The 60031-nt window shown below is 38.1% G+C and overlaps 5 protein-coding genes across 9 annotated transcripts in view; 2 read left to right on the top strand and 3 right to left on the bottom strand.

The window, feature by feature from the left end:
- Positions 1 to 8773: 8773 nt before the first annotated feature.
- On the bottom strand, positions 8774 to 15516 carry LOC110175395 (C-type lectin domain family 18 member A-like). The gene is given in 13 exon segments (XM_055154707.1): positions 8774 to 8910; positions 9759 to 9850; positions 10364 to 10460; positions 10554 to 10671; positions 10770 to 10876; positions 10955 to 11047; positions 12008 to 12115; positions 12396 to 12517; positions 12597 to 12694; positions 12790 to 12848; positions 12851 to 13022; positions 14686 to 14774; positions 14999 to 15516. Coding segments are annotated over 13 exon segments (1416 nt in total). The 5' UTR covers positions 15228 to 15516; the 3' UTR covers positions 8774 to 8878.
- A 643-nt stretch (positions 15517 to 16159) lies between these two features.
- On the top strand, positions 16160 to 19889 carry LOC110175518 (fibulin-7-like). Its single transcript, XM_020941714.2, has 8 exons — positions 16160 to 16489; positions 17374 to 17530; positions 17613 to 17783; positions 18245 to 18370; positions 18493 to 18684; positions 18757 to 18894; positions 18996 to 19131; positions 19337 to 19889. The coding sequence occupies exons 1-8, from the start codon at positions 16421 to 16423 to the stop codon at positions 19698 to 19700; spliced, it is 1353 nt and encodes a 450-aa protein (XP_020797373.1). The 5' UTR covers positions 16160 to 16420; the 3' UTR covers positions 19701 to 19889.
- Positions 19890 to 21502: 1613 nt separating this feature from the next.
- kif7 (kinesin family member 7) lies at positions 21503 to 28623 on the top strand. 2 transcript variants are annotated; one of them, XM_055154705.1, is made up of 20 exons: positions 21503 to 21642; positions 22289 to 22677; positions 22786 to 22983; positions 23114 to 23513; positions 23598 to 23945; positions 24018 to 24195; positions 24275 to 24430; positions 24713 to 24871; positions 24946 to 25058; positions 25127 to 25236; positions 25325 to 25480; positions 25833 to 26038; positions 26114 to 26311; positions 26391 to 26516; positions 26601 to 26777; positions 26853 to 27068; positions 27175 to 27381; positions 27452 to 27650; positions 27791 to 27943; positions 28014 to 28623. In XM_055154705.1, exons 2-20 carry the CDS (start codon positions 22347 to 22349, stop codon positions 28400 to 28402), a joined length of 4020 nt encoding a protein of 1339 aa, XP_055010680.1. In that variant the 5' UTR covers positions 21503 to 21642; positions 22289 to 22346; the 3' UTR covers positions 28403 to 28623. The 2 variants fall into 2 exon arrangements, with proteins under 2 accessions (XP_055010680.1, XP_055010681.1); XM_055154706.1 differs by having other exon boundaries at positions 21504 to 21642; positions 22292 to 22677.
- An 11920-nt stretch (positions 28624 to 40543) lies between these two features.
- LOC110175199 (ammonium transporter Rh type C 2) lies at positions 40544 to 45062 on the bottom strand. Its single transcript, XM_020941321.2, has 11 exons — positions 44785 to 45062; positions 44266 to 44458; positions 43468 to 43618; positions 43238 to 43385; positions 42679 to 42845; positions 42413 to 42550; positions 41905 to 42041; positions 41591 to 41715; positions 41331 to 41404; positions 41186 to 41259; positions 40544 to 41101 (listed from the first exon to the last, which is right to left on the bottom strand). The coding sequence occupies exons 1-11, from the start codon at positions 44996 to 44998 to the stop codon at positions 41068 to 41070; spliced, it is 1455 nt and encodes a 484-aa protein (XP_020796980.1). The 5' UTR covers positions 44999 to 45062; the 3' UTR covers positions 40544 to 41067.
- Positions 45063 to 52075: 7013 nt separating this feature from the next.
- Positions 52076 to 60031, bottom strand: part of fes (FES proto-oncogene, tyrosine kinase) — a 15224-nt gene continuing 7268 nt past the window's right edge. For 2 of the 4 annotated variants that reach the window (XM_055154680.1, XM_055154683.1), the window contains 12 exons: positions 59903 to 60025; positions 58951 to 59140; positions 58741 to 58818; positions 57812 to 58009; positions 57156 to 57278; positions 57020 to 57073; positions 55917 to 56035; positions 55307 to 55401; positions 55076 to 55199; positions 53250 to 53407; positions 53005 to 53127; positions 52076 to 52394 (listed from right to left, as the gene is read on the bottom strand). In XM_055154680.1, coding sequence (XP_055010655.1) covers positions 52252 to 52394; positions 53005 to 53127; positions 53250 to 53407; positions 55076 to 55199; positions 55307 to 55401; positions 55917 to 56035; positions 57020 to 57073; positions 57156 to 57278; positions 57812 to 58009; positions 58741 to 58818; positions 58951 to 59140; positions 59903 to 60025 — 1528 coding nt within the window. In that variant the 3' untranslated portion in view covers positions 52076 to 52251. Of the gene's footprint in view, positions 52395 to 53004; positions 53128 to 53233; positions 53408 to 55075; positions 55200 to 55306; positions 55402 to 55916; positions 56036 to 57019; positions 57074 to 57155; positions 57279 to 57811; positions 58010 to 58740; positions 58819 to 58950; positions 59141 to 59902; positions 60026 to 60031 lie in introns of all 4 variants that reach the window. The other 2 variants (XM_055154682.1, XR_008632292.1) reach the window with 2 other exon arrangements.

Below are 60031 nucleotides of genomic sequence, written 5' to 3'. Positions count from 1 at the left end.
AGAAGGAGGTCTGCAAAGCAACCACTGTTGTCATTTCCACTCATAGACCATATAACAAGACAGGATCATGCCACACTGTGGGACTTTAGAGATGGTGCGGTCATATACCGTCACAGTTTGGTGCTGTGTTAGACATGTTTGCCTTTTCCTGTACCTAATATCACACTGCTGCATTCAGTGTTTTTCCTGCTTCAATTTACATTTCATTTTGATTTCTCTTGAATAAAACTGATACTCCAACAGACAGCCTGTAATTACAGAGCTTGTGTAATCATTGTCCCAGTTTTAATTGTTGGTCCAGGGCTCTTTCATGTGGGTTTAATTAGCTTCTTTAAAACCAAATACAGGCTGATCCTGGCCCTGAGCCAGACTTTACTCTCTTCGGGTCCAAAATGATTATTAGCTCTTTTCACAGTACACTTAACCCTGGTGAATCTACATTACAAAACCTCCAACTCCTTTGAATATAGGTTTACATTTAATGTAGCGAGTAGTGAAGGAGCCCGGAGCCAAGCAGGCTATAAGGGGCAAAGCTCTGAGTAAGGTACTCTACAAGCAATATTCAATATAGAGATGTTTTTAAAGTGCTGTGCAGAGCTTTTCTAGTGCCCCATGGACCTGTGAGAAAACAAGGATTTATAATTAAACTACTGGCTGTGAGGCACAATTGTACCTTTTTCCATATTGTGAGGGGTGAGGGGTATAAGACTAGAAGTCTAGTTAAGGGATTTAAGACTAAAATAAAATAATTTCTTCTTTGACCTATAATAATAATGTCTAATAATGTGTTCAAATTACCATGCTAAGTTAAGGGACAAGCAAACCAATTTCTATGAGCAGGCAACATTATAGTGGATAATCGGTATCAGCAGTATACCTGCTTCAGTGAAGGCATCTCTACCATGTTATTGCTGGTTCTTGCTTTTAGCTAACATATAATATTCAAGCTTAGCCAAGTGACAAATTGACAACAGTCAAATGTAGAACTGAAATGTGAGCGAGGATAAATTTAAATGTAACAGTCATAAGGAAGGTATAAGACTAACATGTTTGAGAATGAAACTTTCAGCTGTACACTGTGAGTAGATCCAATGTCTTTCTTCACACAACACTCAGTAGCCAGCTCCAGCGGGCGTTTCCAAAAAGAGTAATTTAAAGCCAAGTCACAGCTGAGTTCTCCTAAAGATTGAAATGTAAATCCACTGAGGAGAAACGCAGAAAATGAGATATCAACCATGAACTGCTGCTGACACCTTCAAATTATAGCACAAGAATATTTTACATACTTTATATGCAACATCTTTGAAAGTGTACCTCTAATGAAATCGTGTTAGAATGGATAGACCATATGATATATCTTCTCCATGTTGAGCAAAAGACAAGGCTAACATATAATGTGTGAGACAAAACAAAAATCATAAGTTACAAATTTGTGTGCCGTTATGGCACTAGTGCATTCTTGCAACAGTGTGCCAAACCATGACTAATAATGTTATAATTCAAATTATATAGCTCTTTAAATTCAGCATTCCCAGAACATATGCTAAAAATCTAACATTTTTAGCTCAAGTTATATTTTTGTACCTCAATATATATTATATTATAACAGTTTCAATAATTCCTCAGTGTTGTCTATGCTGAACCCTAGATCAGCAACCATTTAAGCAAACTTTATACCCAACAAAAAAAAAAATCATAATTCCTCTTTAAAACCTTTGCAGAACTATGTAGAGCTGCTACATTGCACATCAAGAGTAACCTTATGCCAATGAAAGACTGAATGGTGCACAGGCAATATACACAGAAAACATCTATTTAATGGGAGGACGCTCTAGTTCTTAAAACTGTACTCTCGACCCCTGAACAGTTCACCTCTGATGATATTTTATTAACATTTAAAAGTAAAAACATAGCTTTGTTCAGTGTTTTCTTTTTGCCCACACAAATCCTTGAATTCCCTGATTAGCCTTTCTTCTCCTCAGTCAGCACGAGCCTTGCCCTGGTGTCCAATCGCAGACTGTGTTCACTGAAGTAGCACTGTATCTTGACATGATAATCTCCTTTTTAAATGCACCGCTGCACTCTTTTGCTCTCCGGTAAAGCACAGCAGACAGCTCATATATTATCATTGAATGCCTTTTCCCCCCTGCTTTTCCTTTTCTCTCAGTGTCACGGTCCTCCTCACAATGTGCTCCATTCCACACTCTCCAGCTCAAGTCTCTGGGCATGAAAACCTCATTATGTCCTGATAGACCTGCAAACACGAGAAGACACTGGCGCCCATCCCGATCAGGTCTTCTGTATGTGTTTTTAATTCTTAAAAATCAGTAATAGTGTTGTCAAAAAATCTATACCTATTGATATGAAAACTAGAATTTAAATGACTCATTTGTACATTTGTAATCACATAGTGGGGATATACCTGGCCAGCCAGAAAACATACGCTTTGACAAAACTTTACAAAGACCAGTGGATCTTTCAGATGGTGAGATTGACAGGGAGGTTAACTAAACAGAGAGACCCATGCTCCATTCAAATAAAAAGGAACCATGGCTGCTTACAAATAAAAAAAAGAAAAATCTACATAAAGGACTGAAAAACACTGAATTTTTACAGAATCAATAATCAAACAAACAGAATGTAGAAGGGACAGGCTGGTCAGGCAAGATCTATAGCAGAACAGAAGTTGGCTGTAGCTGAGTTGGTTTAGTTCTTATCCTCTGATCCGAAGGCAGTTTAAATCCACCTCCTCTGGCCACAGGTTGGCGGTGAGATTCCAGATTTTATGGATGAATAGTGTTGTTGAGACATTTAACCTACTTTGCCCTCATTGGCTGTGTATATTGGTGTATGACTGTGCGTGAATGGGTAAATGGTTTCATGGTGTAAAGTGCTTTGAGTGCTTTGTATTTGAAGATAGAAAGATAGAGAAGTGCTCTATAAATGTAATGATTTACCATTTGATAATCTTCTCTAACACTGATAGCTTTACTTGTTTATTCATAGACCATCCTCTAATCACCTCTCATTTTGCTTTCATTTGATAGGCCTAACACAGACAGAGAACATTTGCTCTTCAGATAAATTTACTTTCAACTGGAAATTGGTTGTGGCATAAAAAGGTTTAGTCATCCAGAAGAGGTTTAAAGTGTGTCTTTGTAGTTCTCTTTTGGTGCTGCTGGTTTCAAAGTGAGATAACACTGCCCTCTGTCCCAGTCTGGGTGAGGCATCCTGTCCCATGGAGCCACTGTGGGACTGGGAGGTTTACACTGCTTCCAAACTTGTGATGTGCCTCTCAGACACTGGCACAAGTTGGAACAAAACCATTCTGTCAGAGGTAGGTCCAGACTTGCACTGACCAGTCTGTGATGAGTAATTAGAGGAAGGGGATTCAATTATGGTGAGACAGTGCAGTTAACTTTGCATTAGCGACCTGTCACTTGTGTCTCAAGCAGAGAGCGCATGCAAAGCGACAGACCCAAGCAGGAGCAGCTGAAGTGAGGAGCATTCTCAAACAGCACCATTCATCATCCTCTGAGCCCTATCTCTGAATGTCAGGGAGAGCCCTCCTCACTGAGGCAGACAGCTGCGGGGAACAAACTTAACCAACCACTCACTTCTGCAGCAGGGACAAAGCGCAAAACCCACACAGTTGAAACACAAATTACAATGCTGAAATATGTTATCCATATCCAGTTTTAACCCATCACCAGTGTCTGCCAGTCAAATTTAGGATTGATATTTTAAAAACACTCAATGGCATGCACCTCAACACACTTTGTTAACACTATACTCTGCTCCTTGCTCCCTTAGGTCCTTCATTCAGTGCTTTACCTTAAATTCAAAATAGTGCTGCACCTTTTCTGTCATAGCCTCCCATCCTGCTTAAATACCTCTGTTTTTAATAATGCATAATTTAAATCTGGCTTTCAAATGATTTTATGACTTTGTGACCACTGCAAGCCATTTAAAATGAGCTTGTTCTGTTTTTCACATTTTTAAGACAGAAAAAAAAATCTTTAAGCCCCTGTAATGACATACCCTGAGGCCAACACAGAGAATTCACATTTTAAATAAATATATCCAGCTGAAGCACGACTAAGCTTCCTGGATGATAGAAATGTGGATTGCTGAATGCCATTTGTGTGCAGACATATCCTCCTGTGTTGGATGGAGATATATAGTGGAAACAGATGCTCCTATAAGCCTTTTGAGGACAGTACACGAGGTGCAGATGGCTCTGTACTATAAAAAGAAATGGTATCCTAAATAAACAGCTGATTAATCACATATATGTGGAAATAGCTGGCAAAACATACAAAGATATTTTAAGAATACTTTCCAGACAATCATCCACTAAATGAGCATGTGCATTTAAAGGTACACTTCACTTTCTGAGCAGTTCATACTGACTGACCAAATGATGCATGAGTTAGAAAATCAAACTATAGTAAATTAATGTAATCTATTGGCAAAAATAAACTGTTATTGCATCCTTAGGCAAGACACTTCACATACATTAACTAGTATGAACGGAGTGTGGGTGGTGGTTGGAGGGGCTGAGGGCACAGATGGGCAAGCTCATTTCTGTAAGTCTTCCCCAGGGCAGCTGTGACTACAATAGTATCTTGTCTACATGGAGATGTTAGTGCTTAGCCTGAAATATTCCACAGTAAGGCATTAAACATACTGTCTTCATGGAGACAAGCAGGAGATGTCCCCAAAGCAAGTTTTAGGTGTGATCGGTGAAGAGATGACCCCACTCACAGTAAGGATGTGTGTTCTTAAACGTATTTTAGCAATAATAGATATTTTAGATAAGCTCAGTGCCATACTGTGGACCATTCTAGACAAAGATTTAACATCTCCATGGAGACAACAGTTGCCACATGTTAGACAGAAAAGTTACATAGCGCACCTTTCTTAGTGTGCCGGGAGTTTCAGTTGGATGAAAGTGACCCAGATACAGCCCTGACCACAGACGGTTATGACTTTAGTAAACTTGTTTGTAAAATAAGGTTTGTACCAATGTCATGGGTTAAAAAACCTAATGACAAAGGCAGTGTGTCCTTCCCATAGCCGGTCCATTATAACAGTGGGAGATATGCTTTGTGCAAGTCTATACTGAGCACAGTCCTGGTTATTCTCATGTAATGGGGCTATGTCTGTCTGAGGAGTTAGCTGATTATGCCTATCCTTAGACTCTGAAAATGATCCACTACCCTCCTGCAAGGCCACAGCTCTTTGAAGTTAATGACTCAAAACTATCAGTGGTCGCGCTTTTAATTAGAAAACGGACAGAATGATTACATTTTTAATTGAAGCTGTCATTTTCAATTAAGATCTGACATCACTGAGAAGCACACTCTCCACTCTCACATTCATTCATGTTGTGCTCCAGTGCTCCACTACAGATGGTCGGGGTTTCTCATATGACTTTGTCCTCTCTGTTCCTCCAGAAATGCCAAACAACTTATCAATTCAAACTAGCTTAATTTTTTTGTGATTTGTTTGTCACAGTGATTTTGTCTATATCATTTCATATAATGAGTAGAAGTGAAATGGTTAAACATTTGTTTTTTGTTTTCTTTACCCACTTTTCTGTATATGGTAGTGAGACTTTATGTACTGTGGCTGTAGATGTCAGCTTCAACAAGTGTGACTGAGCAGAGTGAATAAAGTGAATTGTAATTATTTAGATTTAAAAGGTTAATTTAAGTTCTATTACAACTATATTCTGATAATAGAAATAGCTATTTTCTAACAATCATGGTTGTTTTTGGACGAGAGGGTATACTGCTTGATAGAGACAGAAGTGCCAACAACTCTGGCCCCACAAAACAAACCATAAGATGATCAATTTGACTTCTTTCCTGAATATTAAGCCAGGAGGAGCATCCAATATATAAAGAAACATGGTTTTCTAAAGCTAATTCAACTACTTGAGGACACATAAAAAGATTGTAAAAATGTATATATGACCCCTGGCACAGTTACTGCATTTAAAAATATGCCAAAATCTTTACATATCCCAGTCAAATAATAGCTTCATACATAGATTTTCCCTTCATCTAGTCCATGGTTCGCAGCATTACTACAGCATCTTTTCATGGTCCATTTCAGCGTGAGGAGGCTCTTGAGTGCGGCTCCAGCCATTCTTTGCCCGCACAATGCTGTTTTCTCATTAACTCTTATCAAAGTTCATCTTGCATCCAAATGTTGTGGCTACACACTGTTCAATAGTGACGGCAGTGAAAGGGGAAAATGAAAAAGACAAAGCGTGCAATAACCAGCCACACAATGGAAGCGCCACAGAGAAAGACAAATCATATATTAGATAAGGCAAATAAGAGTTTAATGTTTATTGAGGGGTGGGGACAAATGGTGCAGCGCTGTCGCAAGACTGAATATGTTCTGTAAAAATCAATTAACTTTAGATAGAAAATTATTTACTATCAGTCTATATTGTCTTTTTGAATCCACTGAAGGGGAAGATGGAGAGACACTACATTGTTGAGAATTGTTTGGATTCATGTGGCATTACAACATTCAAGAATCCCTGTAGTTTAAAATGGAGGACAGGTCAGAACTCTATTGTGGAATTTGCTGTTTAATTGTTAGATTACAGATTTGTTGAATTGGTTTATGGTTGGTATGTCTGTAATTACATATTCACATGAAACAAAACCTGTTGTTTTCAAAATGGTCTCAGATAATGGTGCCTTTATTATTCCACTTCAAATACGTGATGCCAGTTGAAAGAACTTAAAACCAAAAGATTATTTGCAATTTCGTTATTTATTTTTGTTTTGTTTGTTTTGGTTTTTTTTTTTTTAAAGCTACCCTTCTTTTCTTTTTAGGACAAAAGCTGGATTTGACTTCTAATAGCATCTACTAAAAGGAAGTTAATCTGCATAAGAGCCAACAGTCTTTAATCATTATAGGACAAGGAAATTCCAGGGCCACCACACTAACACTCAAAAGGAGGACACAAGCAGGTGGAGGGTGCACTCTTGCAAAGTGTTCCAGTGAAGTGTTTGGATGATTAGAAATTACCCTGTAATTCAGTCTGTAGCGATCATCTCCACAAACTCTCCCCACCTCCTGTATCATTAGAGCCCAGAACAGCTGCATTTTCTCATTGAGATGTAAAGAGCCATAATTGGGGACTGATTGCAGACTTCACAAGATGCTTAAACACACGCAGATTTACAATAAGAGACAAATGCTGCGGTTAATGAGTGCTCCCATCTGCACACCTTGTTACAGGCGTGTGAATGAGCAGCATGTTGGACTAAACTGTGAGAATAGAAAGAGAAGTGGCGCAAAATAGTTTTCTTAAAGGTGCACTATGTAACTTTTTTTAATGAAAGGTCTGCCAATTGCTTGTCTTTAGATGTTATTGCTTTGCCAAAAATGTTCCATAGTATGGCTTTAAGTGTATGTAAGTGACAACACCAAGCCAAGTGCAGTTAAAAAAAATTGATAACAACTGTGGAACATTCTAGTTAAAGCAATAACATCTCTATTGGGACGAGCAGGAGGACCCCCCACCTGAAATCTTCTCTTTGTTTAGCTCTGTGCTCAGTAGGCTATTCTAAACCTTTTTTTATTACTAATACATGTAATCTAGTCCATCTCATTGAAAGCACATAGGGGAAAAGTAACACTAATACCAATGGTAAGTATTATATTTAATTACAATGCAATTAGATTTCCAAAGCTAATAATGCGTCAGGTATCTGATCGCAGAAAATTGGTTCAATGGAATTATTGCTCTCATCCTAGACCCAACACAGATACTGTTCAAATGCTGTCCTAATTTAATTGCAGTACATATGACAATAGGCAAAGTATTTCATACGGCACTTTATATGCTACATTAAGTTTAACTGCTAGAAAATGGACTATATTTGCCAGGTTAACACATCCCTTGTCAGTGTTGCTTAATGTGTGTGTTTAGAGACAGCCTCAGGTCTCTTGGATGGCAGTGTTCTGCTGCTCCCACTTTAATTGGCTGCTGGCCCCTTGGCCCTGCCTGAATAGAGAGTCATTTAGGGACCTTTCACTCGTACTGAGGATTGTGGCTTGCCGCTGGAGGAGAAATTGCATTCCTGTTTCCATACAATGGCTGGTCGGAGTTGGACGGGGGCAAGAGTATCACTGTCATTATCATCACAATAGAAGCTAATTCCACTGCCACCAGCACCATTCTGAACCCCACAGCAGCAGCGGCTTATCAGGGGGCACCATGAGACCAGCAGGGAGCTACACAGGCGCAGCTAAGGCTAAGACGAGGAGACGCACTAATGCAGAACTGAGCAACACAAATGCGTTTAAAAGAGGCGCAAATCAGCAGAAAAAAGTTTAGAGGACAGAGCCTCTCACTCAAAGCCAAAACCTATTCCGATATTTACAGAGTTTCTGTTACTCACAACCATATAAAACCACATTGTTGAGTCTTAGAAAATAAATCAGTCAAATAAACAATTGAAACATATAGTTAGTTACATTATGCCAAAGCAGACAAAGATAATAGGTTCAATTATTATGTTTGTTATGTTACTCTTGTTTTATCAAAACAAGCTGTGTCGCTGTCCAAGGTACTGAATGTAGTATTGTTTTAAAGTCACTGTGACAAACTAAATGAAAAGTGTCACTATCAATAAACATAGAAACAGAAATAGAACATAGAAAATAGAAATTAGACAAGAAAGACACATAATTTAATTATTATCTAATTAATAACATCAACATTATTTTGCGCATCTTAGACAGTGTTTGCAGTAGTATATCCTTGTACAATCCAGGAATATCTAAGTACTTGCAGTTCAACATCACGTTTGGCTTAAATCAAGAGCTATCTCTTGTGTTACTGCTACTTTTCCCACTGAGCAATGTGCTCCAGAGCTGTGGAGAAAAACATAATTTTCACATAATGGGCAAACAACACAACAATATTCAACTATGCCAAAGAGATTATTGATGAGTGATAATTCAGGGTTTAAATTGTCTTAGCTGGTCCTGTCACAAATACATGAAGCCAATTTATTTATTTATTTTAATTTTATTTTGAAAACAGTTCAAGCCCCTTGGAGTGCTGAAATAATTTTTTTTTTTTTTTTCAGAAAGCATGTTTTCCCAACATTACCCAGTCCAAAACATATCTCCTATAGCTCTGAGTGATCAATAGCAGATTGCTCAGTGTGTGACAGTAGTACAGGCTAAACAGCCCTCTCCTCACACTCCTTTAGTCGATGAGAGTGGAGTGTGTGTCCAAACACTGGTCTTTTGTGGAGCTGGTACAGTATTGATCACAGTCAGGCTGATGAGGAGTGCATTGACGGACAAAGTGCTGCATTTAAGACCACACGTTTTAGTCTGTGTAAACATCAATAATGAACAGTGAAGTGACTTTTCACCATGCATTTCAAATGATTTCTAGTGAATGCAATTACTGTGATGAATATTATCTATACTACTTGATCAAGGATAGTTACTACTAGATCAGGGTTAGTTACTTCTTGACTATGGTTAGGTTCAGGTTTAGACCCAATTTTGAAAGCATGTACATACAAAATGACAGCTTATTCAATGTAAATACTACTTTAGAACTGTTAATTAATATTTGAAAACTCTTGCTTGTAGCTGACCTTCTTTGATTAGGTACAAATAAGTGTCAGTATAACAACATAATTTTTTATTATTAGCAAGTCACCAAAAGCATTTATTGCAACACATTTAGTTTTGAGTCTTACCATAATGGCAAATGTATCTGTTGTGGGTTTTACATCTCTGGTCGTTCCAGTTAAAGCCACTTGACGCCTGCAGCTCCACACAGTTCCCAAACCTGAAAAACAGGGAGGTGACATTTAATTAATGTGAAAATACTGTATATACATAACCAGTAGAGGGCAATGTAGCACAGACTCAGGGATGTCAAGTACTTGCTTGTGATCACTCAGATTACAAAATAACTGTAAGAACTAAAAATGAATAATTATGATAATTTCAGAGGGAAAAATAGGTAATTTCTTACAAATGTGTAAAAATAATAACCGAAATGTATCTGCTTTTTATGTCACAATACCTACTTTTTTATTGATGAAGAATAGACTTTATAAAGCTATTCACATAATATTTGTGAAGTAAAGATTTTACTGTGGTTTGTTATAGTGTATGTTAAAAGTTTCTTCTCATAGATAAAATCTGTCGATATACCAATATCGATATACAATTTGAATATTTTTTTTGCTTTTTTACAATGTGTTAGGTGGAAATTCAACACTGTATCACAGCTGGGTTAGTGCCTTTGGAGATTTATTCCTGTATTTACTAAAATAATGGTATGGATGTTGTTTACCCTTGGTTATTAGGTTGTCCAAAAGCAAAACTGCTAAAAGTGAGCATTTCCCCTCTGTCCCAGCGAAATGAGTCTTTTGGGGGCCTGAAGGTCAGACCTACAATACAAAATATATATATATAATTAATATTATTACTGATTATGATGATCAATGATTATTGAATTGTTTTAACGACACGAAAAGCTGTACCAATCCAGAAGTTTTGTGCATCAGAGCCCGTGGTCACTTTTACTTCCTCTGAGAGATAAAAAGCCAAGATATCTTGAACCTTCTGATTGTAAACATGAGCAAGAGTACCACCTCTTTCCTGCCAATTCAGACAACGGTTAAACTGACAGCATCACATATGAAGGAAAAAAACATCACATTGCAGTAAAGAGAAAATCTCACACACCTGTCTCTCACCTGACAGCGGATCTTAGATCTGTAGTAGGTGGTAGCTTCTGAAGAAATAGTGAAACACTCCTCATCAATCAACATGTGGCACATACTGAGAGGAAATTGTACTTTTTCTGTTGAGACAAGAACACACTGTTACAGAGCTAACAGTTTAAATGAAAATAAGAAATATCTTAAAAGTTCCTACTGACCAGAACATCCAGCTCCACCATAGCCGATATCACACTGACAGAAACACTCCTCCTCTTTAAAATGACCATGTACACACGGTGCACTGCACCTCACTGTAGGAAATGGGCCCGGTCAAGCAGAAGTATACGGCAAGGCCAAAAATTCAAGTTAATGCATCTGATATAAAAATTTATTCAACAGATAGCATATGTACTCTAGTTTATGAAACTGTTTACTTTTTTCTGTACCATTTTTGGTTCTAAAGTTACATACGTTTTAAACATACCATGTATGCAACATGGAACAACAATTATTTCCCAAATTTCACAGACCTGCAAATCATGTAAATAAATGGATGTATTTCATCATATCTTGTGTTATTCGATTTGAACTGTTGATGAAGGTACATGATTTTTCAAAGAAAAAAAAATTTAAAATGATAAAAATTTGCTTGGAAGGACTGACATATTTTATAGAAATAGTTACCTTTCATTTTGAAGTAATATCAAAGTATTCGGAAGAAAAAAGCTGACAAATTATGCAAAATCATGCACCTTCTACTTGCTTGCACAATTTTCCCTCCGTTACTTTTCCCTCCGTTACCATGACCTTTCTTAATAAAAAATCTCATTACTCAAAAAGTAAGAGGTTTTTCAACCTAATCTTGTACCATATGGTAGAAAACTATATAAAGCAAATATTCAAACCAGTTTGTTAAGGATATGTAAGTGAGAACCGGTAGTTATCACTGTTTGTATTTATTGCCCAAAAAGTGCTGCATATTTCATTCCCTCCATTACCGACATGAGTTTTTTAATTTTTTGCCAACAACTTGAAAGAATATCGCAGGGTTAACTTTACCCCATTGGAGTACTAACTCTTTCCTACATTCTGATACCTTACTTATTTCAATAGTCCCTCTAGTTTCTGAATAAGAGCTATTTGAATGTAAAAAATCTGCCCCTGTTTCCCTCAGTTACTGCTTGACTGGACCCAAATATTAACACCATAATACCATACTGGATGTATACTCCAACCAGTGCATCAGTGCATGGTGAATAGGAATTTCTTACCTTGACAGAAACGCCCAGTAAAACCTGCATCACAGTGGCACTTGCACAAAGAAACATTCAGATGACCATGCTTACCACAGTTCATATGGCATGGATTTCTGGGAACCTCTACAACAAAAAACAAGAAGTTTAGATCACCAGTGTTCGACAATGGCATATTAATTTAATCTTGCAGGGAAGGGGCCTCTCAACCAACAAAAAATTAATTTAAAAAAATTGCCCATAGTATATTAAGTTTGACATTAATATTTCTAATAGGTTTCAGAAAAACGTCATAGGGATTAACAACTTAAAACTGTATCTTTTAAATGCTAAAAATACTGAATATAACAGGAAGCTAAAACCTATGAATAGTTCAAATGTGGGCAGTTCTTGACTGATAACTTACCACATAATCCACCAATGTGATCCCACAGTTTAAAGCAACCAGACATGGTGGAGGTACAGAGGGAACAATACTGTCCTGTCCTATAGGGCCTCACCAGCTGACCATTCACCTCCCAGTTCCCCCTTTAACACATGTATATCCAAACTGAAGTTTTGTAATGAGAAGCGCGAGCGTCAAACAGTGTGTATGTACAGATTTTACCCTGGGTAGTATGCACAGACAAACATGTTCCACTCAAAATTATTCTTCAAACACAGCTGACTTGCACAGCCTACACGACTGGAGGTTGCCCACACAAGCTGCAGGACACATTAACATTTATGATTAGCATTTATGTAATATTACTGTACATGGAAAGGTCAAATAGTTTATTGCTGACAACCAGTTATGGTACCTGTGTATAATATTGGCAGGTTCTATTCTCTTGACATTGTCCAGTTGAATATGAAAATGTTGCCCCTCGTTAAACCAGGCGTCAATAGCGTTGGTAAAAGAGGCCAGACCATACATCGACACATGAATGTTCCAACCTATGTGCTGTAAAGAGAGAAGATGCAGAGGAGGGGCTCCACGGTTACACTGAGCAGCCCACTCCTCAGCCCCTTCAGCCAGCTCCAAACTCCATTCCTGCAAACAATAATAGAAATAATAAAACAACATTATTAAGTGATAAAAGAAAGTTATTATAAAACAAATTATTCAGACAGATTAACCTACACTTACTAGGTGCCATTACGATATACAATGCAAACCACAATGTACATCTGATATTTCAAAAGATCACTCTACTTATTTAGTCTAGCTAGTGCAAGGCATTATGATGATAAAAATGGAATCTCATCCTTGTTTCAATATGCCATTATGTGATTTATTGAAAATGCAATCTAGGCTCTAAAAGAAAATTGTGTTATAAATGTTTTGGTATACTGCTTATCCAAAAGTCTTTTAAACAAGTATGATATGTTATTAACGAAATGTTATAAAATGTTGTAAGCATTCTCCTATGTCTCATAATATTCAAGGTATTATAGGTTCTAATAAGGTCACATCTCCAAAGGTGTGTGATTTACACATGAAAAGTAAATACTAGCTTTAATCTCTGTCTTTCAAAGCAATGGTGTGACCTTACTAAGAAGCCTCAGGAGCACAGTGAAACCACCATTGGTAAGGAAAGAGCAAAAATAAAATTTATTCCTTAAATATTATTCTTTATCTGAAAAAATAACCCTGGAAGACTTTCTAATAAGTTCAGTGCAATTTCTTCACAATGCTCTGTCTGTAGAAAAATAAGATTAGACACAAATACGTCACACTAAGAGGTTAACGTTTATCAGAGCTGTGTTTAATAAGCCTCTTCAGTCTGACAGAGCTCCTCCGAGGGTTTTCATGGGGAAATTACCTGTAATACTAGAGTTTGGAGAGCAGAACGATTATACACGTCCTCTTTTTTTCTCATTACCGTCTTATCTGCTCCCAACAGTTCCCCAAGGCTAAAGAGAAAGGCTGGAGTCTGTGCGTCTGCTTTGAGGATGTAATCTATGACAAAGTGACGGTTCGCCCAGACGCAAACCTCAAACTCGGACCAGAGGGGCATTGTGCGATTCATAATCTGACAATATGTTTAAGCCCTAAGCACAAGCAGATGGGACTGGCGCACAGATATGATGAGGAAATAGATGAGAGTTTTAACGGAGTGGAGATGAATACAAAATCTCCAATAAGCAGAGTGTCAAAGCTATAATATATATATATATATATATATATATATATATATATATATAATATATATATATCATCTGACTGAGAGAGGAACTCAGCCCAAATATACTGGGTTTGAATGTTAAACAGGTGAAAGAAACAAAATAAACCCCTGGGTATTGGGTATGTTTTTTATGAGGACACAACATTATAACATAGATTTTTAAAAAAAAAACATAAAGGCTTTAATTCATATTATGTGTACTGAGCTAGATTCTATTGAAACTTGTCAGTTGGAGGGACACAGACAACATGCCTAGACATTATTTTTGTTGGTTATATTTACTTAATTTTCTGTGATGTAGTCTCCGTAACAGTATGCCAGTAGCCTATTGCACCTTGCATGCCTCCAGCTCTTTCAGCTCCTAAGTCTTTCTGCTCTGGATTGCCTCATGTGGCCCCTGTTATCTGAGGCTACAGTAAGTATAGATTAACCTTGACAGTGGCAGCAGACTAAACACAAAAGAGAAAAGGACACCACCTGCAGTCACCAAAGGAAGCAGACAAAAAGGTTTTCAAAGATAACACTCACCATTTTCTGCATGTTGGCTGCCATGGGGTTGACCTGGCTGCGCAGTTTGTTATGCAGAGCAACAACAGAGTGATGCTTCTGTCTAAGCCCTGGAAGAATTAAAAAAAACAAAACAAAACACATATTTAGAACTTTATTTTTTAAATTAGTGTGAAATAGTTTGTGTATTGCTTCTATCATCTAAAACAACTCAAGAAAAAATATATTAGACATTTTAATGTAAATAACAACAGTTAATATATGTCCTAAATGTATATAGGCCTGAAAGTACAATACATGTGTGTCCTTTGTGCCCTTCCCTTGTGTACATTACCAGTATCTGTGGACTCTTTGAGACTTGCAGACAAAATGACTCTGGAGCAGATAATCACTGGCAGTAGACTCAAAGCAATGCATACATCCACACATCGTGACAGTGAGACCAGGCCCATAGTTAAGTCCAGAGGCAAATGAGAAATCAACAAACACTGTCCCAAAGAGCGCCCTAAAATCTGCTCCAACTCCTCCTCCTTCTTTGTGTAAAGGCAATAGGATGCAGCCATGTGCAACAAGTGGAAGATCCTCACAGCACTGACTAACACAATGTACTTCTAGCATACTGTACATCTCACTATTTCTATGACTTTAACAAAACAAATACAGAATATGTAAAATAAAAAGCTCTGAACTTACAAACATATACTTTTGGGTTATCCTATTGTGTAGAGTCCAAAATATTTTAATGAAAGAAAAACACAATGCAGCCACAAAACACAGAAAATGCTTGCTCATATCTCTCTTCACTTCCCAGCAGTGATGACCAGTGAGCAATGCCGCATGATTGAGCAGGGAGTCCATTGTTAACCTTGTAATCCTTCACATCTGTCAGAAGTGACGTTGCAAGATCTTTGTTTAGTTTTACCAGTGTTTTTTTTTTTTTTTTTTTTTCCTAATTGTTGGGGTGGATTATCTAAATACAGAGCCTCCAGATCTACACTGTTATTTGTGTATTTTTATCTCCAGAGGCAAGCAGGTGATACCACCAGGCCAATGACATATCAAGTTTGTGGAAAAGGTAATCCCACCGACAGTTTCCACACATATTTTCAGTACATTTTCTTATTAAATAATTGTAAGATAGATGACTTTAAAGACTGAACATTTCAGGCAAAGCAACACCTCCATAGAGTTAAGTGAGAGTGGATACCTCACCAAAAATATATACATACACACTGCACACCTTTGAGCAAGTACAATAGCCTACTGTATGTTTGATATTTTGTAATAGTTTCCCCAATGGTTTGTGTCATGGTCTTATTATTCTTTCCTCATATATATATATATAAACATTTACACAATAAGCAGAATGCAACCTTTCTTTTTATGATAAAGGTCACATTGTCAATAATAAATGCTATTACTAAACATATTTAAGTATTTGATTTTTAAATTGCTGTTTTATCATATAATATTCTAATCAGATATAAAACCTTTTCTGCACTGACTTCAGAGGTATGTAAAATCGCATGAGTGAAAAAAAATATTGTGGTGATATTTTTCTTGCAATCTCTTTTCTCTGATTGGTTGACGAGGAGTAAACCCACATTCCGCAGCAGTTCACAGATACACATTTTCCACAGTGGTCAGAGGTCCTGCTTTCACCTGGACTCCACCACACGGAACCACACCAGGCTGCCCGCTCTGATCTCACCCACTTTAAGCTATTGCTCTATATAGCTCAGATTTTTGAAGAAACATGTTTGTGTCACCAGCTTTTGTTGTCACATTAATCTCTATATTTTCATTAGATTCCACTTTTGGACAGGTAAGTCTCTTGTTCACTTTGTATTTCAAATGTATTTATGCTTGTTAGGTTTATGTAGAAAATTATGTAAGCTTAGGCTGTAGCAGCAAGGCTTTAAGACTCTGCTTATGAATGCCTCCAATATGCCCATGCTTTGCTCAACTGGAAATGATCTAAATGTTGCTCTGTAGCCCTGAGTGTTTGCATTTACTATTAAGAATGAATGTGTGTTTGTCTTCTTGAACTTTACTATCCCAAGTAGGAATATGATGTGTGCTTTGGTAAAATAGTTGTGATAAAATTATTGTATAATTTAAAATGTGTAGGTAATTTCAAGTACGTAAGTCATCATCACACAACCATGCAAAACCTGTGCGAGATGAAGAAAGAGGCCTTTGATTACAAAGCCATAAACAGCACTGGCCTTGGTGTGACTGAAGTCAAAAAGGTGTTTTTACCCAATATTGACTCTTCTTACATAACTTTGTCTGGCCAATACAGTAATTGGTTGTCTGAAAACATGAGAGGCAGGACTTTAATGAGTAATGGTTGAAAAACACGCAGCTGCCTCTTTGGTGCTGTCGATAGAGGCCGTGCTTGTATCACAGGTAATGTTTGTACCCTGTCTAACCCCAAACTAAATCTGCCCCTTTTAAACAAGTACATACTCAGAATGCAGCACTCATTACACCCCATGTCCTAAAAAGACATTGGTTACATAACTTTATGTAATAGGACACACCTCAAGCCATATCAAAACCAGAGAGCAAAGCTAATTTTCACAATTTATGATTTTTGAGATTGTAAGGTTATTAACAGACTGCCTCTGAATTGCTTCTTTCAGCAGGCCTTAATGGGAATATAATAGGAAAAAGGCTGATTACTGAACCATGAATATGTTTCAGAACTGTCCAAGCAGACGGGAAATACAAGGCACTCTGAAACAGGTCCAGAAGCTTCTGACAGTTCATGAAACATCATATGCACAAAGTTTAAAAGATCTGAAAAGGAAAATCAACCTTTTACAGAACAGTGCAACAAAGCTAACCAGAGCCACTAACAGTGAGTTTTTGTATCTGACTACACATATATTTATATTCTTCCAAAACTCTGCCCTTAAAATGTACATATACCTGTTTCTCAGCCACTTGCCCTAAAGCGGATGCCCCTGTGAATGGGAGAAAACTGGGTAAATCTCAGAGTGTGGGCCATGAAGTGCACTTCCTGTGTGACCCGGGTTATGAGCTGGTGGGATCTGAGAGTCGTCTTTGTCAAGAAAGTCTAGTGTGGAGTGGCCAGCAGCCAACCTGCCGAGGTCAGTGGTAACCATGGCAGCAAGGGAGGGGCAGTGCCCCTCCTTCTGTTAGGCCATACTTCTCATTCTTCTGCATCACCACCACATATCTCTCTAACTATCACTTTATGGACTCTGCCATCATTCTCTGTGTAACAAGCACTCCAGGTACTATTTCTCTTATTATCTTTCTCCAGATTACTCTAGCACACATGATCACATTTCCTGTGTTTTACACACTGGCTGATCTTAGACAAGGATGAGAGCAAAAAAATTCTGTGGTATTTGATATACCATCTTGCTCTGATCTGACAGCACAGCAATTTAGAGATAGCCACCAATAAAGAGGCGCCTATATTCTGCATGAAGATATCAGCCTCATTTTGTTTCAATGCCTGGCACAATGATATTATAATATCTCCTCATCAAGCCTATTGGGTTACTTGTGTGACATTTTCTGTGACTTTTGTCTCATATTTCAGACATCAATGAGTGTACCTCCTCTCCGTGTCTGAATGGAGGAACATGTGTGGATGAAGTGAATCAATTCTCCTGTGTCTGTGCCAAAGGCTGGGCTGGAGTTAACTGCCAGAGTCCTGTGCCAACATGTGAGTACATACTATATCACACACCTACACTACATGTAATCTCCTAAGGGAATTAATCATTAATTTAAAACTATTTTAACGGTTAATCTGTTAATTCATAATGTGGAAATATTTTTCATCAGTCTTTATGACCATGACAAACACATCTGCTGCCATCTCACCTGCTGCTGCTGCTGCTACAACGTTACCTGCTGCCACCAGTGGACCTTTTGTCCGCCCGCCGCGATGCACCATCACACAGGGCACCACCCACTGCACCTGTGAGCCCGGGTACACCATAACAGGCAGAGACAAAGACAGCTACACTTGCACTGGTAGACAACTGTACCATGTGGACTTAATGCAAAGCTAGTTTTGTATAAAGGAGAATATGTTGTGTATTTCAGACATAGATGAGTGCGAGTTATTTCATAATGGACAAGCTGGGAGACTTTGTCTTCACACCTGTGTGAACACCCCTGGAGGCTACCGCTGCAGTTGTCCAGCAGGATATGAAATAACCCGCGATGGACGTGGCTGTAAAGGTAGAATGACTAATGCAATGTACATTATTACTTAAATTTCTTTGTGCCTCCACATTTGAACATCCTTGTCCAGCTGATAAAATTTTGCTGCTTCTTTACAGATATTGATGAATGTGCTACGAGACAGAATAACTGTTCAAAGGACCAGATATGTATTAATACAAATGGTGGTTTCCAATGTGTTCGCGTTGAATGCCCTAAAATTCCTAATGCAACATATGTGAAGACATCACCAATGTAAGCACCTATTTTCTATAGAATACCATGTAACAAGTATTCTAAGTAATCATTATATTTACAAATTAAGCCATTATTTAATCCGGATCCACTCCCAGATATTTGTAATCTCTTTTACAGGAGAGCCCACTCCAGACCCTATTGTTGGCCCTACATGTTTTTTTTTTTATTACTACTTTTAACCCAGATTTTCTTAATCTTGCAGGCGCTGTGAGCGTAACCCCTGCCCAGTGGATAACAAAGCATGCTCTCAAGCCCCAAACTCCTTCTCCTATCATTACCTGTCTGTGGTATCCAACCTGTCGGCCCCTCGTGTGATGTTCCGAGTGTCTGCGCTGCGTCAGGTTGGGGACACGCTGCGCTTCTCTCTGCTCGGCGGCAGACACATACGCCGCTACTTCACCGTGCAGCGCTCCGACCGTCTCACGGGTCAGTTGATGCTGGTGAGCCCAGTGCAGGGTCCAGTCACTTTAGAGGCCGAGGTAGAGATGACCGAGCTGGAGAAGAGAGAGCAACTAGGTCGGTACATCACCAAAGTCACCATGTTTGTTTCACAATATGACTTCTAAAAAAGAACTGGTTTAGATTTTATACAACCAAATGTTAGAGTAGACTTGTACTACACATAGAGGATAAAGTGGACATTAGAAGAAAACACTGGTTCTGCACAGCTGCATGTAGCATTTGATCTGAGAAATGTAAAGCAAGATTTATTTTGGTCATCACTGAAGGTTAAATAGGACAATCAGGTGATATAATGCTGGGAAATTTGTATTTATGTTATATTTTATGTTTTATCTTTACTGAGATAATTCTTTTTGTAGTTTTTTTGTATTCTTTAAATAAAAATTTAATGAATTAGGCCTATATTAAGACGTTGACATGGTTTCTTTTAGGAAAAATAAAATAATCTATTATATTTATTTATTTATATATTTTGTGTTATTTGAAATGTTATAGGTAAAAGGTAGTAGCTAGTAACAATGCAATATTCCACTGCTTTTTAAACCCCTCTTTTACATAAACCATGATCTCACTACCAACACATTATTGTGTCATCTTTTAAGGAGTACTGCAGCAGAAATAACTTGGTCTCACAATAAATGAACTCACTCACTTTTGTTATCGCTGAAGTTTGAACAAAATGCCTCAGTCTGAAGATTCGTATTTTGCACTGGAGTGCAATTTTACATGATGAAGGTTTGTACTTTGTAGCTGATTCAAGGTAGATACCTTTTTAAAAATTAATCATTGGCTCCAAAAGTTCAGAGCAATGTTCATCACAAAAACTATAGGTGCAAAAAATTGTTAAAAACAGATAACAAACCATCTGCATTCTCCCATTTTTATGGACTGGTACTATAAATGTCTGCAAATATCTTAATTTTATATAGCAGAGTATTTGTTACAATTCTATCTTGAGATTTTTTTTAAAATATAAATAGTAATAGACATACATACATGCATACACACATACACATACACACACACACACACACACACATACATACATACATACATGCACACATACATACATACATACACACATACATACATACATGCACACATACATACATACATACATACATACATACATACATACATACATACATACATACATACATACATACATACATACATACATACATACATACATACATACATACATACATACATACATACATACATACATACATACATACATACATACATACATACATACATCAGAAATTACCTTCGGTTATCTAGAGCGAAGGGGACTAGTTCTACTTCGAAAATGTGGGGTTTCCCTGCCCCCTAGTGTCCATATTCTACTACTTCGGCCTTTGACATGGATTGATCTGCATTCAGGATTTTCATACGGAAAGGTTTTTCTAGGTGATAGTCTACTACAAAATACAGTTTATTTAATTTAAAGCTGACATAATTGGATGACAGGATACTACGAAGCATCTATATTGTGGTTGTGTTGCTTCTACCTTTGGTTTTAGCCAGGGCTATGAGGTACTAATGAGGTACTAACAAAAAGTAATTGAATAACATATATCACCATAAAAGTATAATAAGATGATCATGATCATCGACCAATCATCGCAAATACTATGAAAGCATTCAATTTTGGATCAGCAGTGACACCTAGTGTCCCCTGGGGTGCAACAGCAAAAAAAAAAAAAAAAAAAAAAAAAAAGAAAAAAAAAAGTCAAGAAGTGCCCTTGTTTTTTACTTATGATGTCGTTTCATCTAAGTTAGTGCACTTGACGAGCTATACAGTAAAGAACATGTTATATAGGCCATACTTGATGTAATGTTGGAGACTGCGCAGCAAAGTTGGAGACTTGTTGCGTTCAGATCCATGGTTCTGCTGGGTCCTCTTGGGTTAGCCATGCTGCAGTCCATCATGAGTCTCCCAAACGCAAACTTTGGGGCTCCTCCCTCAAATCCCTGCTCCTCCATTCTTCAAAAGAGTCTTCAAAGTTGTCCCTCTGCGATGCCAAACTTCATCTAAAGAGCGTAAGTCCCGATAAAGAAGTTATCGTGCCACCACGGAAAGGCCGATTTAACGCTAGCGAAATGCCTCTTTGATCAACTCAAACCTAAATGGGAGACGAAAGGAATTTGTGCTTTCTTCGTGTTATGTTTTGTTGTTTTCGGCTAAGTGGCTAACTTTAGCTAAGCTAAGTTTTTAACTGGAAAACGATAGTCCTTCCCATCAAAAGTAACCAAAACTAACACGCGTGTCAAGTTTTCTATTTTTATACGGTACCAATTTTCAAAACTTATACCAAAAGCTCCACGTACAAAACACAAATTCACATGTAATGACCCACAACTTGAGTTTTCCTCTAACTATAACCTCGGGCTACATAAACCAACTCGTTTCCTCAAGTTGTGGAAAAATGACTTAGTTTTAACAGTTATTTGTAATTGAGTTTGTTTTTATTTATTTATGTTTCTATCATACCTTTGGTAAGATGACCCTTAACAGTAGCCCATAGTTTTATGGATAAATATCTGTGGTTTTCAAAATATAAATTCTTCCTCAGAAATAAGCGTGAATGTATAGTTTTTAGGCATTTAGTCATTATTGTTAATTGTCATGATATACCACTAAATGTCTAATGTAAAAATATTTTTATTTAAGCTAATGTTTTCTTAGCAGGAGGATCTTAAAAGATGGAGAAAGCCTAGCAGTGGCAGTGTGCAGTATTGGAGGGATGTCTCCCAAAGTTCCCTCAGAAAAGGGGCGAGGGGAATACTCCGCAGTGCAGGTGGCAGTCCGAGTGCGCCCGCTGCTGCCCAAGGAAGTCCTCCACTGCCATGAGAGCTGCATCACAGTTGACCCTCAATACTGCCGTGTGACTCTGGGCCATGACCGCCATTTTCAGTGCGACTTTCTGTTTGAAGAAAGTTGCTGTCAGGAAGATATTTATTCAGAGGCTGTTCAACCACTTATCGATTCATTCTTTCAAGGATTCAATGCTACTGTCTTTGCCTATGGACAGACTGGTTCAGGCAAGACATACACTATTGGAGAAGCTAATATATGTAAGTTACATTTTACACATTGCTCATATATTTTGGTTAATGAGAACATGAATGTAGTGTAATCATTTTTATGCTTACTTATTAGTTGTTTTTTTTGTGCTCTTGCAGCAGCCTTTAGAGATGAGGAGCAGGGCATCATACCCCGGGCAGTAGCAGATGTGTTTAAGCTTCTTGATGAAAATGACCTCACAGACTTCTCGGTCCGAGTCTCTTATCTGGAAGTATATAAAGAGGAGTTTAAGGACTTACTAGAGATGGAAACAGCCAGCAAAGATATCCACATACGAGAAGATAAAGGCAACATTGGTAAAAAGAGCAGTATTCAAAATGGACTGTAATAACTTATTACATCATCATGCTGTTAATGATTTTTATATTCGTGTATTTTCTTGGAAGTAACCTATGACAAATCCACATCCAATTTTGCTTTTTACAGTTTTATGTGGGGTGAAAGAGTGTGAAGTAGAGGGCCTTGATGAGGTACTGAGCTTATTGGAATCAGGCAACACAGCCAGACACACTGGAGCAACTCAGATGAACCCAAACTCGAGCCGATCACACACCATCTTCACTATTTACATGGACCAAAGGAGGGGGAACTCACGTCTGTATGGCTCTGGTACAAGTATTGGACCACAGATGGTATCATCCAAGTTTCATTTTGTTGATCTGGCTGGGTCAGAGCGCATCTTAAGAACAGGAAACACTGGAGAGAGGCTGAAGGAGAGCATCCAGATCAACAGTGGTCTGCTAGCCTTGGGTAATGTCATTGGGGCTCTAGGGGACCCTAAAAGGAGAGGCTCTCATATACCTTACAGAGATTCAAAAATAACAAGGTAAACTCTCAAATGATGTGGTGAAATTCTATTTAGTATCTATATTTTATACTTTTTTCAATGTATACATTTACAATTCATCAGGATTTTGAAAGATTCCTTGGGAGGGAACTCAAAAACACTGATGATTGCTTGCATCAGCCCATCCACCTCAGACTTTGATGAGAGTCTTAACACACTCAACTATGCCACACGTGCCCGAAACATTCAGAACCGAGCTACAGTCAACTGCAAACGTGAACCGGACCGAGTAGAGGGGCTGGAGCAGCAGATCAAGGCTCTACGCAGAGCGCTGGAGAATCGCCAGCGTTCAGAAACCCGCATTATCGCACACGCGGAGCCGAACAGGAGACCACGACTGGGCGAAGGAGAGATCAGCCGGTTACAAGTCCAGAGTGCTCACTACAGAACCTGTACAGATTCAGCCTACAGGTCAGCATAAGCTAACAGTTATATAAAAAAAATTACATACTCTTACTAATGAACATCCGTATGACTTTAAAGGTTGCTTAGGGAGCTGCAGAGTGAAGGGGCACTGACTGCAGAACAGAGCCTGAGAGTAAAAGAGTGGTTGTGCTCGGTGGAGGAGGAGCGCAGTGGCCTGACCACTGCCTCTGGACCTGACAGTGGCATTGAGAACAGCTCCTCTGACGAGTGTGCCCTGAGGAGGGCAAGGAAACAGGTTTGACTTGTTTATTTGAAAATAAAAATTACCCATATGCATTTTGAAGAACTTGTTCTGTACTTTGTTTCTTGTCCAGAATGGGGAGTTGTCTGAAGAAAAATGGAGCCGTGAGAGTGAACTTGAAAAAGAAGATAAAATTTCCCAGCTTCAAGCCCAAATTCAGCGACTTGAGGGAGAAAACACAGATTTCTTGGCTGCTCTTGAGGATGCAATGGAACAATACAAACAGCAGGTCAGATGCAGACAGGCAGCAGATGATGTTTTAATGGCATTGCATTTGCCCTCAAATTTGAAGGTTTGAGGCACAAACCCAGCTCCAACCAGTATATACCACCACTTTACCTGTGTATGAATGTGTATGAGTGAATAATTTGAGTTCGGACACCTATAGATAGTAGTTATCACAAATAATGAAGAGATTAAATGTCTAATGTGTGATTAGTAATCACTATTTAATAATATTATTATAGTTTTTTTTGTGAGTAACTTTTATTTTTTACTTTTTTATGTATAGAGTGATAAACTACAGGAACAACAGGATATTATCGCCGAGTTGCAGTTGATGCTGTCCTCTTCGGCCTTGACAGGGTTGAGTCTTAACCTGAAGACACGACCTCACACTGCTCCTTTGGCCTCTATAAAGCATTCACACAATGGAGCGTTAAACAATCAGGTAATCTTCATGCAGAGCCAGATTATCAATAATGAATCAAAAAACTAATTTATGACTTGTGCTCTGCATTATAGATTTGCCCAGTTGACTGCGATGATTATCAAGAGGAAAATATTAATGAGAATGATGATGACGTGGAAAACTTTGAAGATGGGAATTTGCCCAGGGTCACCTGCGATCCACACAGGTGTGTAAAACTACCATTTGTACTACCTCTGACATACACTGTGAGTTTCAATTAGGTTGTTATTTCAGACATGTGAACCAAACATGGACCAGAAAAGACATACAATCTGGAGCAATATCTGGAGTGAAAGGACTGCTGTCAGAAACCGACCAGCATCCCTGCTTAACAAGAAAAGCATGTATGTATTTATTGAATAAACTGTTAATCCCGCATTTTACACAAAATTTGTTTTTTGATGACATATTTTAAAACTATAATTTATGCAGCAAACTCAAGTTCAGGGGAGATGTCTGCACGTGAAAGTCTCAGAAGTTTTGAAGGTGTTTCAGAGTGGAGTCTTGTTCAGGCGCAACAGAAAATCAGGGAACTCTCTGTAACCATTCGTATGAAAGAAGAGCTTATCAAAGAGCTGGTCAAAACGGGTATGTTAATTAAATTAATCACTGCATTTATATAGCACCTTTCAAGATACCCAAAGCTCTTTTCAGTTCATTATTCATTCACTCCGCACTCAGTGGTGGTAAGCTACTACTGTAGCCACAGCTGCCTTGGGGTAGATTGACGGAAGCGAGGCTGCCCCTCCGACCACCACCAACATTCATGCACACACCACTTTCTAACTAAGCTATGTGGGTGAAGTGTCTTTCCTAAGGACTTAATGACATTTTATTTATTTATTTTTTACATCTATAACATGCTTGCTATAACAAATACATGAATAAATCAACTGGTATAAACATTTTAAAATAAATACAACTGAATGTACATGTTTAGGCAAGGATGCACAGGCCTTAAATCGACAATATTGCCACAAGATTACATCTCTGGAGAATGAGGCGGTCCAGGCCCGTCATGAGCTGCAGGAGGCCCAGAGGCAGCTGCAGGATTTGGAGAGGCAAGAGCGTGAGATCAGCGCCACAGACAGAAGCAGGGCCCAGGAGTGCCGTAGGAAGATCGCTGCTGCTCAAAGCAAAGTCCAGGTGGGCTATCCCAATTGAACTTTGGCGTAGGAGTGTATTTTCCCATAATAAATGTTAGCTTGGTTTTGAAAACAGGTCCTTAGTCAGCGTCAGCGAGACACTGCTCGTCTGGCTAACCTATCAGCTCAGAGTGAGCGTCGAGTTTTAGAGCTGGAACGAAGCGTGCAGAATATGAGACAGCAGCAGGAGCAGCTGCAGAAGCGCCTGCGCCATGAAAGTCAACAGAAACGACGCCTGGAGACAGAGATGCAGCGTAGAACACACAGAGTCAAGGTACAGGGAATTACACTGTAACCATGAATTGCGTATCATGAAAATATGAAAGATCTTTCTATTTGAAATGTTTGTTTAGGAATTGGAAATAAAAAATGAGCAGCAGCAAAAGATTTTGAGGATTAAAACGGAAGAGATAGCTGCTTTTCAACGACAGAGACGCAGTGGCAGTAATGGTTCTGTGGTGTCTTTAGAGGAGCAGCAGGTAGGACTCACTGTAGTTAATGTATCTGGTAAGACTACTATGCAAATCTGTTACTTTTTATGTATGTCATTTCACTCTGAGCAGAAGATTGAGGAGCAGAAACGCTGGCTAGATGAAGAAATGGAACGGGTTCTTGAACAAAGGAGAGGCTTGGAAGACCTGGAGGGAGAGCTCACAAAAAGAGAGGACATCCTTGCCAAAAAAGAGGCTCTGCTGCAAGAGCGCAGTGGCCTGGAGACCAAGAGACTTCGCTCCAGCCAGGTATAAACCTCTCTACCCTTGTAAAAGCTGTGGACTCATGTCACTCAAACTTTGTTTCTAAATGTGTCTCTTCAGGCCCTGAGCAAGGACCTTGTGACTCTCACAGGAAGAATTGAAACACTTGAAAGAGAGTTAAGTGAGAGGAATGGCCTTCTGCGGAGCAGCAGTGCACAGGACTCGCAACAGATTCGACAAGAGATCTCTAACCTGCGCGGTGAAAAAGACTCACTACTGAAGCAGAGAGTCGAATTGGATGAGAAGTTAAGGCAGGGGAATCTGTTATCTCCTGAGGTCAGTGTCTTTATGTGAACAGATCAGAAATTAATTACACAGTAAATTTTATGTGGTCATTGGTTTGGCAAAAGACAATCCTGGTACATGTATGTTTTATTTATAGGAGGAGAGAACCCTTTTCCAGTTGGATGAGGCAATTGAGGCTTTAGATGCAGCCATTGAGTACAAGAATGAAGCAATTACTCAGAGACAGAGGCAACTGAGGGCCTCTGCGAGCATGCTCTCACAGTGGGAGATGAATCTCATGGCCAAGCTCAGCTACCTGTCTGCATCTGAGACCAGAGCGCTGCTGTGCAAGTACTTTGATAAGGTCTGTCTGTCATTCAATGAAGTTCATGCACCTTGAGTGTGTGGGTTTTTCTAAGTCTGACTGATTCTAGGTGGTGTCACTACGTGAAGAGGAGCGGAGGCTACAACTTGCCTTTGCTGAACTTGAAATGCAACTGGATGAGCAGCAGCGGCTGGTGCAGTGGCTGGAGAATGCACTAGATCGAACTCAGCTGGACACAGACCGCCGCCTCACACAACAGCAAAAGGAACATGAACGCAGTGTACAGCTCCTCCTGCAGCAGTGCAGAGGTAGAGCTGTTTTCTTTTAATAATGTTTGTCAAAGTCACCATTATTGCAGTAATTATGCTGAAATATTAGCAGTAGGCTTTTAAGGTTTTCAAGCTTTAAACATGTATGGCATAATTAATTATGACATTGTTTTGTTAAGAACAAATGGATGAAGGTCTGGCTGGCCGTCAGCGGCAATACGAGGGCTGGATCCACAACCTCAACAAGGAGTTAAACCACTACAAAGCAGCAAATCTGGAGTTGAACAACAAATTAAGGGAATTTTGTTCAACTAGTCAGACTAGTACCAAAGGTAAATTGCTCTTCTGCTATTTTGTCAAAATAGTGTCTCTTTTTATAAATAGATCATATTTGTCTTTTAGGTTTTGGATTGGAGGGCAACCCACCAGGTCCAGGAAGCATGGACAAAGTGGCCAGATGTGTGGATGATAGTTTAATAGGAAGAAGTTCAAGACAGTCAGAAAAAACACCTAAATCACGTGATGACAAGCGAGAGTTAGTAAATACACCCCTGCCATCCACATGGAGGCGCTCATCACTCCCTACAGAGGAACCAGCAGCACTGGAGGAGTTGTGGCTCAGTGCAACAGGTGATGCTCCTGTGAATCGTGTGGTTCAGACCGGGCCATGGGGAGGGTCCACATCTTTACCTGTGGTTAAGTCCCGCCGAGAGTCAAGACGCTCCAGTCTCAATGTTGGACCAGTCACATCAAACAACTGTCTCATTGATGTTCGGAGAAACCCACTCTAAACTTTTTTGCTCACTATGCGTATTTCATTGTTTTTTGTTTTTTTGTTTTCATTTAAGGTCTATTTGTACAAAAAGCTTCTTTAAAACTCCTTATCTAAATGTGTGTTTTGAAGAAACACGTTTTAAAACTAAGCACTTTTTAATTATGTTTTTTATAAGAATGTGTTTTTGTATCTGCTCTGACCAGACAGTGTAAATAAAAGATACTCAATGATACTTTATTCACATCTCTCATGTCTATGTTTTGGTGGGTTAGTCCCTACATCCACTACTTAAATTACCGGTGTGTGGCGATGGCACGTGTGGAATCCCTTGTATGACTGTCAGGCACTGCCGCTTGGCTGTCCACTAGAGGGCAGTATTGCTTGAGTTTAGAGGGTTTCGAGGTCTAAGTGCGATTCTGGCCAGAGACGCAGCTCCGTACAAGATTCTGGCCAGAGACGCAGCTCCGTACAAGAAAGCATCTTTTTCATTTTGAATGATGACATAGGTAGACATATTTTGCATGTACGTCATACAGGCGTAAATTGATTTCAAATGAATTGTCTTTTCCATCCATTGTTTGCTCTAAACCTACTGTTTGCCTATATTTTCGAAACAATTGCCGTAAGGGTATTAAGCAAGCATTTATTACTTGCTGGCTTTTACCAGCATATAGCCTTTTAAATGATACGCAAACAAATTAAATACGTGGAAACTGAGGGATGAATCCAAGACTTCTCTTGGCATTATAACCTGATGCATTCTTACCGCAAAACAGCACATTAGTTCAATAAGATTCTTCTGGTGTTCCACGGTAAATGAAGATGATTTCAGAGCAAGTTTGACAGTCCTGCCAAATTACATGCGCTCTCCTGATTGGCTGTTTGCGTTGGCCGTGAGTGTGACGTGGTAGGCAGCCGGGAGGAGAAGGCTTTTAGAAAAAAGGCGAAGGAGGAGAGCGGACAGAGCGGGATGCTTGGCCCATGGGACGCATCACTATCTGCGGACACGCACGCTGTCTCACCACACCACAAGCTCTGTGATGCCAGATCACCATATCTGTTTTGCTACAGTGTCACACTGGGACAGCACCGCCTACATTTACGGATACAAATCCTGAGAAGAGCCAGGGTCTGTCCGCCACGGCCCGGGCAACGTGGTGAGATGATCTGCTCCTCTCACCTGTTAAAAGGATCCGATGGACACGTGCTTCACCTGGACAGTGCTTCTCACCTTCTCTTCATGGGTACGTCTGACCTGACCACCGTGCACCTGGAGAGCTCCAGCCTGCATAAAAACATTCGTAAGTTTGTGCAGATTTTTCATGAATTAGTTGCGCCTAATATGTTTCAGAAACAAAGAGCATATTTTTGACCACTATCTAGTTTGGGAGAATAACAGCAGAATAATGGTGACAAGCGGCCTGCAAGAGCCATGAAAACGAGTTAAAGACAACGACATTTTTCTTTTCTTTGTGTAAATTGTCTCAAGCTGCTTATTGTCAATAACATGTGGCATTTGCACACATGTAATTATGAAGCTCGGTGAACAACACTGTTGTTTCTAAAACGTCTTTTTATTAATATTCATGAAATAGTTGTAGCCTAGAATGTTTTACAGTAAATATGTAATATAGTTTACTCTAAACTACAAACAATTATGTGCATGAATGCCATGATTTAGACTAACACACAACCAAATGGTCTGGGCCTTGTCTAAAATGATTATCTGTTTATGTCTCCAGAAACAGTTATATAATGGCAAACATGTGGCCTGCACTAAAATATATTTGCTTTCAGTGTGTTTAATTATTCATTACACTTATTATATTATATTTATCCATTATTGTTTGTGTTTTCAGGAATAATGGGTCTGGTGTACTGTGTTTGACTCAGTGATGGAGTTTGGTCCTGTCTTTGGTTATCTAGCTGTATGAGTGTTATGACCATCATAAAGCTAGATAACCGAAAGTAGGAATGACCTCCAAGTAGCTCACTGCTGCTTTTGAAATGAGAAGTAAAAAGGAAAAAGAAGAAAAGGAGAGCACAGGAGAGGTACGTTAAACTCATTTAGTGGCACAGAAGTGACGTTACGTTAGGGGCTTGGGCCTACATGTGTAATGACAATGTAATGGCTAATCGTACTCATTTTATATTTGGATTGATTTGGGTTAGTATTTTAAAACACTATCACATTATTTTAGGTGTTTAGAATTCAGAGGAAACTAAAGAAACAGTTGATTTGGCCTCAAACAACATGCTGCCAGGGCAACCATAGGACAAAAAGATCACATTTCTTTTATTCATATTGAACAGTCTTTTTTTTTTTTAAATTGTCTTATTTAAAACAAATAAATACATTTCTCTTCCCAAAGTTTTATTTTTGCACAAAGCATTACTCACTGAAAATTGATTTGATTGAACCAAAGCATATAATTGACAATTAGAAATTAATCTAGATTGAAATTCACTTAATTGCATGACCATGTCGCTGTTATTCACAATGAAGTTTGATTTCAACTGTTATATTTATTATATATTTATTCTTACAGTTTATTTCTTAATTTATAAACAGACTGCTCATGCTGTGCTTTCCTACAGTCTATAGTAACTTTTAATATAGACAAGAATAATATTTGAGTTACATTTTGTGAATTAGGCCTCATATAAATGTGTCTACAAAATTCTGTATTAATAATAAGCTATAACAAAATAACAATTATTTTGAATGAAGTAACTTTATTTTTACTGGAAAAAATACTTATTCTAGCTAGTCTAGTATTTTGCTAATTCGTTAGGACCCGTATATAGAGTACATACATTTAGATTAAAAAGAATAACACTTAAACTCAGAAGCAATAGATGCAGACTTAAAGGGGACTTGTAATATGTCTTTTACTGTCGAAAATATTGTTGAGTCTTATAATGAACTATATACAGTTGTACCAAGACATAATACAACCAGAAACAAAGTAAAAGAAAAAAATCTCTTCAAAGCTGAAGGCTACAACATAGTGGACTACAGTAGTTCAATAAAATAATGGATAGCACTTTGCATCTCATCACCATTTTTTCTGGTTTTGTTGGGTGATGTTGCATTTTGGAAGTATATTGGACAAGGATGAACATTCGCCCCCATACAAAGGGTGTTGTTGTGTCTGTGGGCAGGGCACTTCACCTGCTTTGCCTCCTCTAATCACAATATGCAATTGAGCTAACAACACTGTGACTGATTCAGTATAGACATTTAGAAGAAATAACCAAAGCAAACATTAAAAAAATAAAACTCTACAATCATTGTCGTATCGACCCATGCCATAATAAGCAGTCCATGTGACTGTAGGTTTAATTATTTTAGTAGGCTCATATCTAAAACACCAGTGTCCATAATTCCTGCCTAGTTTTTCCCACAGTTATTATCTGAACAGTGCACTTATCTGTAGTGAACCTGTGCTGCAGGAGGTAGTATTGTCCCCCATCTCCCCCTTAAGGACAACACAGCTGCAATCCCATCTTAATCTGGGGATAAACGCGATTATTCTGCTACGGCTTGTTCTTGGCTTTGTAACAGCGACAGGGGACCTTTCACAGCCCCTGTTTTCCCATGGTCGAGTGGGTCGGACCAGCAGACCTCTGGAGTGGAGCTGTCCCATTCATTTAGATTGCAGTGTAAAATGCACATCACATTGCCTCTGAATATTGAGGAATTACTAAGGGAGAGACAGGCACATATTGTCTATCCGTAGAGTTCAGAATGATGCAGATTTAGGATAGTTGCTATAGCAAGTTTCAAAATATTTCTTTTAAATGGAAAAAGTCCTCAAATGTTGCATATAAATGTTGCATATAATTGGACATTTAAACCCATAATTGCTATATGATTTAGGTGGGATTTGCAGTAACAGCAAAGTATTTATTTAGAATTGCCATACACTTGCCAGTCTCGGCATTAGTTGTGCAATGATGCCTTTTCTTTTTACTTGCAAGACTCCAATAACTATTAGAAATATTTACAGTTTGTTTTAGATTCAAACTGCAATTATTTAATATGCATCTAAAATGTGTAAATAGCATTATTATTGTTATTAACACAACATCCACATTATTTGTCTTAGTTTCAGTCCTAGTTCAAGAACCCTAGACCCTATATTCACACCATCCCATGTCTAAAAGTGTCAGTCAAGTTCAAGTTCACACACCACCCATGTCTGGTCTGGTCTGCCCCTCCTGTGTCTGCTCCCCTCCTCCTCCTGTCCCCTGTCCCGCACTTGGAGGTGACCGCATGGCGTTACTATGACAGAGGGGCTGGAGCGTTGTTATGGCAGCGGTCGGGACACCTCAACTATGTGGTGGTGAAAAGAACAGACTGTCAGAGAAGCACACACAGAGTCAGACAAACAGAGTGGAGTTTGGATTTTCTAACAGCTGTGCTCAGACACAACTGACGTCCCACTCCCCTCAGACCCCACCCAGACCCTGGGAACTTTAACATAACACATTCATCATCCTATCACACATGCCCTCAAACCCCGCCCTGTCTTACTTTTTACTGCCAACATTGAAAGCAGTAAGATGCGTAATTTACATAGCATTTGGTTTAGTTTTGTAATAATAACTTAAGGAAACAGACCTACAACCCAAATAAAAACACTGCACAAATTATCACCATACATCAGAAGTCCATTACTAACAAGTGAACACAAAAAAATAAGTTTACATTGCTTTATTTACTAAATGTACTAAATTACCATTAACTTTTCACTTTGCTTGAAAATTCCCAATATCTGACATAATCATGACAGAAGGAATACACATGAACACTTGAATGTGAAATAAGGAACCTTTGTATGATGATTGTGCATAATTAGTGAACAGAGGCAGCGAGACAGACAGCAAGAGATGGAGATTTTGTCAAGGTCTCATTCAAGTTTGAGCATGAAAGCCCGTCATTAGCATAAACTGCAAGCCGTCTGGGGGGCTTTCGAGGAGGGAGCTACACTCAGAAGATATAAGAGAACATTAATGAAAGACGGCGCAATCTAGTATTGTAGACATGCTGCAAGAAAGTGGAGGTTTGAAAAGGAGAAAGGGTGAAAATTGCAGAAGAAAAGGCCTAAGCATGTTTCACAGTGGGATTAAATTGTTTTTGGCCCTGTATATGTACATTTTGTTATATCTGGTAAAGCCATGGTTCACTCTGCAACCATGAATTATAGGAGCATAAGAGTTATAAAGGTGTCATGGTGCATTAACCACGTTTTTTTTAATCCTTGACATTAACCTTTTATTTTGTGTTTTCTTCTGTTTCAGGATGATGTTTCCTTTGGGACCATGAGACTTTTCTTCTGTCCTTACTGTGACGCTTTGGGCCTGAGAACATCATTACATCAGTCTTTTCACTGTTCTTGTTTTGTTTATTATGACCATTTACTTCTGAATTTATAATAATGTAATATTGTGTGTTCAATATTTGATAATTAAAAAAAAAAGAATCAAGTTATTTTCTTGTTTTGTTTTGTTGTTTTTTTTGTTTTGTTTTGTGTCCTGCCTTATCTTAAAGTGCTATATTGTATCACGTATTAGGCCTTTTATTAAGTAAAAATAATCCATTGTTATGAGCCCACTGTGAGTTTTATTATTGATCTGAAGTAAACGCGGTACTGCAGCTGTATAAGGTTTTTACGACTGTAAAATATGTCATGTTATCTGTCAGCACCTTGGACAGAGGCAGCGCAAAAACCGTGATAGGCCTGCTCTTGAAACACACATAGGCTTACTACACTTTAACATTTATCTATGGCTTGGTGTCTTTGGCTGTTGACAGCTTGTTGAAAAGCTATTTAGTAAATTCAGACAACATAACCCTTAACTGAATCAAGACTCACCTTTATCGTTGGCATAGGCTGTAAAACCCTTCCAAAGTGCAAGTCGTATTTATATTTCAGTGACAAAGACTGTAGCATAGCACACACCGTAGGCCTGGCATGCGTGCCCAAACTGTTGCCAAACGCGCGTCTTGATTGGCAGGCAACCAAAATTAAGGAAGTGTCCCCGGCTCCCACTAATAAAGTTGTAATGTCCGACGACCTCTGGTCTTTGAGAGAGCGGAGTCGCGACCTTTCCTCTCCAGGGACAGACACAAGCTGACCCCACACAAGCCACGGGCACGCGCGGCTTTCCGGTCAGGTCAGAGCACGTGCGCTGTGGCGATCAGTTTCCATCGGACCCCCGTTGACTAGATGTGCTATATTTGTCTTATATGTGTAAATGGTAAATTTGGTTTTAGCTAAGCTATTTTATTAAAACCACTGAGCCTAGAGCTTACCATTAGCCTATAACACGTAGACATGATAGGCATAAAGCTATTTTACACTGTGTATTACAGATATATCAGGTGTTTTTTTGTTTTTGTTTTTTTTTCCTTTATAAAAAATTGTTATGGGTGCACAAAGTCCGGTGAAGTGGTCCCACTGAGTAAATATTCATTAAAGTAATTGAAGTCCAGAATGACAGAGATTTGGGAACTGTCTGCAGTCACCAGCACCTGTTGTTCTTCTGTTAAACTCATTGACAAGTGACTGAGATTTATGGACTTCTGTGTTAATATGGATGATTAATGGCATATTTCAGTGGCTCTAAGTGGAAGTGATGCATGTGGACGTGGTGAAACTGCTGCTGCAGGTGCTCTTTCTCTCACGCCTTTTCATCGTTTTCTCCACTTTAGGAGATTTAGGTCATGCTGTCCCTTACATTCACTGGAACTAATTTTTTGAATACTGTAGAAAGAATGATTGCTCTCATTGATGCTGCTGCTTTAAACATATTGCTTTATGTTGAATTAGTTTGTTTCTTCCTAACCAGACTACCTCAGTTGTTTTTGCAGAGAAGTGCTTCTCTGTGTGAGCCCAGCTGTGCACAGTTTCTGGTGTTGCAGGAAGCGGCAGCAGCACAAGATCTTGAATACTGAGCAGTCTGTGCAGACAGGCCGAGTGTCTGAGGGCTCCACACGATTGTTAAGTCATTTATATCTTCCAACTGAGTAAGCATTAGCTCTACTACTTCGCCTTTGCATAACAATAGCATCAGGTCCTGTGAACTTCCACAACCTATTGACCCAACTCAGACATGAATAGTGATGCCCGGAGACTCCCAGCCTCTCCAACAGCTTTACCCGGGCCTTAAGCCCCAATCATGGGCATTTAATGTGTCTCAAGCCCCTGGCAGCTCTGCTACGGCTCCTCTGTGGTCTGATATACAGTTTATTTTGTTCATTCAAAAATATATAGTTTTGCTAATATACAAGGGTTTTGTCTTAAATTATAAGTCCAAATTTAAAAAAAACAAAAAAAAAAAACAGGTCGTAAGTAAAAATAAATAAATATATTTATTATGTGATTTTAAATATTATCGTAATACATTACCCAGAATACCATGCAGAGAATCTATAATTATGAGAAATATTACTGTGCATAATTTAACTCCTGAAGTCTGTCCCTGCGTTTTTGCTTTGGATCAGATTGTGCCAATTACTACTGTGGCGCCATCTGCTGGGAAGATCTAGTGCCTAGTTTAAGGCCTGTGAAATTTGCAAAACATCTTTACAGAAAAAGGGATAAAATGAAAAGATTTTCTAATACTTTTTCAAATAATTCAAATTCATCTGATAGATTTTATACTCCCATATATGAATGTATAGTTTGCTCCACTGCCAAATAAATCTATGTTTCAGTTTGGTAGGTACCTTGGACATGGGCATTTGTCAGACACAGAGTTCTTTCTCAGAGCCTAAAACAAGGGCCTCATCATCTTCTGGGAACTGTTTGGTCTCTGTTGAGACACACAAAGCACATTTTGTTTGGCATTCCCAACTCCATCAAGGCCTTCATTAACACAATCTCTTTTCAAATGTAGTGATTAAACTGTAGCAATTATCCACACAGACTGATGAAGAGGATACGGCTGCGTTCTTGCACATTCAGCAATAATCTCTGTTTTGCTTCAGTGCACATGAGGCCCGCTTTAAGGCCTGCTGCAGCCCTATTTAATCTTGAATGGACTAAATCCACTGAAGCCCACAGGTGAATGAGACAGTTTGAACATTGCAATATCCATTATTATTTGAGGCCCACACAAACTATTGAATGTTTGTTATAACCATCCCTGAGCTGCATTTCTTCACATTGCTCCTGATCTCTGGGCCTGTGTGTGCGTGTTTGTCTCTGTGTTTTTGTGTGTGTGTCTTTGTAGCAGTGTGAGGATCAGTTTTTGTGGGGCTCTGATGAGACGTGACAGGCTGGCTCCCACTCAAACATCTTTGAATCTGGTGCATTTTTCTGCCTTTTCCTTTTACAATGCTTCAGTGGAGATTTCTTTATTTCAGAATGGACAATGGTCTCTTTCTCCCTCTCTCTCTCTCTCTCTCTCTCTCTCTCTCTCTCTCCCCCTCTGTACACACACACACACACACACACACACGCTTGCTGTCATGCTCATTTTGATGGTAATTAATGACATCACCACTGCATGCTGCTTGGTAATGTGCTGGTAAGGGGGGTGCGTTTGTTTGTTGAGCGGACCGTGGGAACTGGGAGCTCTCCAGGGTGGCGAGTCAGGGCCCAACAATACATATGCTGTTGCATTTTCCCCAAACAGCCCCTTCCCAAGAGAATCCCAGGAGATTCATTGCCTCTGTCCCCATCCCAAAGGGTTCCCTCCAATTTAGGATTCAGAGATGCTCTCATATAAATTAGTTACAGTCTGGAGAGTGAGATGACTCTATGTCAACGCAAACCATTTTAAATACAAATTACATTACATTAGAATTAATTAGTACACTAGACATTTTGTTAAATATTGATATTTAAAGGTAGTTACAGTAGTTACAAGTATTTTTTGTTGTTGTGGGTGTCCATCACCTTCTTGTCTCATGGATCTATTCCACTACAGGTGTTTTTTATAGCTAAATTAGAAATCAAATAAACGAACAAAACAAACAAACAAAAAAAAAACATTCTATCTTTGAGGACCTTTACCTTTCTACAGACCTGGCTTGTTTACATTACTCACTTGTTTTTGAAATGTATAAATGTAATGCCATATTGTGGTGTGGAGCATATTGTTAAATACTATTCTCTGCTCATTTTTAAATTGTGCATATACTTAATTTATTAAATCATATACTAAAATTATGCTTATTGCTGGTTTAATGGGAAACAATTTTGACCTACATAACTTGAAAAAGAAAAGAAACTAAAGTTGAATTGTCAGAGGGTATTATTCTTATGAGTTTGAGATAAAGGCTGAAATGAGAGTGCATTTATCTTTTCAATTAATCCAGGTGTAGCAACTGATTGGATAGACCCTGTGTTTAGATATTCTTCTTTGAAAGAGATGCCATAAAGAATGTGTCCCTGAGCTATGAATATATTCTGCTCCGAGAGGTCTTCCCCTTTGACCTCTACAAATGAACACTTGTCAAATGAACCCAGCCCACTGATTGGCCTTAGCTGATGCATGTTGTTTGTGGTGTAGACTGGTTGATACACAGCATGTGACTCTTATAAGTAGGTTGTGCCATAATCACTATATTGAGAAATTGTGATCCTAAATTTGACTGTATTCAGGGTAATGATATCTGATGTTGTTTCTGTAAATAGTCAATCAGTTTTAGGCACATTTAACAAAACATTTTAAAAGTTCAGGTATGTTGTTGCTTATTTAGAGAAAGTCAACATATGGAAAGCAGTTGACATATTCACTGCTTTGATTATCATGCATTTCATAAAAGGGCTGTTCATGTAGTGGTTGAGGAAATACTGTACTGTAAGATTTATTTGTTCCTTTTAAAATTGTGATGTATTGAAGAATATTATGTGTAATATATTGATTATTGCATGTATCACCATATTAAGAACTGTGGATTGTGGATTGTATCATGTAACATTAGTGATCTTGTGATTCTCAACCCTATTTATAACATAGAATTTTAGTGTGTTGTTTTGGCTCACATCTTTTGCTTTTGAAGGCTGTAAGCTTCCTAAATAGAGTGATTAAACAACCATCTCACTGGAAGATGTCTTAAAAAAACATGATGAGGTTTATTTAGCCCACAAGACCTCTTCATCGGCTCCTTATTGACTCCTTATTGCCACTTCAAATAGACAGTGAGAAAATGTTGGTTTCTTAGTGTGTATGTATAGGTCCAGATGGTGTGTGCAGCCCCACAAAGGTGATATAATTGCCAGGGCAGATTGGGACAAGGATCGCGTCTTTGGAGTTCCCGGGTCTCCTCCTTTTTCCCATTGCACCTTTTCTCTCTCACACTATACGCACTGATTATGCCCCCCTTTCTCTTTGTCCCATTATACAGCTCCAACAACAGGCCAATTTGTCTCTTCAGCTTGGCCCCCGCCTCCCCTCCTGCTGCGTTACTTAGCCCCTACGAGTTTTCTCAGTGGCAGGTACTGATTAGAAGAACTTCGTGGCTGTCCGGATCACTCCTCCTCCCCACTGCAGTAGCAGCCTTTAATCTGATTACAGGCTTTCCTCTGCTTTTCACTGGAGGCTGCTCCCTTGAGGACAATAGATGACCAAGTAGCTTCACAAACACTGGTGTGGGGTCATCTGATTCTAGAGAGAGAGAGAGATTCACAGAGGGAGATCCACACAGCGAGATTCACAGAGGAAGGTTCGCATTTCTACCAGGTTGAGTGTTGTAGCTGTCAGTCACTCAGCTGAGACAATGAGACATCTCTTTCTTTCTCTCAGTAAATATATGGGCCTTGTGAATGGAATTTGTGTGAATAAAAAGTAAATCAATCAATATATCAGCCAACTATAAATAGGTGACTCTTTCCATCCTTGTTTTGAGGTAGATAAGCTTTGTTCCACTTTTCCACAGTAAAATCACAAACATGTAAGTAAGTTATTATGAATTGCTGTTTATGAATAAAAACCTGGTAAATAATATCTTGACAAAATGGTATTAGATGCATTTGCACTTAAAGATTGCATTTACAATTTAGATTTAGTTTTAATCTCTGTAAATGTCATTTACTGTATTTCTTCTTGTAAGTGGGGAAAGAGGAATTCAAGTATCTTTCATAACACTTATCCCACCGTCTAAATACTTGCTTTGTGCACTTTTTGCTCTTATCTGCATATGCTACCTTTTACTTGTATTTGTAATAAAATATGAATCTAACAAGAGTCAATATGAAAGATTTTGTTTATTTCATACTGTATCCATCTGTTTTTTGATAGATTACTTAAATAGTTTCCTTCCTTTCCACACAGTCAGTCAAAGGATAAACAGGAAAAGTCACATAAATAATTTAACCCATCCATCCAGACCATTCACATGTTTACTTAACTAACAGAGCTTTTGCCCCTGGTTAACCTGACAAGGCCAGCACAAAGACGATGTCCACCAGTGTATTTAGAGTTCATTAAACGCACAGCCACTGGTCAGAAGACGACCCTAGAGACTGGCCTGTCCACATCTCATCAGCATCACAATGCAGACACAGCACCCACGAGCGATTTGTGAGCCCCGAGTGACCTGACGCGTCCCAGCACCCACTTGATCAGTTAATACCCACTCAAACAGCTCATGACAAGAGCCAACAATAACTGAACAAATCAGGGCAATGTGTAAATATCCAGCTCATTAACCCCAGCTTAATGTATTACATTTATTATTATTATTATCACTACTAACTCTCAGTTACATGGAAAAAGCATTATTGATAAATACTTGCCCTTATTAAACTACAAATAAGCCCATTGATGCCTACCTTTTAGGTGGAGATATATTATTAACCATACACATGATGTCATTTAGATATATGTATAAAACAAAAACACATTAAAAATACACACAAAAAATAGTTCATGGAACAGAAGAAATATGGTGTAAACTGACAAATGGCATCAAGACCTATTATGCAATAGGTTACATTTTTTTGCCATCTAATTTGACAGCTTCTTACACCTGACATGAGGGAATGCTAGAAGTATTAAGAATATAAAATACTGTAATTTACCAAAAGGGTATCATTTAAATCCACAAGATTGAGTTGTATTTGTTATAGGCCCATTTGTTGATAGAATCGCTGCCTATTAAGAATAGTTTACCTCAAAAAAATAACAAGGGAGGGAATTTAAAATATACAGTCATTTTTATTCAACACAATTTCAAAACAAATTCCACATTAAAATATATTAATCAAATGACATTTTCCTCATAAAATTTCTTAGTCAAGTCTTAACTTCAACCACACAGAAATAACCAAGTTGGTGAATTGTGTCATTGTTATTTGACTTCAACCTTTCAAAAAAAACACACTCATATGTACAAATAAAATACATATAATCTTACATTAAAATAAAGTCACATTTGGCAGTAAAAGGACATAGTAATACTTAAATACACAACCTTTATAGCAAGCACACATCTGTGACCCTAGTACATAAGAGCAATTCACTGGAATAAACACAAAGGAACATTTTCCACTATCCTTTTAAATACAGTTACTCATAAACATAGTGCCCATTGTATGGCACACTGTATTGAGCTCACAGATTAACATTAAGTTGCTTATTAATATTTTCATTCACATATTGTTCAAAGCGGCTCATTCTTTAAAACACAGGTATATCAAAGTACGTCAGTTAAGTTTTTGATTAACTTTGCTCCACTGAGAAGTTGGACTCAGCTCTGTTGAACAAAAGTAGGAAAACATCATATGTATTTTTCTTTTAAGAATAAATTAACAATTAAGATTGAATTTGATTATCTTACATGTCTTGGTGCTTGTGGATCATGTGGTTGTTGTACTCCAACACAGGAGGGATAGTCTCTTCATCCTCAGGAACCTAAAGACACAGCGCATGAGACAATTTTGTTGAGGCACGTGCTCCATCTAGTGGCCAAAGTAGAGGCTTACCTCCCAATAGACTTCATCATCATAGCAGTTGTCGTCAGCTGGATCTCCCCAAATTGGAAACTTCAGGATAAAACCTTAAAGACCATAAACACATATGATAAACAACTCGAGTATTTAGTTTTAAATTGACTGCATCAAAAGATAATGTTTCCAAAACAGAAACTATTATTTCCCTCTGTTAGAACCTACACCCATATTTCCTCATGTTTGTTGGCTTTTATAAACACGTCATATTATGTCCTAAATTAAACTTAACATACCAACAATAGCTCCTCCAACCAGCCCAAAAGCGATGGCTACACATGTGCCTGCAGCCTGGAATCCACCTTGAGTTCCGACTCCTCTATTTGCGTATTTGCCCTCAAAGTCAAAAGTGTTGATCAACCTGGAAGAAATTTATATTTAAACAATTTAACCACTTTTTTGAAACATTGATTGTTAAGTTGTGGGTTTAAGACATGTTAGCTTTCCTACTTGTGTACAATTACATAACAGAGTCTTGTCAAAGTCTGTGACAAGTGACAGTTTTGTTGATGAAGAGGGAGTTGAGGATTATTGTGATTCTAGTCCTTACCCTTCTTTTCCATAGACACTTTCACTCGCAGCAGCAGCCACAATGGCCCCTACAAACCCACCAAGCATGCCTGGCATTGCATGCAAATTATGCACTCCACAAGTGTCCTGGAGCTTAAGATACTTCTCCAAGAAAGGCTGGAAAAAAAATAAATAAATAAAAAATCAGTCTTAGACCTTATTACACAGTAATATAAAGTTTGTAGTGACTTTCAACTCAGTACATTTCTGTGGGCAATTTAACAAATGAAGATAAATAACTTGAGTATATTAACTTATTCCATCTTATTTTCAGTAGATTTCTTTGGTTGGCAGACTGGTCTATTATTGGATTATGCTCTGACTAAACTCTATTCATGTAGACCAGCACTTTAATTTGTGTACTTAACAATTAGTAATTATGGCTTTTAATTGTATATAATTGCTGTTTAATCTTCCAACACTGTGAAGAAAGAGACATTTTTCCTGTAGAAAATAAATAATTAAATAAATACATTAGTTGGTCTTACTGTGATAAACAGGTACCCAAATGTGGATATGATGCCACAGCAAAAGCCGACAATCAGAGCACCATAGGGAGTAATCATGAACTCAGCTGCTGTTCCCATGGCTACACCACCAGCGAGTGTGGCATTCTGGATGTGCACCTGTCAAAATAAAAAATATGATAGTCTAAAAATGCTGTTTAAGTCAAGAATGTTACTCAACAGGTTTTACAGCTCAAAGAGTTTTTTTTTTTTTTTTTACAGTCAGAGATTGTACATAAAGATCTTACCATGTCCAGCTTGCCTTTCTTTTGAGACATACTGGAGAGGGCAACTGTGGTGAGTACACATGAAGCCAGGGCCAGGTAGGTATTTATGGCTGTTCTGTGCTGTCCATCACCATGGTCTGTGATGGCAGAGTTGAAACTGGGCCAGAACATCCACAAGAACAGGGTCCCTGAGAGGATCAGGTTAAAACATTTATGACATGTTTCAACAGTAAGATCCTTACATTATTCCAATTTGTTATTGCCAATAGAAATTATTCATTTGCAGCAGAAAATTCTGTAATCTACATCATAATTCCCCAATGTCATTTGACTATTTTAATCACACTATTAGTTAAATTTTATGCAGCCCTCGATTTGGAAGACTTGTTTTAAAAGTAAACAAATGTCAAAAAGCTGTTGAGATCTGCAGGCCGATGATTACAGCAGTGGCAATTTAAGTGATATGTTCACATAACATCAGTTGTTACTGTTTTATCATGAGGCTTTTAAAACTAGGCATTTGTGCCATATCACCTAGTATGTATATAAACTTGCATGGATAAAACAGCATTTTACTCACCAATCATAGCAAACACATCAGAGTGGTAGACAGAACCAATGAGCTGCTTGCTTTGGTGCAAGTTTGGACGATACAGGACCCAGGAGATGGCCAGACCATAGTAACCGCCAAAAGCATGGATGACCATTGATCCACCAGAATCACGGCACTACAAAATACATTCAGAAAACATAGTCAAAGAAGCAAGAAGAAATGTGGTAATTTTTTTTTCAAAATGAATGTCTGATTACATGAAGCAGATCGAGAATGATGTATTCTTCCACAGCGAATAGTGTAACACCAAACAAAGTCACCACCATCAACTGCACAGGGCTAACTTTACCCAGGAGCGCGCCATAGGCAATCAGAGAGCCAGCACAGCAGAAATCAGCATTGATCAAACTGGAAAAAAATAGGAAACAAAATATAAATTTAAAAAATAATTTTCAAATTGCATAATGGATATGAATAGTGTGTGACAAAATGTGGTTATGACTGATGTCGACAAACAGGACTGACAGGTTTTTTGTTGTTTTTGTTAAGGTTGGACAGTTGAAACAAGAGATCATGTTAATTCATTCAGTCTGATATTAAGTCATCAGTCATTAATCACGAAACAGCAGTCACATGAAATGAATACTTTTCGGGTTGTTCAACAAGTTTAATAATAACAATAACAATTCCCGTGCTTTGATTTGACTGTGGGAGTAGGCCTGTCATGATTATTACTAAATAGACTTAATAGATGGAATATATGTTAGATAGAATAATACATCTTAGGGGGTCAGTATTGTGGGGACATTTTCTTTGTGCTATGATAAGACTTGAGCTGTGGAGGATTGAACAAATAACTTCTGTTACTCATAGATACAAATTAACTACTAAAGGGATTAATTCTGCTGTTTGTTTATTGCAGTTTGCAGTATATCATACATTTAAATAGTGCTGTAGGGTTATTGTGTCAGTGGCAGGATTTAATTTCAGTATTAAGGTTTATCGTCTATATATACTATAACAGACCTATGAGAGAGTATGTTTAATTAACCAACCTCTCAATACCAATGTAGATTTTCCCGGTGGTGTGGTCAAGAGAATGGAACCAGCCCTGCATGAGAAGAGCCCACTGGAGACCAAATGATGCAATCAGGAAGTTGAAGCCCACACCTCCAAAACTGTAGCGTTTCAGGAAAGTCATAAGGAAACCAAATCCAACAAAGATCATGACATGGACATCTTGGAAACCTAAAAATCAAAGCAAACATGGTCAATATGGTGGTTTGGTTGGGAAATACAATTCAGATCATATGTCACAAGATCTTGCAAGATAAAACTGCCACAACATTAAGCACTCGTGGAAATTGATCTCAGAAGATTTTTTTCTCCATGCATTTACATTTGGCTCAGACAAAAATGAGTAGACTTTAGAATTACCACTTGATGTACACTAAATTATGCAGATCAACAAACACCATTTTTTACAGGTAAGTTTAAAAAAGAAGAAGAAGAAGAAGAACAACAACAACAACAATATAAAGAGTCCACTGCATTAACGCTATTCGTGCACTTACTTGGGTATCTGAAGTAGAAATCATTTTCAATGTCACTCGAGATGTTGTGATTTTTTTTGTGCTCCACCCAGTGAGTGTCTGACTCCTCATCATAGCGTATGAAAACACCAAACAAGACGATCATAGCAATTTGCCAGACGAAGCACACAGCGGGAAGGCTAACCCGGACATTGGTGTTCTTTTGTGGGCCCAGATACGCGCAACAGTTGCCCATTATGAAGCCTGTGGTCCGCTGCTCTCTGCTTGGATGGGGTTTACACACAGGTGTGGACTGCTAGGTCTCACTTCAACAACATCTGAGCTAAACTTTTATGGCCTTCATGAGGGGTGTGTCGCGGGGGCTGGGCGCTGCTCACCTGTTTTAGCTAATCATGTAATGGCATGTTTTGCAAAACCAATGAGCTTCCATTCTTCACTCCAGCACATGGCTGCAGAGGATCAGAGGCAAGTACATTTACAGGGCCAGAAAACGTGGAAGTGTGTCACGATGATTCTCTCTAACATTTGTCCCAAACCAGGCCTAACATGTGCATGTTAGCGCGGTATTATTGTCCTTTCAAGTTAAAAATACAATCCAGATGTTGTGTGACTTAAGTAAATTTGAATTTAACAAATTATAAGAGTATTAAATTAAATCAGAAAAATATTATATATTTTCTAATAAATAGGTCTACTGATGCCTTTACGTGCTACCTGTGCAAAGTGAACCTTGCTTGTCCCTATTAGATATTATGTAATAATATGTTTATTAATATGTTAATATGATTATCACCTTTTCTTTTTTATTTTATTTTATTAAAACAAAAAAGAAAAGGAGAAAGTGATAATCTGTGGATTATGTAGGGACAGCCTCAACTCTTGATCACATGAATTAGATCAAGCTCTACATGTAATGTAACACAAAGTGAATAAAACACAGAACACTATGTTCCTTCATATCTCCAGTCTTTACGCAAACACAGTAGGCACGTTCAGATGCCTATTCTGTAATTAGTGAATTGAGAAAGGAATTTTTTGAGTATAGTCTATTAATCTAATCATTGCTTTGCTTTCCAGGTTGAGAATAAACAGCTGGTGAGGTACTGGTTTATGTTGCCTTGTTATTAAATGTTTTGTTCACCTGAAAGTAACTTTACTACTGAACATGCAAACCCTCTGCCTGTTGTGTTGTGCATGTGTTTTTGATCAAGATAAAAAAGGACAAATACCAAAAGAGGATTCGTCATTTACTGCTGAGTCTTCAGTGACACAAAGAACATTCCAGATTGTATCTATTTTTTCTTCTTAAACTCACTTTCTTTAAGTCATTATGTAATACACTTTTTTATCACAATTTGACATGACATTTTAAAATATATCTCCCTGGCAAATTGTATTTACCTTTGTGTTTTATTCAGATCATTTATTTATTTATTTGCTTGTTTGGGCTTGCTTTGTGTAGGCCTACACAACAGTACAGCCTGATTTTCTGCAGGACATCTGTTTGTTTCAAATCATGAATGATAGGTCTGTTGTTTTTAATCGATGATTATACTGCCATTTTTGGACATAGTAAAAGCATGAGGTTTGGATAAGAGTGGAAACTTTACAAAAATTGTACAGTCAAACGCAGTTATTTATTCTTCGAGTTGAAGGATATTTAAAAATGTAGATGGCTTCTTCATTGTTCATGTGCACTATGCACTTTCCATCTTTATGGAAATGTTTTTGCTTTGACTGGAATGTTTCACAGTATGGCTTTAAAGGTCCTATATTATGCAAAATTTATTCTTGTAAGGTTTAAGCCATGTCATCAAAAACATACCTGGATTTGTGTTTTGTTTCATTCACACATGTTTGAGTTATCCTTTATTATTATTATATTAGTTTGTCCACTAGTATATCTACAAAGCTCCATATTGAGAGGTCTTTTTGGTAGTGCTTTTTATTATCTCTGTAGGGACCATTCTCCTCTGCATTTCACCCATCCTTTCAAGAGCAGTGGGCAGCATATGGGGTGCATGGGGATCCATCTCCATGAACTTGTTGCTAGGCTTTGTCAGGACTTCAGCTGGAGGATTTAACCTGTGGTGCTTGTTTTTTGGGGGGATGATGTGAGGAAACCGACCTAGACATGGGGAGAACATGAAAACTCCACACAGAAAGGCCCAGGCGACCCGGGGATCGAACCCGGAACCTTTTTGCTGTTGAGTTGCTAGTTTTCAAGTTGGCAGCTGCCTTTTATATTTTGTATAGAGATTGAGAATTCATGTCACTGTCCTTAAGCAGTGTCAATAAAAGTTTCATAAATCAGTTATGTAAGAATCATTTTGACCATTCATTAATTTCAGAACTTCAAAATATATGGAAATTATATGGAAGCTTGCACTGCGACTCTGAACACTAGTGGATGGAGCATTACCTGTTCAAATATTTTAACTTCAACATGTGACAAAAGGAGTCCTGTGACAGCTTCAGATCGTTATCGTTTTTTGTGGCATTTGAGCTATGTCCCCAGTCACATGGGGCGGCATGCTGCTGCCTTGTGGACCTCCATGGTTTGGGTTGATGTCTGAGTAGATAGAATGTCTTGATCGAAGCGGGCAGGGTGTTCAGCTTTTACACAACAATGACAACTTTGATTTTGTCTAGATAGAAAATACTAGATCAATTTGCCATAAGACATAATAAAATAATGCAAGGCCTAAATGAAAAACTAATAATAATAATTAACAGCTGTGCTGTCTTCTTTGAAGTCATTATCTACTCATCTTTCATCACTTTAATACAGAAGCCATTATGTTATTTTTGGCATGAGACTAGAGTGCAGGATTAGTGGTAACTGATCTTACTCAGTTTATAACATCAATACTTGCATTTGAATCTGTCTATTTGATAATGTGATAATGAAATGCCTGTCACGATAATTATATTAATTAAATCAATACATGATATATGGAACAATTATTTTGAGACCAGTTTTTATTGTGGATACTTCTTCTTTGTACTTGTGGGGAACATTTTCATACTGTATGATAATATTTTAGATGTATGCTTTGAATAAATTATTTATTAGTCATTATACAAACTAACTATTGGAGTGTTCCTTTTTGCTGTTTACTTATTGCAACTCGTGTTTTTTTTTAATATATATATTCTGTAAATTTGGATTAGGTTTTTTGAGATTATCCTGCTTCAGGATTATTACATCAGTAACATGAATTAGTTTCAGTGTTATATTATATTTTGTTCAGCGATTTATCACACCTCAGTCATTTGTTATCATGACAGGCCTAGCTGTCTTTTTTTTCTTCATCACTGGATGACTAAACAAGCAAGAATCAGCCTGAGCATAACCTTGATGCCATGGAGATACTGTGACAGTCAGGTAGTCGCCTGTTGTTCTCTTCAGATGCAGTTGTCAGATAGGCCAGCAGTTTGATACTCCTCACATGGTTGAGCATGCCTTTCAAGCTATATGCAAATTGAGGTAAAACCAGAGCATAACACTATTGGTGGGACCTGGTCCCTTGGTAGAGATGGTGTCAAAGGTAGTCATTTGGACACTGCCCTTTAAAACATTTTCTATTGACATAATAATATGCATAAAAAATATGCTATTTTACCTCTTTACATTATATAATGTTGATAAAAGGTAAAGTTAAATAAACACATTTTAGGTTTAACTAAAGTAACATCTAATTATAGATGAATAGATAAGACTTATTATTACTGCTTCCTAGTAGTAGTAAGCAGTAACAATTAGATGGGGTTAATTGGGGTTATTTAATTTAGATGTTAAAAATTAAAAAAATATAAAAAATATAAAAATATATTAAACATTATTTGATAGAGATAACAACTGATTGATCATAACCACTCTAGCTTTAACTTATCTATTATTCAAATTATATTTAACTTATTCATTGTTGGTTATTGCTGTGAACATTTGTTCATGTAAACAAGACTTAGGCCCTGACCTTTACAAAGCTCAGAGCAAATGCTTTAGAGAGGGAAAAAAACAGTACCAGTTGTGTGAGTCTAGGGTCTGGGTTGACTGGTCAGAAGTGAACAAACACACATGGGAAACTTTACATTATGTTACATTTGTAATTTACACAAATGCACATGCACACATGGGATGTTAGGTTTAGTAAGGGCAGTTTATTGAATTTACTGTAATCATAATCATTGCAGTAATCAATATTTTAAGAGATTATTGCACCTCATATAAACAGCATTAGCAACGCATGGAAGACATTATCCTCCTCTGAATGCATCTTAAGGTGTCTATTTTGTTACTATGGAGTTACATAAAACAAACAGCAGCATACTTAAAAGGAGATGCTAATGATAACTGGGAGTCACTTAACATGTCCGACTGGTTGTCTGAGCCAGCCAGCTGGTCTTAGATATTCATACATTCAGACGAGTCCAGCCGCCTTAAACTGCAGCCCCTGTACGTGCCATAAAACAGAGTAAGCATAGTAATTTGTAAATGAGGAATCTGCTCATAAACCTTGATTTATTACTGCAATCAGTGCACTAGTTGGGCAGCCAGGCTGATGTGTTGATCATTTTATTTTGTCTTGTTATTGACAGCTGGACATAACATTATAACAGTTTTATGGCTGGAGGTTTATAAAAATGCATTTCTATGTCTAGACAATATAATGTGTTCATTAGTTATGGAAAGATACTGAGAGGGCATAAGGTGTTATAATACCATCAAGGAAAAAAACTATTTAGAGCTGGCATGGTCACTTATTTATGTTTATATATTTTATTTATATTTTCAAATGAGACAGTATGGCTGTCTGATGGAAGAAATCTGGTGGAGGCAATTCTACTATTACCCACAGTATTCCACAGTGTTCAATGGTCTAAACTAAGATCTATGTTCTTTAGTCTAAACTATTGGGGATCAAAGTTGTGCATCTGAAGAGCAATTTTTTAAATGTATAATCAGTTCCTCTGGTTTTGTTTATTTGTTTATATAGAACAAATACTAAAAAAAAAAAAAAAAGCAATAAATATCTGTATTGAAAAATGCAAGGTTGATATGTTAAATGCCATACTGTGGAACATCCACGTTATGTGTTTTTATACTATAACACATAGCATGTGGTGGATCCTCCACCAGTGGTTACATCATCTTTCTGCTTTTTAACAGACACTAATTTGTTGTGTACAGAGAACCTTTATTTAAATTGTGCTTGTGGGTGGAGTCAGGTATTTAGCGGTATGTCAATAAGTGTCTCTAATTGACGTAAGTGAAAGGTGTTTGTAAGACAGTTTGTTCCTCTGTGGTTCAATCATGCTTTTACAAATTTGTAGTCTTGTAATCTGTTTTCATTCTTGGATGGATTAATGACAGATTATATGACAATAATATGGAGATGATTGTTTTATGTAATCTGAGCACACATTTAAATATATTAATTTTATTTCTTTGCAAAGACTTCTGGTGGTGTCTTGATCAAAGGTTGTGGAGAGCAGCTGGGAGTTTAACCTGGCCATGACACCACACACCCATCATGAGGAAGCACGTTTCTGTCTTTCAGCAATGTCCCCAGCCACGCCCAGAAAAAGGTACAACCACTACCTGTGTGCTTACATCTCATCTGAGATTAGCCTTGAATTTACAGCAATAACAAAGATGAGATTACACCCTTCAAGTTTCACATTTCAACTTGAACTAATGCCCAAAAGGTAGCAATCTTCTACCAGTGGTAAAATGTCCAAAGTAAATACATAAATAGACAAAAATATGATAAAAAAAAAAACCCCAAAACAATACAGCCTGGGGCCAATTCACATATTGAATGCACTGAGTATAAAATATATTTCTTTCCAGTTCATACCTTTAAGAGCAGTGTCATGTCATGTCTAAAAGTGTTTTGTTCCCATGTATTTCAGCAGAATTTGTCTTGCTCCAGATACAGATATATTATAAGCAGTCAAAATATAGTTATATATAGCACTCACAGTGAATAACCTTTGATCACTGCAAACTGTTCAAAATGAACTGGTTCTGTTTTTCATGCTTTCAAGACCATCAAGTACTGCGCCTTCAGTGCCATACATTTGAAAATTCCAAGCAACGTAGTAACCTATACAGAGAGACAAACAGAAAATTTACACCTTAATATTTAAAATATGGTTATAGGGCAGATGAAACTATTCAGTTCAATTCAAGTTTATTTATATAGCACATTTAAAACAACTTTACCTGACTAAAGTGCTTCACATAAAAGGCAACAAAGACAGATGAAACTGTTACATATACATATATACAGATAGCATGGGAAAGCTACAATACCAACAGCAAGATAACCTGACTTTTTAGTACTAAATGCCAGGGAGAAGAGGTGAGTATTCAGTCTAGTCTTAAACTGCATTACAGATTGAGATCTGACAGGAAGAGGAAGGCTGTTCACAGTTTGGGCACTGCCACAGAAAAGCCTCTGTCACCTCTCGTCTTGAGCCTAGTTTTGGGTACGACCAACAGAAGCTGGTCAGCTGATCTCAGGGCTCTGGGCGGAGTATAGGGTTGCAGTAATTCCCTCAAATAAACTGGACCCACAGAGTGCAAACATCTGAGAACAATTAATAACAATTTAAATTGAACCTTATATAAGACAGGGAGCCAGTGCAAGTTGCACAGCACAGGTGTGATGTGTTCTCATCTCTTACTATTTGTCAGCAGATGAGCTGCAACGTTCTGGGCATGTTCTAAGCCCTAAGAGGAGCCCTGATCCAACCCTTCAAAGAATTGTAATAGTCCAGGTGCGTTGTTACAAATGCATGGATAGCTTTTTTAAAATCTGCTCGTGGGAGCCAGGTCTTTATTTTAGAAAGGAGCCTCAAGGGAAAGAAGATGGACTTTATCACCGAACTAATATGCTTGTCCAGTATATATATATATATATATATGTATGTATGTATGTATGTAACTACAGTATGTATGTATGCAAACTATGAAACTATGATGAAACTATAAATCTTAGTCTTGAACATGCAAATGGAATTTTTCTTCACATTGTCGGAATTTGCTGTGAGCCACAGAGCAGATACAAGCCGCCCACATCAGTCTCCATGTCCCTCTTGGATTCATTGTTCAAACAGCCTGATGAGTTCTTTAAAACATCAGTGTGTCTGGGAAGAAGATGCATTACAGTGTAAACTTACAGCGGTTATAACTGTCACTTTGTGTTGATGTGAATGGATCAGTGTGGCTTAAACAGGAACTTAAAGCTGGTTTTAAAACAAGCATCCCACACATGGGAGACGCAGTAAACAAACACATAAGTAAAGAGGGAAGATTGCCACCAAATGGTTTACTCCTGTGTATTACAAAAACATATTTTTACACAACATTGTTTTTGAGGCAGCACAGAAGGCAAATTCTATGAACACACGACAAGCTACATCACAGTACAATTTAAATATTACATTGTTACATATTTGTTGTAAAACTTCATTGACTTAAATTATTTTAATGTATATGGATGCAAGTTCAGCTCGAAGTTTCTTAAAAGAAGGCCTCTTTTGTGGTTCATATTCCCAGCAGGTATTCATAATTCTTGAGATTTCAACAGGACACCCAGATGGAGCAGGCATGCGGTAACCTAAAATATTAAAAACAATTTTTAATGCATTGTCAAGCAAAACATCACAACATTTTATAGACCAATAATATTCATTACAGATGGGGGTAGCTAAAATGAATGTTGATCAAATGTGGATTTTCGTTGTGAGAGAAAGAGTTCTTGAAAGCACCATTAACAAACTGTAAATTAGGCCGCCCCATACATAACAATTACAATTATACTTTCACACTTTTTACTAAAATTTTCCTTAATAATTGTTTAAAATTGAGCTGGAGTGGAGATCAGAATTGTATGATATAATTTGCCTTGTCAAAGTGCAGATATTTTTCCTGGTTTATAGTTAATATTGGTCCTATCCACGCACAAAGTTCATTATTCTCTGGCACTTACCAAAATTAATTTTATTATAATAGCATTACTAGTTGAATTGAAAGCCATACATTTTACATGAAAATTTGTGAACCCAATCCCAAATAAAAAATGTGTAACATTTGTAATTGTTTCTTTCCATTTCACCCATAGAGTTATAGGCCCCTTCCCCTTGAGTGTTATGTCATCCGAATCCTACTTTAAAATCATGTGTGAACGTAACATATTAGTGACCATAGTGTAGTACTTTTTCTTATACCTTTCTCCACCTGGTCTCTTGTCTGTTGGTTGGTAAAACTTGTATAAGGTGTCATGCCCAATGAGAACACTTCCCATAATAAGATCCCAAAACTCCACACGTCACTGTCTGTTGTATAACGACCTACATCAACCAGCAGAGGGCAGCCAAACCAAAGGACAAAGCTGTTAGTTCATTGTAGAAGTAATAATGAGGTGCACTTTAGTGAGTGAGTTTGACAGGAGCCTACATGTGATCTGACTGACCAAAGTTAAGGGCTTCAGGAGCAGTCCATTTGACGGGGATCTGCCGGAGTCCCCCCTCTGCAGAGTAAACGCCATCATCGTTTTGACGGGACATCCCAAAGTCACTGATCTTTACCATATTCTTCTCTCCAACCAAGCAGTTCCGAGCTGCCAGGTCCCTTTGAAAATATGAGACAATGTGAAGATATGAAAAGTCACACAAAGCTGAATAAAAAGAATATCAAATTGAGCATGGCAAAAGGGCCGGTGGTTGCCATGTGGTATGTGAGGAAGTTTGACATGCGGTGTTTGAGTCTAGAGCCAGGGGCATCTCTGATCTGTTCCCTCTGGGCAGAATGTAGCGTGTTCCTGTAATGAGCCCATGTCACAGGACCATGTCTCCTTCACTTACCGACAAGCTCCACTGACGCTTCTTGAAAGTGGCTGTAGCCAAAGACTCACTACATGCCCACTGGGGCCTGCTGTGTGGTGTCTCTTATAGCTACTCTGCACTATACTTGAAGTGGAGACGAGAAGCTGCTACACATTGGAGGCTTATCTATTCTCAGCAATCCATTATTAAAGTAATTCACCTTCCTTCATTTATTCTGGTTATGTGGTAGGCCTGATGACTAATTTTCATCCATTTGGGCAATTTTAGCTTTACAGTTTCTCTCAAAAATACCTGTTGTTTAGTAACACAACAGTGAGTTTCAACATAATAGAATCCTAGAATTTCCAGTGCATCCAGTGACTTTCCAGTGCATATGTTAAAGGCACACTATGTAACATTTTTGTGTCCACCACACTCAAATGTTATTATTTTGCCTGGAGTATTTCACAGTATGGCATCATAGCATTTAGTTATTATAGGTGTTTTAGGGGGAAGAGGGGGAGATTTCTTCACAGATCTAATTGCCAGACCATCCAATCCCTTCTACATTCTGACTGAATCTAGAAAGGTCTGTAATCAACTACAGAGAGTGAAAAACCTCTGTACTAATTTAAAATAATTTTAATGTTACACTGTGGAATACACTGTGGAGTCAAGTGAGTGGCGTACTCTCCACCAGCACTTTTACTGATTACCATCAATAAAATTCTAACCAAAAGAGATTGTGTACATCATTTTCTATCTCCAATCAGTGTAAACTTGCCAAATTAATGTGAATATTACTTCACACTGAGAGGAATCAGATTTGCTCTGGTGTCCTGGTGGGGTTGTTCTAGTGCAGATATTGATTTTTTTTAAGTAACACTGTGTTCTCTTTGCAGAAATAGGCCTATTTATAAAAATCCTTGTAGTTATTCAGACATTTTTAGCAATGCAGCTCCAGCGGTTGCTCAGAGTGCTGGAAAAGTAAATGTTGGCATTGACGATGCTGCACTACACTACAGTGTTTTCAGTATTTGTCTGGTAGCTGTCCACTCCTATAAAACCACTTTTAGTCTGCATTTGTTCACTGTATGATCAGTGATAAAAGGTAGCACCACACCTAACGATGTAATGATTATTTTAGTAGTAAATTAGTCAGTGGTTATTTTCTTGGGTAGTGTCAACCAGTTTTTTCTGTTGCACATTTCATTTTGTTTTTCAATACATTTTTAATCTGATCAAGGTAAAAAACATAAAAGCTGACTGAAGACTTCTAGATGAAGAATAAAATGTGTGTGATTAAATTATTATTTTTTGGCATTTTGATTTACTAATACCACTATCTTTGATATAAAATGCATTTGGCATGTGTTTCTGAATAGTCCAGATATCTATTTTTGAAATGGCCAGAGATTATTGCAATGGTAAATTTGTCACAATTGTTGGCTGTAGCCCTAATCAGTAGTCCAACCTGTGTATGCAGTTCTTGCTCTCCAGGTACTCCATTCCAGATGCTACGTTTTCTGTCATTTTAACCAGCATCTTGGGCTTGAGATTCAGACCCTCAGTGCGCAAGAAGGAGAGCAAATCCCCCCCTTGAGAAAACACACATAAATAATATTAGGGGATAAATAAGACTTGCACCAGGACATGCTGGTTCAGATTTAAGACATAATTATCTGTGCGAATGAAAGAGACTCACCTGGAACCAGCTCCATAATGATGTAAATGGGCTGCCTCTGGGTGCACACCCCGATCAGCTTCACAATGTTTGGATGGTCGTATTGCTTTAAGATCCTGTAGAGCGCAAACAGTTATTCATTTTTATATGTGTACATTGTGTAGAAAAAGAATGCATTATTCAATAGACACGGAATGGCTGGTACAGATCTAGTGCACAGAAAAAATCTATTATGTAATGCAGTAAATGATTCCAAATTTGATGTAGCGTAAAATTAGTATACTTAGTCATTATTACACTGAAATGTTGATTGCTTTTAATTATATTATGAAACCCTTTTCACATTTAATATTTTTATGTTGGTTGAACATTTTACAGAGATCATCTTAAAATCTGCATGTTGTGCTTGGGATCAGCTGAAAGTAATTACATGGAAAATGTTGATATAATATATTTTATAGGGTCAACATTTCATTTTTTTCAGTGTATGTGTAAGTTCTTTACAGTCAAATCAAACATTGCTTAATCATATTTCAGTCTCTGAGGATGTTATATATTTCTGCTTATCTGTTTGTACTATATAGTAGTGTAAAGCATGTGTTGTTTTATAGATGATTATTTATTTACTGACCTGGCCTCCATCAGAAACTTGCTTTTTTGCTCTGGAGCCAAACTCTCTTTACAAGATTTCACTGCGACAGGGGTGTTGTCAGCACACAGATATCCTCTGTACACCTCCCCAAAGTTACCCTGTTTACAAATTATTAACTTTATAGCAACATCATGTGGTGGCATTTAGATTAAGGAAAAACCTGTCTGCATCTGACCTCATGTGAAAACAGGATTGTGCAATTGATGTAACTGTTAGGAAGCGTCACTTTTTCTGACTAAGTATTACTACTAAAAGACTAAATATGAACTCTGAAGAAAGAATACAATGTGTGTCTTTTTCTGGTCAAGGACAAAAATTATTCTGTTCTGTTTACATAGAAAGCAATTCCATCTTTCCACAATTCTGTGCCTAAATTGAATTTTCTTCTATTGATGAAATAAATACAATTTCACTACAGTAGGTTGGACTCATGTTGGTGAATTTCATGATGTCATAATTTCAGATGAGACCTACCAACCAGCTCAGGTTTAAACTTTTTTGTAACATGATGTGGTGTCACCGTAGACGGTATATATAAATGGACATAGCTAACCCACTAGCCACCAGGTTCCAAATAAGAAGAGTTAATGGTGGCGTTTCTGGCTTCATCAACTCCGGGCTTCAGTTGATTTAACACTATAAATTGCCACAAAACATTGCATTCACTGCTAGCATAGTTAGCCTCATCTGAGTGGAGCCAAACACTATGGCTGATGTCAGACTCGCTCTTCGTGCACTTCTTTATCTGTGGGTGTCACGCAACTTACTGAGTATATTTTTGTGATTATTAAAGGGTTTCAGATGACATCACGACATTTTACAGGGCAATATTATTTAATACAGATGGGGCGCAGGCAAAAGGAATATTGTTCAACTGTAGATTTTTGCTGTAATATAGATGGTGTTGGGTCTTGTCAATAATAGAAATGATCAGGTTGCATATTTGGGAATTTACCTTTCCGATATCTCATAGCAAAATAAAATGTAATCAATAGGGAAATCTGAAGTATGACATCATCACATGCTAGAATCTGAAAACCACCAATACACTACATTAAACCTTTCACCAATGACAAACTCACCCGCCCAAGAAGTGGCCCCAGAATCAAGTCATTATGATCTAAAACCCATTTGTCCTGAAAAGACAAAGGCACTTCACTTTAAAATGAACAACATTGTAACAGTGCATTATATATTTGTGAGACAGCGAGGCTGCACCTTGTTGACTGGTTTCTTGAGCACGATTTCCGTCTTCTTGGTGACGTGTTGACGAGTGGAGAAAAGATGATGGATCAATTTGGGAATGCTCTGGAAACTCTCACCATCCAGACGGTACATGTTCTGACACACAGTGAAGTAGTTACACACAAATGCAATCATCAGCATGGGGATAGAAAATATTTGTGAGCTGTGACCTGTGCAGATTTATAGTGGCAAAAATAACATTTAAATATTTTTTATCCCTTTTAAAAACTCAGCCAAGCCTCATTGTACATTCATGAGTGCTGTTTTGAATTTCAGGAACAGCTGCTGGCATTTTCCACAAATTAGTAATTTTTAGCATTTTTCACAAGATAAAAGACTTTTCAAAACACTTCTAATCTTCTAAAGGTTTTTTTTGTTGTTGTTGTTGTTTTATTTTGTTTACCATGACCTGCTGACCTGCTTGAATGCAGTGTTGCAACTACACACACAGAGGAGTGCCATTGGAAACTTTTGTTTTCCTTTTTTAATTTTACAGCATTATATGGGCAGTCTGGGAGTGCCATAGTTTTAAAACGAAGAATCTTTGGCTTTTAAAACACTGCTGGGAGTGCAGGTGATGCAAACAACTCCTTTAAAAGTATTTTCTTTCATGTATCTTCTTAACTTACATCTGCGTCCTGAATGAGGAAATGCTTGCAAGATTGGTCCCACTGCACCGACAGCACATAGCCAGGCTTCTCTTGACTTTTTCGCACCAGAAAGTCCCCATCATTCTGCAGTAGTTGCTGAACCTCAAGTCTGGGGATGGCCCCGTGGTACCAGTTCTGCTGAGCCAAAGGACGGTCAACATCTATAGATGAAGGCGACTGGCACATAGAAACACATTCAACCAATGAGACAACATGTTATGAGAACATGATGATATTTTCATTGTGGCACCTGTTGTCATAATATCAACATTGTTCAGTGTGCAAAGATTTGAGCTGGACAATATTAACTGTGACAAATGCTAGGATCACTAAAACTGATGCTAATTTGTAGTATATAGTCAGTAACCCTGGAGACAAACTACTTTTGCTCTTTTTGTCTGGCCTTAGCCAGGCACGTGGGCATCTTACATCTTGGGCCATCTACTGAGCATTGTTAATGAACCCAGACCTACAGCGTCATGAGTGTCTCCCTCTGCTGGTTGTGGTGAGAAATTATTAGCAGTGGGATGTTGAGGTCAGACGAATACAGAATCAGCCTCCGTCAAACAGATGACCTAAAGGGGTTTTGTGAGGTCTGTCAGAAGCACACGCACAAGCAGAGGCAGAGACAGAGTTATGAGACGTGCAGAGAATAGGCTCAAAATGAACACTTGAAAACAAATTTACGCATCGGTTAAACCCAGGAGGTGGAACAGTGAAGCAGTGTGTGTCTGTGAAACCATAAAAATACTCGGTATGGGAAAAGTAGTGTCAGATAGAGATCTGGTGTACAATTCAAATCAGTGTAAATTACAGCACGCTATAAGAGAGAGATAGAGAGACAAAAGACAAAAAGACATTTCTGTACTGATATTTAAACATAATGCAAGTGCAAAGTACTAACATACCCCAATTTTAGCTTTAAACAGGCCACTTATGTTGCTTATGAGTCCATCTCTTCCTTTGTATGAACCTTGATGCTTGTCCTGCAACAATTTGTTAGTGAATAATACTGCTCCTTGATAAAATGACCACAATTATTTCAGTGTGAGACTTTAAATCCACTCCACACTTCACACTGACTGATTATAATTTTGAACTGTAACTCATAGACTAACGTTGCTTGTGTTTGAGGAGATGGACACTGTGTGGAGCTCCAGAGCAGGAGGTGGGTCCTGGGAGCCCAGCTGGTCCAGTTTCTCTTTGAGCAGCAGCCTCTGAACCTCTAGTTTGGCCCGCACTCCCTGAGACAAAAACACCTGCTGCTGGCTCTCCTCTAGGGCATGACTTTTGCTGAACTGGTAGACCCTGTGCAGACAGAGGGGCATTGGCCTTCATTAATATTGTATTACTTTTACATGTTTTATACTAAAAAACAAAAGATTACGACAGTGTTCATTTTTATCTGTTCTAGATTCTTCCCTTGCAAGTAACTGCCTTTTCTGCATTATTGCATAGCACATTGTCTGACTTTATTGCACTATTTATATCAACATTCAGAATATGACTCTAGACCAAAATCAACAAATAAAGTTCTTGAACTATTTGAAGAATGCATTTGAATTTGTCAGAAAATACTCCTATCCTTTTGTAAGCTATACCCATAGTGCAGATGCAGTAATCCATGTCTCTAGAGTAACAAAATTATACATTCATTTTCATTAAATAATGTAGCCCTGGTCAAAAGCAGAACATAACCTTTGTTATTGCACCATATGGGCTTTGCGTATAGTTAAGACCCAGACTATGAATCATCTGTTCCCACTTGCCCTGTGGGACTTTGGAAATGACTTTGTGACGAGCTAAACCTCTGACTCCTTCAAATGACCCCTCCATTGCCCAAGAGTAATAATGAGCAACCTCCATAACTGACAAATCACTCAAATTTATAACCCAAGGCTGCCTTCTGAATTATAATAGTATTAGCAATTTAACATGGCCGCGTTTCACTCTAGTTTAACTTATATTTATACGTAACATTAAGACCACCATCGATAGTCATTGTTTTGTATTATTTGTCCATTGCCACCGTAATGTGTCAGCTGGTCGTAAGAGCCATGGTTTGCTGACCTTTGACCTTTCTTGACCCCTTCTCTCTCACTCCGTAACTCCTGCTCGAGTTGCTCCACTGTTGCTTGCTTAGTGCCCAGAGTGCGAGCAAGGTCCATCAATTCCTCCTCCACGGCTGTTAGCCTGAAA

Source organism: Boleophthalmus pectinirostris, unplaced genomic scaffold, assembly GCF_026225935.1.
Source record: "Boleophthalmus pectinirostris isolate CB_2022bp ecotype Guang Dong unplaced genomic scaffold, ASM2622593v1 HiC_scaffold_19, whole genome shotgun sequence".
Taxonomy (NCBI): Eukaryota; Metazoa; Chordata; class Actinopteri; order Gobiiformes; family Gobiidae; genus Boleophthalmus; species Boleophthalmus pectinirostris.
This window is presented reverse-complemented; position numbering and strand designations above follow the sequence as displayed.

Coding starts and splice junctions, on each gene's coding strand:
- LOC110175518 (XM_020941714.2), top strand. CDS start 16,421: ATGTTTGTGTCACCAGCTTTTGTTGTCACATTAATCTCTATATTTTCA. Junction 17,784..18,244: donor CCAGCAGCCAACCTGCCGAG/GTCAGTGGTAAC, acceptor CTCATATTTCAG/ACATCAATGAGTGTACCTCC. Junction 18,685..18,756: donor AGACAGCTACACTTGCACTG/GTAGACAACTGT, acceptor TGTGTATTTCAG/ACATAGATGAGTGCGAGTTA.
- kif7 (XM_055154705.1), top strand. CDS start 22,347: ATGTCTCCCAAAGTTCCCTCAGAAAAGGGGCGAGGGGAATACTCCGCA. Junction 27,651..27,790: donor CCTCCTGCAGCAGTGCAGAG/GTAGAGCTGTTT, acceptor TGTTTTGTTAAG/AACAAATGGATGAAGGTCTG. Junction 27,944..28,013: donor TAGTCAGACTAGTACCAAAG/GTAAATTGCTCT, acceptor TTTGTCTTTTAG/GTTTTGGATTGGAGGGCAAC.
- LOC110175199 (XM_020941321.2), bottom strand. CDS start 44,998: ATGGGCAACTGTTGCGCGTATCTGGGCCCACAAAAGAACACCAATGTC. Junction 42,846..43,237: donor TGATGTGTTTGCTATGATTG/GTGAGTAAAATG, acceptor TGATCCTCTCAG/GGACCCTGTTCTTGTGGATG. Junction 41,260..41,330: donor ATGATGAAGTCTATTGGGAG/GTAAGCCTCTAC, acceptor CTGTGTCTTTAG/GTTCCTGAGGATGAAGAGAC.